Raw genomic sequence first — 60,948 nt, forward strand, 5'->3', positions numbered from 1 at the left:
ATTATTGAGCATTGATTACACTCGTTATGCCATTAACAGCCAATAGATAAATCGTTGCAAAATATCATCTTACCAGTAGGGAACTCCTCATACAAAAAGCTACCTTTCAAATTCATGAAAACAAAGTCAATTTCTTTGGTTATCTATCTCCTTTAATGTTGAACACAAAATGAGCACATATTGAGTTAACCGTCCAGTCTCCTTTCACTCGTAACTCAGTACTCGAAAAAATTGTCTGAAAAATTATTAAAAAAAAAGAGTTCGTTTATAGTAAGTATTAAGTAGGAGTTCCCATTAATTAAAAGTGATTGTTGATTCATTGCTTACCAGTCATTGATCATCCATTCATCAACAATTATTGAGCATTGATTACACTCGTTATGCCATTAACAGCCAATAGATAAGTCGTTGAAAAAAATAATCTTACCAGTAGGGAACTCCTCATACAAAAACCTACCTTTCAAATTCATGAAAACAAAGTCAATTCCTTTGGTTATCCATCTACTTTAATGTTGAACACAAAATGAGCACATATTGAATTAACCGTCCAGTCTCCTTTCACTCGTAACTCAGTACTCGAAAAAATTGTCTGAAAAATCATTAAGAAAAAGAGTTCGTTTATAGTAAGTATTAAGTAGGAGTTCCCATTAATTAAAAGTGATTGTTGTTTCATTGTTTACCAGTCATTGATCATCCATTCATCAACAATTATTGAGCATTGATTACACTCGTTATGCCATTAACAGCCAATAGATAAATCGTTGCAAAAAATCATCTTATCAGTAGGGAACTCCTCATACAAAAAGCTACCTTTCAAATTCATGAAAACAAAGTCAATTTCTTTGGTTATCTATCTACTTTAATGTTGAACACAAAATGAGCACATATTGAGTTAACCGTCCAGTCTCCTTTCACTCGTAACTCAGTACTCGAAAAAATTGTCTGAAAAATCATTAAGAAAAAGAGTTCGTTTATAGTAAGTATTAAGGAGTTTCCATTGATTAAAAGTGATTGTTGATTCATTGCTTACCAGTCATTGATCATCCATTCATCAACAATTATTGAGCATTGATTACACTCGTTATGCCATTAACAGCCAATAGATAAATCGTTGAAAAAAATCATCTTACCAGTAGGGAACTCCTCATACAAAAAGCTACCTTTCAAATTCATGAAAACAGTCAATTTCTTTGGTTATCGATCTACTTTAATGTTGAACACAAAATGAGCACATATTGAGTTAACCGTCCAGTCTCCTTTCACTCGTAACTCAGTACTCGAAAAAATTGTCTGAAAAATCATTAAGAAAAAAGAGTTCGTTTATAGTAAGTATTAAGGAGTTCCCATTTATTAGAAGTAAAAGTTCTTCAATGACAACACAAAGTCTTCTAAAAAGATCTCTGTTACAAAAACCTTAAAACACCTAAAAAATAATTCGTAAAAGTTTGCCTTGAGTTTCACACAACGCATTTCATCCATCAGCAAACATCATTCTCTCTTTGCAAAAATATTCTGACATTTTTTTCTGTCTTTTTATTTTTTCTCATTTTGTAAACGACTAGAATGTTTTAATGCAAATAGGTAAAAGAAATTTGAATCACGCGCGCAATAAAAAGTGTTTTAATGACTTTCATTCTGATTTCTCAAAATGTAAGTTTCTGATTGGTAGTTTTTAATTTGTTAAATGACGCGATTTATTGAATAAATAATGAAAACTCCCGGGGGACACTCGATTTCGAAACGACGGTATGTGCCGCGTATAATCTGCTTTACAAAATCGTACCCTTACAGTGCAGTTCAATATGGCTGAAAAGGTACCCTTTTAGTGCACAGATATCTGTAAAGCCCGAAGGGCTAGATTTGCGGCTTTTATCAAAAAGTGAAGCTCATCTTTGGAAGGATTTCCTACCAGAGTCACGTGACTAAAATATGCAATTTCACCGGTTTGAGAGATGTGAAATAGCGTTTGCCGCCTACGTTTTTTGATCTCGCGCTTCGAAAACAATTAAAATGCTAGATCCTATCCATCGGCACGAAATTTAAAAAGTCAAATTTTTGCTTCACTTTTTTTTTGCTGGAGAAAGCTTAAAGTTGCCTATCTAGCCCTTCGGGCTTAGATATCTGTGTTTCAGTGCATTTTCTCTTGACCCAACCCTCATAGTGCGCACTATATTTCTCTGCGTAAAAGAAGAAGCTTGGGAATTTTTCTGTTTCAAAGAAAAACTGAGAAAATTTTTCTTGCCAGCCGTAATTATGAGACAATAGAAATTTTCTGAAACAAACAAGAAGTAAAAACCTTTCTTTTTAACAATTATTTTGAATTTGTTTTAAAATTCGACCTTTGCAGTGCAATCTCACCCTTACAGTGCATTTTGGGATGCTAAAAAACCCCACCCTTAAGCGTGGCACATGACGTAGGTCAGATCATATGAGAGCCCCCCCCCCCGGGTGAAAACTAGTTGGACTTTGCGCTTATTCTTGTTTTTTTAATAAAGGTTTTGTTTTGTAGTGCTTTGCAAACTCATGAAAAGCCATCTCGAGAAACTGTCGAATCACTCTTTTTTTTACCATAAAAATCCCGCAATTTTGCCAACTAATGAAATTTCCATTTATTACAAAGCACAATTCAACGGTTCGAAAAAACTCTAACTCAATGGGAATTTACAATTAAGTTTAAACCCCAATGGGGTTATTTTGGGAGGAATCTTTAACCTTTTCAAGCAAAAAAATAGTAAAGCCTTAAGATTTGCACCACACATTTAGAATGGTGGATCGGATCTAGCCTTTTCTTCATACGGGTAACATATTTTTCAAAATCTGGCAATGGATTCTTTTTTTTCTTTATTGAAACAATTACACATGTACACTACGAACATATATTACAAAACACTACTTAAAACATTCGAAACATAAATATAGTCCTCCTCCCCCGCTAGGAACTAACGTTATATCGCCAGAGGTAAAAAGGTAAAAGAGCAAAAAGAATAAAAATGAATGAAAGGATCTTGGAGAAGGAAGCTACAATTGTTAGGTAAAAGCCTACAATAAAGCACCGCTAAACCTTCCAGTTTCGTTAAGAAATTCAACAACCGAACAAAGAACATATTTATTTAGGATTGAGGTAAAACTTTCCTCCTTATATAATAAAAGCCGATAAATTAGCTTTCGCTTCGATCAAAATGAAATTCTCGCTCAGTAATGGAATACTTTTTCGCTTAGATAAAAGTCAAATTTCTCGCTTAGATAAACTCACTTTTTTTCGCTTAGATAAACTGACTTTTTTTGCGCTTAGATATTCATTTTTTTCGCTTAGATAAAAGTCACTTTCTCGCTTTGATAAACTCATTTTTCCTGCAAACTCACGTCTATATTTGAAAGCCTTTCATTTATGGCAGTTTTTGTCGCCTTTTGACGGCACTTTGAGAAACTTTGAAGGACCCCCAACGGTGCAGGCGTTTACTCTCACATCTCCCTGACCAGTGGACACCGATTGGACCCCCTGGAACCCCGATCAGGACCCCAAGGGGCCGTCTGCGGTGGTACCTAAAGGAGATCCATTTTTTTCCAATTTTGACCAATTTTCAAGCCTTTCCGCCTGTCCAAGTCTTTCACAGGCTTTGGATAACTGATGGAGGGTGCTGGCTTTGAGGAAAAGCAAAGCAGAGGGTATCCGAAGTGGTCTGAAGGGCTGTGGTAGGCTGTGGGGGCTGTAGAGGCCTCAATCGGTCCCACCGGGGAACTTTGCCTGACTATTTAGTCAGTCTCACCGGAAACCTTTGTCTGACTGATTAGTCGGCTCTGAGAAAGGTATAAATAGCCAGAAAAAGCAATCCATGTATGCTCCACGTCCATACCAGGATGAAAGCACTTGTTCTCGTCAGATCACGGGAGTTATGCATAGTACTTGGATCGGGGACCGCCTGAGAACTCCCGGTGTCGTGGAGCGGAGGTGGAGGTTTTTCTTCTAGTGATGATAGTAATGCTATGCTATGTTTTTGGGTGGTGCTGCTTTACTTTTGCACCTTTAGCCAAGCCTCAAGAATTCTCTAAGGGGGCTTTATAGCTCATTAACAGGCTCTCACACCCCAGCGCTCGGCCAGCAGTTAGCCAAGTGGTCCAAAGTTCACGCACTGGGGATCGACCCTGATCGAATCCGATCCGGTTCAGGTCTACTTGGAAATTTTTGACCAGGTTTTGATATTTTATGTTCTTTTTGGTGTAGATTCCAAAAAAAGTGGTCCAAAGTCCTAAAAAGTTAACGGAAAGGCTGTAGAGGGGGAGTCAGAACTCGTACCAGACCAGCTCGGAGGCCCGGTATTACGGAAAGCAGTGAGACGTTTCTAAAACTCGTGAACCACTTGGTGGTGACGTACACCTTCAACCAAGTCCAAAATATACTCTGAGGGGTTCCTAATGAGCTTTGGGTCAAGTCAACCTAGCGAAGGAATGACACCCCTGAGAAATTTCGCAAGCGCAAGGCTTGAATTTGGCCCAGTAGTATAAGGCGTTGGGTTCACGCACTGGGGATCGTCAGTTCGAATCGGGTCAGGGTCACCTTTAAAATTTTTATCCAGATTTTGATACTTTATGTTTTTTGGGTGTAGATTCCGAAAACATAGGTCCAAAGTCCAGAAAAGTTGACGGAAGGGCGCTACGGGACCGTAAATGACCCTCTCCCCTAGCACCAGACTGGGTTGGTCTCACGGATTGAAACTTTCTGGAGATGTCAAGCATATCAAAGGGGGAAAGCATGCCAAATTTCATCACTCCACCGTCACCGGTCATCGGGCTACGGGCCGCGAAAGGTGCGCTGCAGGACCTTCCCGTGAGGACGATTGCCAAGCCGTACGGTGGTTTCAGCCTGTCAAACTCTCCGTGAGGCATTTCTACTGAATGGAAAACAAGCCTGCAAAATATCTAAGACGTACCACCAAAATTGAAGACACAACGCCCGATTAAATTTTGCCTTAAGTCGGTCTGGACTGGAATTAGAAGAATTATTATAGCGTAAGACCTTCCCGTAAGGACGATTGCCGGGCCACACGGCGTTCCCAGAGCTCAAATTCACCATAGTAAATCTCTACCGACCAGAGAACAAGCCTGCCAATGAAAAAATTTGTTAAAGCGAAAAAAATAGTGCGAAAATGTGAGTTTATTAAAGCGAAGATGTGAGTTTATTAAAACGATGAAATAGTCAGTTTATCTAAGCGAAAAAAAGTGAGTTTAACTGAGCGAAAAAATGAGTTTATCTATGCGAGAAAATGTGAATTCATCAAAGCGAAAAAAAGTGAGTTTATCAAAGCGAAAAAATGAGTATATCTAAGCGAAAAAATGTGATTCTATCAAAGCGAAAAAAAAGTTATTATCTAAGTAAGATCTAAGCGGAAAAAGTGAGTTTATCAAAGCGAAAAAAGTGAGTTTATCAAAGCGAGAAAATTGACCTTTATCTAAGCGAAAACTATTCGTTTTTCTAAGCGAAAAAGTATTCCATTACTGAGCGTAAATTTCATTTTGATCGAAGCGAAAGCTAATTTATTGAAAGCCAAGATGATATAGTTTTGCAACATAAGGCGTGTCATAATTTTAAGGCTTTCAAATATAGACGTGAGTTTGCAGGAAAATGAGTCTATCAAAGCGGGAAAGTTGACTTTTATCTAAGCAAAAAAAATGAGTTTATCTAAGCGAAAAGAATGAATTTATTTAAGCGAAAAAAATGATTTTATCTAAGCGAAAAAATGTGAATCTATCAAAGCGAAAAAAATTTGCCATTTAAGGGGGTAGTCATATGAGAAATTTAAAATGTCATTTTTTAAACTTTTTGTAATATCTTCTGAAGTAGTGAATATTCAGAAATTTAAAAATAAAGATTTTTCTCAATTTTTCTGCGATATATTGAACGTTTTAAAAATTTTTTCCTGTGGTTGATCTAAATGAAGTGATACATTACTTTTAATGTTGAAAATGGTTCCTAGGACCTTTTAGTATGAAATATATAGATAGATAGAAAAGGTACTGGAAAGACTAAAATAGTCAAGTCTTTTAAAAAAGATGGCCTTCCAACGTTCTCCGGGAATCTCCAAGAATTTTGCGTCAACTCCGCGTAAACATGGCTTTAAGTCAATAAAAGTGCATTTTCTCATCAAAAAGCCTATTACCAACAAAATATTTCATCCTTGTGTTCTCTAAAATCTGTTTATGTTATTTACAGGTGAATTTCAGTGTTAAACTCCGCAACTTCGGGTTGAACGTCAATCATGCATCATTTTACTCAATTTTCCACGATCGTCCTGGCACCATGATTCACACACTAGATTTCCACTGGATCTAAGACTCTGGATACATCATTGAATGTGTTTGATACGCCTTGCTTCAAACTTTATTCATAGTCTATAGTCCACCACTTTGAAAAGTCTTTTTGCGAAGCGAATTTATGAGCGAAGCAGTTTTGCTACATTGTATGCACTTTAACTTCTATCCCAAGCAAAAATTTGCTATTAAAATCACATCTTCAAACCGATGATTTTGTCAAAATGACCTTGAAGGGTTTTGCTTAAAACCATGAAGTTTTTCTCGGTTTGGTAGCTAAGACTGCGAAAAATGCCGTTTTAAAATGGTGTACCCTAGCAGTGGACAGCAAAAAAATTACCGGAAGCCAAAACACGGACTGACAATCTGAAGTTGATCAAATTGATGCGCGGGGCACGCATCTAAACAGTGGTTCTTCGGTTTTAAATGTTTATTTTGCTGTTAAATGAAAAAAAAAGTTTGAAAGGTGACAGAAAGAATATATTCATCTCCTTGACTTTTAAAAGTAATTATCAAATATCAAAAGATCAATAAATGAGAAGTTTTTGCAGGTCGCGCGGGCGGGAGGAGTGCTCTTTCAAATGAACTAAACTTACCTTGCAAAACCAAGTGGATATTCAACCACTTAGGCAAAAATGGGTGATGGGTATGTGCGGACGGTAAGGGTCGGACTTTTAGGAAATTTTTTGATTTCCAGAGAAAAAATTGCAATAAAGTCTCTCTAAGGATATGACTTTTTTCAAAAATCGAAAAAAATTTTTTTAGCAAAAATCAGTCTCTCTAAGCGTCGGTTTTCGGAGGTCCCGTCCGCACATACCCCTTCATTCGCCAACCCTAGTACCCCCCCCTCCCCCCTCCCCCCCCCCGGGATATTCAATGATAAAGAGGTACGGAGGTTTGAGGTAATCCAATTTGCCGAATTTGTCAATAAAACAAATCAAAATTGACCAAGAACCAACAACAAGCCATCTTTTCTTTGTTAATTTTTGCTTTTGTTTACTTTAAATGATTTCGACAGACGATTCGAATGTTCGAACGTTCGACGATTTTTAAGGCAACATATACATTAGAAGTAATAATGGGATAAACTTTCGCGAGGATTACATTCCGCGGATTTCGAGGATTTGAGTGTCATCCGCGAATATCCGCGAAATTGAGTCCCAATGGAAATTTGGAAGAGCCTCATCCGCGAAATATTTCTAAACAAAACTCAAACTATGTCAAATAATAATACTATTTGAATGGTTACTTGCATCAGAGAGGCGCAAATATTGTGTTTTTCAACAACCAACATGCATGATTTCGCAACCCTTATACAATACAATACGAACATTAGTTCGCAAAATAAAATTGTTGCTTTCACTCAAATTATAGGCTTCCAAAGCTTTCTCAGATGTGAGAAATGAAATGAAACATTCAATAATATCATAATTCAATCCAAAACAATATATAAGCTCAGTTTCCATATCAAAAACATTGCTGATTGCCTAAATCCTAAAATCCTAAATTCGACCATTTCCAGGTACCATTTATTGAACATTCTATAAAGCACTTTGAATTATTTTCAACCAAAAATAAAGGTGAGTAAAATTTTGTAAATACTAAAACGTGAAACGTCCGGGAAACGGGAGAAAACGACTCGGACCAATTTTTTCGGAATCTACACCAAAAAAAAACATAAAATACCAAAACCTAGATAAAGATTTTGACCCCACCCCGATTCCATCCCCGAATCCCTAGTGTGTAAGCCCAACGCGCACTGGCAAAATTTCTCAGGGGTGTCATGGTTTGTTAAGGCTAGATTGGCACACCGTACCCCTTAGAGTATTCTTTAGGATTGGCTAAGGGTGTACACCAACATTGACCATCAATCACCAAAGATCTTAGTGGTTCATGACCAAGAGAAATCTTTCACTGCCCTCCAAGACGCTGGGAGTTCCCAGGCGGTAGCGCCGTTTCAGCAAATTTTCAGGCCGACTTCTGACGAAGCTCTGGCAAAATTTCTTAGGGGTGTTTTTCCATATTTTTGCGCGAAGTTCCTTCCTCTTCGATGGTTTTCAGGGATTAACGGTTTCATTCATTTTCAAGTAAATTGTGCTACCCGTTTCTCTTCATTTCTCCCATCGTTTTTCTTTCTTCTGGGTCGTTTCTCTATGTTTCCCGATCGTTTCTTTGTGTCTCCTGATTATTTCCCTTCGTTTCCCGACCGTTTCCCTTTGTTTCCAGATCGATTCCCGGTCGTTTCCATCCGTTTATACTCGTTTCCCATTTTTTTCGGGATGTTTCACGTTTTAATAATTACGGTAAAATTTTGAAACTTCAGGGTCAATGAAGAAACCTCTCCTATATGGGCGTACAATTTTTTTATAACAATAACTATGTAAGATGATAAGGCTTCGAAGGCCAAAATTAAGAACAAGTTAAAAACATTGAAAGGCTTACTCACGTACTCTAAAACATTCACGTTCTAAGGAAATTGCAAAAACACAAACTCAAAAAATGGTGAAATAAAAACATTTTGAGAACTTTTACAACTTAAAAAGTTAAGAACAAACCAAGGGGGGCACTCATAAGGTCCGACCAACGGTATGTGCCGCAGGGTTTTTCTTCCAGTAATGCTTAAGAGTAGGTTTCTCGGGGCTCTCGAAATGCACTGTCAAGGTGTACTCTTGATAGAGTGCACTAATAGAGTGCGCTAGAAGAGTCAAAAACGGCTAAAAATGATCAAAAACTATTGCAAAAATTTCTAACTTCACAGTGTTGTAACTTTTTATCCAAGAAAGATACGAAAAAATTGAGCACGGATTTGAAATCAACAGGTTCATCTCTCATAAAAAGATTTATGATTAACTTTCTAACATAGCATGAATGAGTACTGAGAAAATGTCAAAGAACTAAAGTGTCCACATACCTTTGTGACAGACTTGCAAGAATGCTGAATTGCAAGTCCGGCGATAAATATCTTATTTATTTTTATAGTTTTGACTCACTCGTTTACTCATACCCATTTTGATTTGTTTTCGCATTGTGTCATCGTATGGTAAGGGTACCTTTCTACTGCTGCACTGCACTATAAGGATCCATTTTCGGGCGACAGATGCCGCATCGTTTAGAAATCGAGTGCCCGGGTCTTTAAACCATATTCTTGATAAAAATAAACAACCATCAATGTTTTATTTTTGGCAAAAGTATTTTTCACCTATATTGTCCGTCATCTTTTGTTTATTTCGTAACTTATCAAAGGTATATCTCGCTGTTTACCCTATTCGTAATAGGGGCGAAACTATTTCTATGTGATAATTCACAGGAGGAATGTGGAATAATAAAAACAAGAGCCGCAAAGATGCGGATAAATATTTCTTTTACAAATGTTAAAATAATAATGAATAGTACGAATAGTTTCCAAAGACGTTTCTCGAAGAAATGACGTCTTCCGCCTCGAAAAAAGAACATCCTACTGTTTTTACCGCCGGAGCTTGATTTAAAAAGAGACTCACGAAATCGACCAAAACCGAGCGTTAGACTTTATTGGAGAAGAAGAAGGAGAAGAAGAAAAATTACCGTTTTAACAAATATTTCCTATTAGATAGGAAATATTTAATAAATAACTAAATAAATAAGGCTTCTGTAATTATACAATAAAACAAATATAATAATAACAGGTGATACTTTTATGGACCTACCTGGTTATGCATTTAACACATATATATATAATTGATATCTATGTGAGCATGACCCGTTAAACAATAATTCAGAACACAAATAGTGATGATCTATTAAAATCACATTCGAGGGTTTATAGTTACACATCTTTGTGCAAAAAATCAACTAATGAGCCAATCTCGAGAAAAGTTGGTAACGAACGGACGGACGGACAAACGAACGGACAAAGGTTAATTTATAGGAACTCCACCGGGGTAGGTCCAAAAAACAAAGAATATTGTTTATCCAAAATATTTTACCTGGAAAATACGAATAATATACCTTTTATTAATTATTTCCCTTGGAAATTTTAAAAAATGTCTGCCTCATCCCCATCATTTTCCTTAAAAATATACACCCCTTCTTACAGACCCACTTGGAACCCTTCCCACTGGAAAATTGGCCAAAATATGCGTCCCACGTGAAAAAATCTGTTCCCATTGAAAATAATCAAATAAATCAATCCTCACTGCATAATTTTATGCTATTTCCCATTTCCCCACTGAATTTCTAAATTTAAAACAAAAGAATTCAAATCCCCAGCCATAAAAAGTATCGGAATATCAGTTCGTTATTTTTACCCCCAGTAGCTGAAAAATCCTACCGGGTCTGTGAGAAGGGGGTGCCAATATATAGAACATATCATAAACCCATAATTTTCCTTGGAAATACAAAGAATATATCTTGTACACTCCTATCATTTTCTTTGGAAAATATGAACCATATGTTGTATATAAAAAATCTTTCGCAATTATATTTGACTTTCAAAAGTTACAGACATTCTTGTTTCAACTGCCAAATATATCTGGATAGACTTTAGACTTAGTAGCTGCCAGTCTTGATTTTGGCCTTCGACGATTCAGTGAATATGTTGTAGGATCACCCATTCTTATTAAGGTGATCACAGATCATAAGCCCTTGGTACACATATTCAACGGTCGTCGAAATGGCTCAATCAGGATAAAACTAATGAAATTAAATCACCAAAACATTCCCTTCATAGTCGAATTCCAAAAAGTCTCATAAATCAAGTAAACTACATGACAGACACACTAGGAGCATCTCCAGTCTATCGATAAAACAAAGAAAAGAGTGCAATGAAATTAACAACTTACTCTATACGCTCCACACAACACAAATAATTGATCACATCACCCTAGCTAATATTGCAATACAAGACTACTCAAAGATACAACGCTACTCAAAGATTCAACAAAACAAAATTTGATTCTTCTGGAACTAACTATTGTTCTTGCAAACGTAGGGTTCATTTTTCGAACTTCAGCCGCGCAACCCGACGGTCAACAAAGGTTGCATTGTTCATTATTGTTCTGTGGTAAAAATTAAACATCAATTCGTTCACATTATTGTAATCACTTAGAACTTGGAAGTAATAAATGTAAATTCAAATCAATAAAATAAAATTTGTACAAAATCATAAAGTATCTCAAAGTCACAAATAATGCGTCTTGACAGCAGGAGAGACTACTTGTTTCAGGGGGGGTCAGGGTCCAGGATACCAACCCAGGGCCCAAAAACCTGACTTTTCGAGCTTTGAAAGTAGTTAGACACCACCACCCCCTAAATTGGTATCAATACCAACTTGAAAACCCCAATGTTCTAAAAAAGGGGGGACCCACCCCCTAAATTGCTATCAATACGAACTTGAAAATCCTGATTTTCTGAAAAAGGGGGGACCCACCCCCCTAAATTGGTATCGATACGAACTTGAAAATCCCGATTTTTCTGAAAAAGGGGACCCCCCCCCCCAAAAAAAAAAATAGCAATCAGTAAAAATGCTAGAAGTTATATGCATAGGACACTGCATACAAGGGACGCTAAACAAAATATGTGGATGTTTTTATTCAAAGAGCATTCCTCTTATCAATCACTTTTATTATGTACCACACTTTAGACTCCTGTAAATGAAAACAAGTTTTCTCATTCTAACACTACGTAAATTAAGTTTCTTGAACTAAATTGGCAAAATGTATCAAATTCATAAAACTAGTTGATAAACTGGACTAGATAAAAAACTCAGTAGATTTGTTGGATTGTAGGATTGGGATTCAAGGATTCGGATTCGGATTCAGGATTCGTAAAAAGCTTTGTAAAACCGGCGTTTTGGCATTTTTCAATTTTGCTGTACATTTTTTTACATTTTTTTGAATTCCTCTAAAGTAAAGGGTCCAGTGTTTATGGGTTGGACGTCACGTCACGTCTTTGCTTCGGCCTATCATCTTTGACCAGTAGCGGCCTGTCTTAATTTTCTTGGTGGTGCAAACTATGAAAAATTGGCGCCCCTGGTATTTTTGTCCTTATTTGCGCCCTATACCATTAAGTGAAACTACTGTAAGAGCAGAAACTGGTTGAAAGTAACGCCCGGAATCTCTGAGCTAACAAACTTTTATTTATCATTAAAGATCAATGGCTGAAAGAGGCCCCAAAAATTCGGAAGTTGGCAAGAATAAGGGTTCTTTGTAATTCTAGCGCGGCAGGCAAAAAAATTTTGTGTAAGAAAGGTCAAACAGCTTATAAGATATTCTTAAAAGGAGAAAGTTAGTCCACATAAGACCACAAAAACCACAGCGAGCAGTTTCGATGAATCTCTCATTTTGAAGGTGAGCATCCTCTTTAACTCCTGGTGCACCGCGATCTGTAGCTGCAAGTATGAAAAATCGGGGAAATTTCAACATATTTAGGCCTAAAAAATAACCTTTAGTCGTCAAAAGTCCACAAATATTTTATATAAAGTTGAAAATAACGTATAAAATCCACTAAAAGCATTTTTTCTCAAATAAATGTTTTAACCCTTCCGAACGAGAGCACTTTCGCTTTCTCAAGATCCCTCAATCCCCTAAAATCCCCTCTAAGATCCCGCAAATCGGAATCCTTATAATTCCTATTGTTTTGTAAATAAAGTTTTGACCTAAACAAGACATGCTAAATGTAAAGAGGATACAACAAAAATTCTTATCAGGCATTAAGATTTTTAGAGAAATGTCAAATATCTTGAATTTGTGAATCCGATACAGATCGCTGTGGTGGATACACAACAGTTCTCTTGCTTTGACTTTTCGCAATTAAATCTCGATAATAGTTTTGAAAAGATTCGTAAAATAAAACGAAGCGCCGCAGGCGAAAAAATTTACAAGGCGCTAAAAACGTGTCAAAGGGCGCAAAATCGCCCAACCAAACATGAAAAAAAATTTGGGCGCCCCCTTGAAAAGCTTTTTTGGTGCCCCTCTCAGGTCTTTGTGGGTGGTTCACTGCACACCCTGCACCCCCTGCCAGGCCGCCACTGTCTTTGACGTTGATCACTGGAGAAGCTTTTTTGCTAGTAACTTCACAGGAGGGCTTGCTTCTTCTATTTCTTGTACTTTATTCTTGACTACTTCGTTAAGAGTTTCGTTGTAAACATTATTCAAGTTTTCTCTAGCTTTGGTAAGTGATTTGAGTGTACTGAGTGTAGGACGGCAACGATGCTTTTTCGAGGTCGCTGTAAGAATTTCTCTTGCCTGAGTAATACGTCTGTTTTGGCAGTCGTTTGATTTTTTTAGATTTGTTCGGCAAAATTTCAACGGCTGCAGATTTATTGGCTTCAACAAGTCGATCATACTTGTTGGAGATAGAGATGTCTCCCTCTAGGTCAGTTAGCGCATTGAATTTATTCGAGACAGAGGGTGCTTTTTCACTGCGCTAGATAGATAAGTGGTTCTCATCAACGGTCCTTTTCATAAATTTCTAAGGGTTGTAAAAAATATACAATGAAGATTCGTGCTTAACATCAGATTTTGATCGCTTCATATCAGCATTCCAGATTTAACGTCGAAAATTGGTCATTAAACTTTTTGTTCTCCAAGAGAGGGGTAGACCCTCTCTTGGCTTAATGACCAATTAGGCGAAAAAGACAGCATAAATAAATTGGTTGCCATAAAAGTAGCAGAATGTTCAGTGGGATTCTTTTGTAAAAAATTGGTCATATGGGAAAAGTGTTTTCTTTCCCGATAGAGTTGAAGAGCAAACTTTCATATGTATTGATTTGATACAAAAGACGAGGAATCTTGTCACAGAAAATGTTCATTAAAAGGCTGTAATTTTAAATCCCTTGATATGCGAGTTGATGATTTTTAATAAAATTTTCTTCAAATTCAAAGGGTTGTAAACTGTTTTGGGAGTCAGTAATGCTTTCCTATCAATTTTCTTTGTTTCAGCTAATCGATTTTCGCCAGACAGTTTCAGTGAAAAACCACCCAGAGACAGTGTAACGATTTGCAAGTTGTCTGTCCCTAGAGAGAGCTTTCCAGTCAATTTTGGTCATAATATTTTCTTGAGGCCTTTTACTTTTTCTGTAGCTTATCATGCAGTAACATGATACAATCCTGTAATCAGAGTTGACGCTTTCAAGAGAATTGTAAGTACGGGAGTTTTTGGCAGAATTTAACCACTTCCGTTTGATTAAGATCTAGTCAAGTTGCGCTTTTTGGCCATTTGGTCTCTTGTGCGTCCAGAGTCTGTTTTTCTTGTGGCAGTAGGCAGTGTTAGTGGCAATGAGGTTATATTGTAGCATAAAGTCCTTCAGACATATGCTTTTTCTATTTGCTGCAGTGCATTAAAATCGCCTCCAAGTAGGAGAAAGTTGTGTGCGGGTATAGTATCGAGGATAGCAAATACTTCGTTGTAGAAAGATTTGATTTCGGGGTAGCTATTATGAGGGCTGTAGCAAGAGAGTATTGTTGTTTAGGGATTGCCATCCAATATTAATTCGATGACTCGCTGGTTGTGACCTTTGATGCTTGTGATTGACTTTACGGCTCTGGATGAGAGAAGGAAGCCAACACCGCCTGCAGCAGCGTTTACGTCGTTTTTCCATGCTGATGAGGTAAGTAGCGTGAAGCCGTTAATTTTCTTTTGAAGGAGGATTTCGCTGTGGACAATCCTATGTTCTGCATACAACGTCAATACCATGAATCTTCGCGTAATGAGCTAATTCTTGTTTCTTTAAAACCCCCAATAGGGTTTGGACATTTAGTGTACTAATTATAAACTTTAGTTTCTGCTGAATGAAGTTTTCTTTTTTTCCTTTGTTCTTATCAAGCTCGGGACGTCTTTTGGGATCTAGTCCTATGCCATCATCAACATTATTATCATGTAGAGACAAAGTGATCTGAGGAATAGTGTTGGCAGGGGTTTTAACCCTGGTGCGGTTTCGTTGTGAATTCATACTTGTCATTTGCTGTATACGATATTCCTAGGTCGCAACTCCTTCGATTCGTGGAGAAGATTGAAACTTGCCGGCAGATAATGCCAAACGCAGTGGAAACAATTACCAAATAGCCGCCAGATACTAGACAGACGCAGCAATGGATTGTTAATTTTTTCGAGTACTTTTCCTCTAGCCAGCTTATCTACAACAATTAACGAGTCCTGTCTTCCCGATTGACTGCATTTGTGGTTCGATGTCCGATGGTGGTACAATGGGTCAAGCCAGTCATGCAAGTGAAACAGTTGATTATTTATACAGGGCGCTCTAACACTTGCCTTGTCGTCAGAGCCCTCGATTTGCGTCATCCAGTGAACACCAACAAGGAGGGAGAGGGTTGACGTCTGAGTTGAGAGGCTTTTAGAGACGCCGGACCTCTATGTACTTTCGTACACGCCCATTCACTCAGGTTGATCACCCAAGTGGACTTCCTCGCAGACTCGTAAGAAGTCTTTTCAATTTTAAATCGAGGTTGGACCAATCATGGTTTGAGAACTGTAGACTTCAACACAAGCTTCAAAAAGGTGGAGTGGTAGTACAACCAGAGGACGCTAATTACAATATTTGAATCTTATCTCATGGAAGGTAATGTATGGAAAACAACAACGGGAGCAAAGCGAGCACGAAATCCTTCGACAATTTTCGCTCTTTTATGACTGAAAAACGGCCTCAGTACGCTATTGTTAGCCAAGTATGCCTTGTTTGGTCACACAATTTTTTTGAAAATCTTTGATTTTATTTAACACTGACCATTTGTTGGCAAAAATCTGGTAGGGTGAGCGACATACCTGCCGTACCCGGTGCGACATTCCAAGAGTTTCGCCCATAAAAAAATTGCTTGAAAACGCATCATGTGCATCATTATCTATAAGAATTATTTTTTAATTGTTCGATGATGCATGCATACAAGATGTTTTAGAACTACCTACTTTTGCAAATTATTGAAGGAGCAAAAATTCTCTAAGTCTCTAAGTTAACTCAGTATCATTTTGTGTATTGTATTGTAGTAACAATAGGAGTGACTACTCGGGTAACTTAATGCATGTCCCAAAATTGCATTAATTTTTCGCCCCCAGTTCCAGTTCATAAACCATAACAAATTGTATATTTTTGGGAGCGTAATTGGATGTAGAATATCGGATTCGGTGTTACTTAAACTCAATGGATTTATTTTGAGCGTTCCGCAAAATAGCTTTAGATAGATTGTTCCGCAATATATGTGTATTTTGAGCGTTCCGCAAAATAGTCGTCAGCGTTCCGCTGAATAGCCTCTTACACGTGTTACTTATTCGGCTGTCTGAATTCAGTCTTCACAAGTCGTTAGTTGGCCCCCCCTCCCGCCCAGAGTACACTTTCTTTTGCAATTGTAAATTTAACACGTATGAGTTTCTAATATGGGCCAAACATAGAGTTTAATTATTTGATTACGGATAACTTATGTCTAGGACGTAAATATTTATTATTAATTATTTGGTATTTTCACCTTGCTCGTGTAACTAGACGGCTGCTACTATTGAGAAAGATATATAAAGATATTGTGTTGAACGAAAAATAAATACATAAAGTTATTTTCGATTGAGTTTTCGAATTAACGAATTAGAAAATAAGTATGATTAGAGATATTTTAAGAAAACCTGCTTATGACGTCATAATTGGCTTATGACGTCATAATTGATGACGTCATAAATACAAAAAGTTGAATATCTCAAGAAATATAAATCAAAACTTTTTGAAATTTGGACCAGTGATAGAGCACATTAAGATGATTCAAAAAAAGTTTAAAGGATTTTCCAAAATTGATGACGTCAGCAAAAATTGCGGAAATTCGAATTTTTGCAATAAAGTGCTGACATCAGCTAATTTTCATTTTTTTAAATATTTCTCCTCCTCTTGATGAGTTTTATCATTGGTCCAAATTTAATAACGTTTTGAGCATTAGTTCTTGAGATATTTAACTTCTTTAAATTATGACGTCATGAATAATGGCGTCATAATTAGGTTTTCTTAAAAAACCTCTAATTATGCTGTGAAAAAAATCAATAATTAACACCAAATCCAACATTCTATATCCAAATACGCTTCCAAAAATGTATAATTTGTTATGGTTTAATGGCTGGAGTTGGGGGCGAAAACGAAAAGTAGATTTTGAATAATCTGGGACATGCATTAAGTTACCCGAGTACGGAGAGACGACCATTATTAAACGCTGACGTGACGGAGAAAATTTTCTCTAGACTTTTTTGTTTTGGCTAAGAACGCTTTCGTTGGATGCAGTATTTACACAAATTTATCACAAAAATTGTCATTAGAAATAAAAAAACCCAGCCGTGAAAAGGCTGCAAACTACGACTCGTGAGAAATACAAAGAATTTATTGATGTGCTGTTTTTGCCCCCGCAGGAGCACAGCGACGAGGAGGCACAAATAGCTTCATGCATAGATATTGGACTGGAATCTCGATTTTTTGATTTCCGGCCAATAAAGTGTTCCGAAAAAATATGGCGGTAAATTATACAGTGGTAAATGTTATACATATTTTCATATTACGTTATGTGTTTTTACCATTATTACGTTGATTTAGCATTGAAAAGCTGAAGCGAGTGTTATAAATGCAAATTATAGAAAAAGTATAGTAATTACACCATAACACGAATTATAATATTACTTGTACAAATCAAAACAAACAAATGGCAGACTGGTTATGATGATGAGCTGATTCATTGACTGGAAAACGTGCACCCGCCCATTTTTTGTGACCTTAGCTGCCTGACTATTAAAATTAGACCCCTGGCACTTGACATCATCATTTCTTTGACACCTTACAAAAAATGGAATAATAAAAATTGACGTCAGTTTCAAAATTTTTTTTTAACATATTATTATAATTTATTCTTTTATATATACTGTAGGATATACTGTTAAATTTCACAATGGTTTTGGAAAAATTTTAAAGATATTTGATGAAAACCACCTAACAAAATTCGTTATATCTTATATTCAATAAATTCAAATAGAACATAAATGTTCACAGTCGCTTGAACTTTTGGAGAGTGAAGGAAGGTTATCTTTGCTCCATGGAGTTCGACTGCCCCGGAGGCACAAGAGAACTGAACTCAAAAGAGCAAAGACCACCTTTCTTCTAACCCAAGTTGTTGTGACTGACAAAGGTTCATCTCGTTTTTCGGATAAAAGTTCACTGAGTCTTTTATAGAAGCACTTAGTCTCTCTTCCCATGCCGCCCATAGCGGTAAAAACAATAGGAGTGAATGAGCCGTGCTCAATTTGTAAAATTCTCGAATTGTATACGCGCTTCTTTTCTTTCTCGTTCGAGTCACATGCTTTGGAAATAGTGGAATTCGAGAACCGTTTGGCAATTGGGTTGAAAACCCTTACGTCAAAAAATGCCTTCTGTCCTGGAATCCAAAATCCCCTAGCAGCGATATCGAGACGAGCGTTGTCTTGAATGTTAGTTGACTTTAAGTCGAAACTCTCTCCTGACAAGGGGGTCAAAACTGGTTCAACCTTAACGTCTTTACAAACTTGTGCCAAGAGAGTTGCCGTCAAATAAAAATTGCAAGACGGCAAAAAGAAAAATTTCTAAAAAAGATTTATCGTACTTTGACCCACCTTCGAGAATAGACGCTCGAAGGATTTTTCTCGCTTTTTGTGTGAGAAAAGTATAGTATTAAATTTGTTTTATATATTAATTAATATATTGATTATATGATAATGAGCATTGAAGCACACGAGTGCTTCCAACATGGATTTGTTCTAGGCCGGACTTTAGGAGAAGGAGGCTTTGCAAAAGTAAAGGAGGCAAGCTATGCTAACTTCACGGATCCGAGTAGCCTATCTCTATCCCAACACGCGATTTTTTGATCACTCTGTTGGTCTATCACTTGTTACCACTTTCGCGTCTACGGTGGAGAACTTGACCGAATTTGTCGATGCCGTGTTTTTTTTATAAAATTCGACGTCACTAGCGACGAAAAAAGATGGCGGCCGAAAACATAAACAAAGAAGGGCGGGTGGGGGTGGAAAGGAAAAGAAAAATCTTTAATGTTGAGACTTATTGTAGAATTTTTTTGTACAAAATGTTACAAAAATTAAACACAACAAAAAATGTATTGAGTGTTGTTTATAAAATTTAACTGCCTAAAAAGTAAAAAGCAGATAAAGTAACAACCTAACAAAAGGAAAGAAAAGGTATCTTTTTTAAAGGTCTCCTATCTCGAGGATTATTAAATGTTAAAAACTATAAATAAAATAATCCAGCTGTAGACCATCAGCCACATTTCCTCATGATTTCCTCAAAATTATTTGGTGGACCTCTCGAATTCTGTTTCCCTGGTTATTACACCACCGCGTAACATATATTCTCTTTGTTAACATTTCTCATTATGAAATACACTACCATGCATTCTGAATAGAAATAGAAATGTCCACGATAGAAACGATCTAACAAGTGATTAAAAACAATGTTACTCAAATCTTTCGAAATGAAAAAATAGTGCTTTATTTTGGTAACAAAAACAAGGAGCCTACTAAGTATATGCTCCTGTACTTCCAAGTTTGTTCGAAGCGGGGATGATCCATGGAGCAATCTTTAACAAAAATCCAACCACTATCATTCCAGCATACAGATATGTTTGATTAATTTGTGTGTCTCACCACACCACTGTCCTTTCTTCGACTAATTCATAAAACCATTCGTCAATCTTTGCCCATTTTACCAAAATAAAGTCTTTATGTAACAAAAATAATCCAACATAAGCAGTGCTCCAGAGAAAGTTTCTTGTAGTCATCTTTCTGCGCTTTCCCTTTATAAATTCGTATCTAATAATTTCTGGATAATTCTAGACAACTAGTGACTAGCCATTCCAAAAACTTTTTGAAGAGTGACTCTTCAAAGTTCAAAGCACAAAATAAATAAAAACACAACATTCTGCAACATTTCGAACTCTCTTGGTACGTTTTAGTCAATGTTTCTAAAGTCACATATTTTCGAATATTTTCGTTCGAAATGTAGCAAAACATCAGTTTCTACTCTCCCCGCCTCTGTTTTTGAGCTTTGTTTACAAAAACACTCCTTCGCGGTGACAAATTTTATTGGTAGAGTTTTTGCTGCAGTCAAAAGCTACGGTCCTTGGCTTGAAGCCGAGGATTTTTATTCCCCCACGAATCTCTGGGGGAATAAATGTAAAAAGTTACAGACTGTCGTCTGGTACAGGCTATGATCCGAGTGACTCTTTCTCAAACAAGCTCCGCGCCCTAGGACACGGAAATAAGGTAAGAAAATTATTGTCGAATATGAAACGGGTCAAACTTTAAGTATATTATTTTCAAGACAAAAAAGTATAACAACAAAATAGTGTGTCAGACTAAATATTCAAGGAAATTCGCCACATATTTTTTTCATTAGCTATTTCAAAGAGAGAGACTTAATTTAAGATCCTAAATTAATTTCAAACATACTTTATTCCCGATAGAAAACTTTTAAAACACAAATTTTGCACTTTTCAGATTCCAATATTTCTAAGATCTCTAACTTTCCATTTTTACAGGTGGCAATCAAGATCATAAAGCCATCGAACTTTGACAAAGCATCGCTATTCGAAGAGTCTTTAAGACAAGAAATAAAAGTGATGCGAGCTTTTCAAGGACACCCTAACTTTGTAAGTATTGTATGGAATTTTCTTGGGAATTTTTACGGGAAAACTACTTAGGTTTTCAAGTACGTTTAATCGACAAAAGGTTAGCCAGCTGGACACTTATGTGAGTGTTATAGATGTCAGCTGACCATTTTGTGCGAAGTAGTAGCTTTGTGAGTTATGAGGTTACATATTGGGCAGTTTAATTCCTTTACTCACAAGGTAACATATTTTTTGCTTTGTTTTGTTTTCAGGTGCAACTGTTAAAGGTGTTCAGCGGTTGTCGCAACACAGCATATCTTGTGCTGGAATATTGCGATGGAGGAGACCTATCATCATTTGATGGTCACAATGAAAAGGACTCCAAAGCAATAATCCAAGCCTTGGTAGGAGCGATGAAAGTTGCCCACGACAAAGGTGTTGTTCACAGGTAAGATCTTTAGAGATCTTTCGACGGTTCCCCACCTAAATACATAATTCTAAGTATTCTAGTCCCCTACACTAAACAAATTGATAAGTAGACTGGCACGCCAGTCGGGCTGGAACGGTATCACGCGGGAAAAGTGAGCGTAGGAGTTAGGTAAGCGTAGGAAGAAATTTTGTCGGCGGCGAGGGCTGAAAGCCCGACTGGAGCGAAACCCCAGGAAGGAAAAAACGGCTAAGCTGAAGCCCCAATCTTACAACGCCAGATTTCGGCGTTGTAGAAATGAATGAACTTTGAGAAATTCGTGAAATGAGAAATGAAAACTTCCGTCAAAGTCGCAGATCGTGTTGTTTTGATTTTTGAGGAGGGAGTGATTGGAAAAAATAATGGCTGACTTCTAGTGGAAATTTTTATTTGAAAAGATTTTGTTTTGTTTCTTGTTTCTTATTTGATGAGTCTCTTCTTGTATATGTGGCTTTTCTTCATGGTTCTCTGCATGCAAAATTCTTTGGCTCATTTTTGGTTGTTTTTTGTTTTGATTTGAGAGGCAAGAGAAGATGGAAAATCTTGTAACATCAGTTTTTATCAAAACTTGTTGACTTGTTATCTTTTCCTATTCATAACTCATTCAATTTTAGGAATGGAGTATTCAGATTGCAAACACTATGGACTGTGAGTTTTTTTTTTCATTTCAGCTTTTTTTTTCCTAGGTTTGCAGGTGGTAATCAAAGGGATAACCCAGGTACAGTAGCTAACAATTATTTACTGACATTCAAACACATAAGATGTTTTAATTTTCCAGGACTCACAAGTCAAAGGTTCTTTATCAAAAATATATGGTTGTTGGACTTCCAGAGACTACCACACGACACTGACACTATGTCGTATGTATTGGAAGTGCTACAAACATTTGTGAATATCTACCTGGTTCTGGTTATCCCTTTGTTTTGAGTTTAATACGTACTGTATCTATCCCTATGATAAAATTACACAGTTTTGAGTAGAAATAAAGTTATGGTAAAGCGGCACTGACAGACTGACAAGTACCTACTATAACTTTAAACATTTACATTGCCAGATTAGTGTGGCAAGAAAACTCATTTTTTTCATTCAGCCATAAATCTTCAAGTGTGAAGTTAATTTTATAGTACACATACTTACAATTTACAGAAAAATTGGTGATAAGTATATGTCACATGTTCAACAACCCATTTTTTCCACAGCTGAACTTGTTCAACAAATTCTTGTCAAATTGAATGTCGAACAAGTGGGTTGTGGAACAAATGGGTGCCAAAATGATCGACAACCCAGTTGATTGACAATCCACTTGTTCGACAATCTATATAGTTGTTCAACAGACCAGTTGTTTGAGAGAAGAGTGTCGAACAAGTGGTCGTTGAAAAACCATGCAGTCGAGCAAATGGGTGTCGAACTAATAACTGTCAAACAACCGGTCTAACAAATGTACCGTCGGACAAGTATACTGTCAAACAAGTGGGATTTCCCCAAAATTATAATTGTACGTAGATGAAAATTTGTCAGAATTTATATTACGGTGAAAATTCAGAATTCTCAGTTTGACAACAAAAATTTCTCAAATAGGTAAGTTTAATTTAAATAATTATATTAAATTGTAAAATTAGTGTGGCAAGAAAACTCCCAAAAAAATTTAGCCATAAAGTGTAAGGTTAATTTTTCAGCATTTTTGGTGTGACAAGAAAATTCTTCAGCACATAGCCACAGTATATAGAAAAAGGTCAGAATTTACAATAATTCTCTTCTCATGACAAAAATACTGCATTTTTCTAAAATCATGAATTACATGTACCCAAAAACTCTTCTGTCACCATATAAACTCTGGATTTTCTATCAGAGCTATCTTATCACAGCACTAAATTCTGCAAATTTCAATTTTTCACAAATTAAATTTGTACATGACAGATGTTACACGTATAATTTTCCTGTGCTTGGCTGGTACGTTACATGCTGACAGTCAGGACAGGTTGTTTTTTGTAGCAGTGAGTCTGTTGAAGAGGGTCGGACTGTCAGACAGCAGCCTGAGAGTGATGAGAGGGATAATCTTTGGAGTTTCTTTAAACTAACCAGGAAACGCTGTTTATTCTCACGATAACCTAAAAATAGTTTTCAAACCGTACCAAAAAATTTTTGGTACCGTACGGCTTGAAAACCTGTGTTAGGTTATCGTGAGATATTAAAAGTGTCAGAATTATTGATTATTATGATATGTTATTATTCTTAAAATAGTGTCAAAATTTTTTCAAAAAGGTTATTTTGTTGGGTACTTTTGAGCAGAGTTCCTGCCTGGTTAGTGTTACTGTTGTATTCATAGAAAAGAGTGTTGGAGGGGTTCACTTAGCCACAATGAGACTAGAGTAATCAAGTTCCTTAACAAGTAGTCTGTAAGTACTAAAATAAAGAGCAAAAAGTATTTAGGTGGAACTAAATTAGACTGTTAGAAAAAATATTTCTTACCTTGAATGAAAGAGGCTAGCAAAAAGCCCCAAAAGCACGTAACATATACCACCAACCTGCATAAGGAAAACTGAATAATCCTTGTACACTTTTGATGATTGTAGAAAACTGAAGCTAAATTGCAAATACTTACCTTTTTAAGAATGTATGAATAACAAAAACAACTAAAGATGTAAAAGTTTCAAAACTTGAAAGGTGGCTCCTCCACCACCCAAAATTCAAAACAAAGTGGTCTGTCGGCTTTTCTCCCTCCAAAATTTAGGAAAGCACTCCTCCGTTCTCACACCTCCAAAATGAAGCCGTGGCAGAATGTTCTAGTCTGTATATCAGCAGCCTCTCACCAACTTTTGCTCGCTCTCCTACGCAGCTCCTATTCTAGCAAACGCCCGCCGCCTTTATGTTCCCGCCCTCTGACATAATTAATTTACAGACTAGTTTGCTAGTCTAATTGATAAGCGGCAATCCTTTCATTCTTGAAGTGTCAATCGAGATTGAAAATTGCTGCCGTGTGTGGAGAATTTTAGAAATTAAATTTTGCTTTGACTGATTTCCCTAAATTGTTATTCATATTGTTTATTTGTATATTTTTTAGAGATTAAAAACTCGAAAACATCTTGCTTGATGAAAGTGGAATAATCAAAATTTCTGGTAAGCTTTCCCAGCATTAAATTAGACCTTTTAAGACAACTCAGCACTGAAAGATGGTGTATATATTTATGTAGGAAACTCTGATAAGCGAAAAACTCCAAATTACGTTAGGCGTACTGTGTACTGTGATTTCAATAAGTTTAAGTTGGTGTTGTAAGAAATCCATACTTCATATACTGTATATCAATATTTTCTTTCCTTTTAGATTTCGGCATTTCAAGTTTCCCATCATCACGTGATCGCCTCTGTGAGACATTTTGTGGAACCATGTCTTATATGGCTCCAGAAGTGGTTAGCGGATACAACGGTACCTGTGATGCCCGATATGATGGTCGGAAAGCTGATATTTGGTCACTGTAAGCTATCTAATTTCAACATTTTAACCTTGCTTATCACAACCCAGAAGGGTTGTACTTAAATTGGCCTTCAGAGTTATTTTCAATAAATCGACAAATCGTTCTCTAATCGTAGCACTGACTACTACACTACTAAAGGCATCAATCAAATCACATTTGATTTTATTGCTTTTATTATTATATCTTCAATAATCCAAGAGAACTTAGATCACAGATCTGTAAAGCCCGAAGGGCTAGATAGGCAACTTTAAGCTTTCTCCAGAAAAAAAAAAATGGAGCAAAAATTTGGCTGTAATTTCAATTTTAATTTTTTCATTCTATTATCTAATTTGTACTGGAGCCTATCTAAGGGGATGATCAGACATCTTAATTAGGAACCAGAGATTGAGTCAATCTTAGCTACGAAGGGGACGGGTTAAGAACCTAGGGAGCAGAACCTAATCTTACCTACAGACAGTGATGTGAGACTATGCAGTTACTATTCAGATTATTTGACAATAACAGTGCCCTACAATGCTAACTATAAATATAAGAATACTAACAACCCTAAGTCCTGAGCTGGTCCGCCGCCGATCGCTGCCGATATAACACTAAAGTTCAGGAGGGCTAGACAGCAATTGTTAAGTTGCTGTCTAGTGGAGCGTGGAAGGCGCTATGGGACGTAAGGAGGCTGCTAGGTGGTTGCTATAAAGGTGCAGCCGAAGGATCTTTAGTAGAAAGTCATCTACTATTGTAATCTAAACAAAACAAGACGACTCAGAGTCGAAAATTTCGCACAGTGTTTGATTATTCATAGATGATATAATCATTTTAAACGACCGGGACTGGGGGAGTACTAGGGTTAGAGAATGTCAGGTCAGACCTGAGAAAAACTGGCTCTAACAGAGAATAAAGTTATCCTTACATAGACAAGTCGAAAAAGTGACTCTAAGAACAATTATTAAAAGAATTTCTAACCTTCTAGAGATCTTTTTTTGACTTTTCAAGTTTCGTACCTTAAATAATTCAGAGAGACTTGGGAAGGTCAAAAACCAAACCTCAACATCAGCACATACCTGGTACCTATTGATGTCTAAGTACTCCCTCCCCCTTTACCATTAAAAGAATGCAATAAATAGAACGAGGCTAGAGCTAGAGCTTTATTGCCACCTAAATGTGAACTGTCCCAGTGTGGCCAAGTTACATGAATACAGTCCACATCAGTTTTTACTGCCAATATATATGAAATTGTATATAGTTTGTATACGGTATATTGTATATAACCTGACCTGTGTTGACAAATAAATAAATATCAATCCGACAAAGATATATACAAACATTTACAAAAATACAAAAAGTTTACACCTTGTAAAGATAAATCGAATTTAAACCAAATTAAACGAAAACATATCAAAAAGCTCAAACTCTATATTCTGCTATTTTGGTCATGTTTGCTATTTTCAATATTTTAGCCCACAAGGCTGTACAGTAACTTTTTATCTTAGAGAGGTACGTGAAATTTGTGCAGAGATTTGAAATCCTCAATGTTGAAATGTACTATAGTTTCACATCATCACAAGCAAAAAGTAACAATCCTCACTTTACTCATCTTCTTTCCTTTTTCTTCATAGTTTCTCAATATTTCAAAAACTTTTAGTCATACTAGATTGTTCACCCTCGTTCACCTCTAATATATCTTTCCTGTATAACTTTCTACTTTAGCATAACTCGGTGCTGAGAATTTGTTTGAAAGGTAAAGAATCTACATACTTTTGGGACAACAGACACTATACAATATATGCTATCTCAATAAAACAAAATCAAACACAATCAACTGTGGCAGGCATTTAATTTTGATGATGCCTTGAAAAATAAATATATATAAAAGAGTTTGATTAGACCATGAGGGCTATTTTTGGCAAAATATTGCTATTAGAGAATTAGATAAGAAAAATAACTGTTTGAAAGCTTGAAAAAGCACAAATTTGGAAAATTACATGAAATATTCTAAATTTGGTGGAAATTATAGTGAAATTTGTAAACCAATTTTCTTTCTGCAAAAGTTTTTTTACCTTTAAAAGCTAAAACTTTGTTACTGCTGTTATTTGCATTGCATCCATGTCATTGAGACGCAGAGTTACACATTTTTGAGAATTTTTTGATTGACTTTACAAATACAATAGAAAATTGATTTCGAGCAGGTCGATCAAATTTGATAACAATCTTGTCATTGTTTCCCTCACTCACATTCATTTGGGTTGACCCGGGTGAAGGCTCATTCACTTTCCAAGTGAACCGTTGCCATCAGGAATCGAAACCTTTGAAGCCTGTGTAGTATTCAAGGTTAATGACCACTATTCCACGAAGCGCCCATCCAACATGCCAGACTCTCCCATTCGATACAATCGATATCCTTTTCCAATCGATTACTAATCGATAAATAATTGATGGATTGGATATTTATTGTTTTTGATAATCGATAGGCAATTATAATCAAGATTTAACGGGAAGCTTTTGATTGGCTATCAATTGATGGAATTTCCATCGATTTACTCTTAAGATGTTCGATATTGTTCACAATCAATCGACAGCCAATTGATGAAAAACCAATCTATTATCAGTTAGAATAGTCTCGATTACCTATCAATTCAATGATTATTGAAATCAAGCGGTATCCAATCAATCGGTTGGTTAGCGATTACTGTAACTTGGTCTAATGTGTCGACTCCCCTCCTCTAATTCCGACACCCTTTTTACCAGCTGAGATTTATAGAAAGATTGAAACTGTTTTTCTTTGCTTATATAGTGGTCAGAGAGGAATAACCCTTTTTCAATCAGTGATTCAAGCTTTCATATTATTCCTTTCTCTAAAGAAGGGTGTCAGAATTTAGACGAGGGATGTCGTTATTAGACCAACCCAACTACTTACGGTAGTCATCGATTGGAAATAGTTATCTAGAGTGGGAAAGTCTGGAAACTGACACATCTCACCTACCTACTGTGAAGTCGGGTAACTTGCATCAGTGGAGGGAAACTTGCATAGCCATCAATCAAATGACTGACCAATCAAATAGCAACAAAAATTCCAAAACAAATGAACTATGCAGCTCCGCACACAGCTCTACTGTATCATTTTTGTTTTGATTTAACTTTGTATTTTAATGACCAGACGGGTCATTCATTTGAGGGCTATGCATGTTTGCCTCCACTGATGCAAGGTAAATTAACCCGATCTCACGGTAGCTAAGCTAACAAAACAAAAGGTATATATAAAACTTTTATCACTTATACACATTGGCATCCCCTGCCATAAATTTTTCTGTGAAATACTTAGTAAATGATAATCTGTCTTACAACACAACTTAATCAAATATCAACAAATAACTCTACCTGTAAAAATGAAGATCATACCTGTCTGTTGTCTGTGTTGTTGTGTGTAGTGATTTTCAAGAACAGTTCTTTAATTGTAAGATTCATGTCACTTTATTGGTGCATTTACTAACTACACAAACATAAAATACTATGCTAAAAGAAAAATAATCCTCTTTAAGTACTCTAAAAACACTAAAAACATGACAAAAATACAAAAAAACAGAGCAAGTCTGACAGCATGCTGAAATCCGCCATTAAAAAAAAGCAATGTTTACGAATGCTTGGTCACGCCTACCAAACACTTGCAGACCGGAATCATTTAATTTTATCTTAGCGAGTGAGTCCATATTTCAGAATTTTCGAGAATGTTCTAGAAGTTTCAACTACTTTCGTTTTCTAATTTTTCTTCCGCACCGCCGCCGTCGCCACGAAAGCCTATCGTAATACTTTCGCTATGCGAAATTAATAATGAAATAACGACATACTATAATCATCTTTGTAGAATTCATCAATCTCTTGCGAGAAATGTTGCATCATGACCCGTCAAGAAGAGTTACCATCGACAGAATTATCAGCCATCCTTGGTTATCAGAGGATTTCGATAAAGAAGAGGTATCTTTACAGAACATTGACCAGATTAAAAACAAAGAAAACATTGAAGATATCAAAGTTCTTCTTGCCAAGCTGGACTTGGCCAATGAAAAAATCAAACTTTTGGAAGGAGAAAATCAGGATCTAAAAAAAATGTTTCCTTCTTGCTTGGATAAAAAACGGAAAATGGAAGTGATGTCAATCAAAAAGTCTGAAAAGAAAAAGAAGCCTGAGAAAAATGAAGATGTCATTGCTGCTTCCAACCCAGAATATCCGAATGGTCACCATTTTGAGCCTGAGGAGATGTGGGAGTACCCAAATGGTCACCACTTCCCCTCAGTGGAGCAATGGGAATGAATCAACCAAATAATTTATCAGTTTTTGTAAATAGTATATTCAAGATCAGTGTACTTCTTTTATCACTACCATTCAAAAATAAGAAACCTACAAAAACACTAATTAATTTGCACACACGCTTTTTATACTAACCATTCCAGCGTTGTCCGAGACGGTGGTTTTTTACCATGATAATTAAGCTCGCTTTGCTCGCTGCCACTTTTGAGAGCTACGTAAACGATTTAAATAATATTTTCTCGTAAGTTGAATCATGAATTTAATATAGAGAGTTAAAACATTTTCCTGTAAATTCCAAAGAAAATGGAATGGCCTTAAACAATTTGTTGCATTTTCCAAGAAAAATTAGATAAGAAATTCAACATAAAAATTAAACATATATAATACACCTAAAGCATGAAATGGGATTATTGTGAAAGCAGTGAGTTTTATTGGGGAAAATAATTGGGGCAATATTCTCTAAAATGATATTTTTAGGTTCTGTTGCAAAATTACATGATGGCCATGATGGTGATATTCTTAACATATTCTTATTCTTATTCTTATCATTTTTTTGGCCTATTTCATCATATAAAAAAGCGTTTTTAAAATCATATTTAAGGGCTCTGACCATAGTGAATTTTTCATAATTGCCGTGTTTAAAATGTGTTTTCTGACTGATGTAACCAACAAAACTATGGCATGTTATACATTTTCTGTTAGACAAACTATTCCTGAATCTGAAAATTCAAAAATTGCATTCAAAAAATTTGATGAAGAAGAAAATGAAGACTTTTGCGAGGAAGAGTATTTCAGCTTTGAAGAGCTTAGTTTCAGCGAAGATAAAACATTTTGAAAAAGTTTTCCCAGTAGTGTATCTTTTACCGAACAATTTTCATCAATTTTTCATCTGGATTTTGCTTAAAAAAAACAGTCATAACTTTTGACACATCTTTTTAGAAAAATTTTCCGCAAAATTTAAAATGGTTCAATTCTTTGCGGACGGTGTAAAGAAATTTTGAAACAAAAAAGTTAATTACCCATTAAAACTAAGCACTCTTTGTGAAAGAGGGTGATACAACATATTATTAACATCTTCTTAAAGTTCAGAACGTCATTTTTGCAATTAAATTTCTTAAATACTCTTAAGGGATTCGATTAAAAAGCAATTTATAGCTGCGTTTAGACCAACTGGCATTTGCAATTTGGGATTTGCTCATGAGGGATTCGATTTTAATAGCTTTTCCATTGTATTTTCTGTCATGGCATTTAAGGAATCGTCTTTTTAGAGTCATTATTGAAAAGGTGATTCCCTCAAGTTCAACTTTGACAAATCAAACAATGAAAAACATGGAATTTCTCAAAAACTGCAGTCATTAAGAATGAAACTTTTGGCCGTAGGGCTAGGCTATGGCAAATCTTGCAAATTTTACAATCTATAGAAAGAACTGAATAAAAAACGTCAAATACTTTAAAAAATCAAAAATGTCATTTTTTAATTTCGCATAGCGAAAGTATTACAATCGTCTTTCGCGGCGGCGGTGCGGAAAAAAAATTAGAAAACGAAAGTAGTTGAAACTTCTAGAACATTCTCGAAGATTCTATAATATGAACTCACTCGCTAAAATAAAATTTAATGATTCCACTCCGCAAGTGCTTAGGTAGGTGGAACCAAGCATTCGTAAACATTACTAGTTTTTTAAAATGGCGGATTCGATCATGCTGTTAGACTTGCTCTGGATTTTTGTGTTTTTATCATGTTTTTGATGTTCTTAGAGTACTTAAAGAGGTTTATATTTCTTTACAATAGCATAGTATTTTATGTTTGTGTAGTTAGTAATGCACCAATAAAGTGATAGGAATCTTACAATTAGAGTTGCTCTTGAACATCACTACACACAACAACAATACCAACAACACAGACAGGTATGATCTTCATTTTTACAAGTAGAATTATTTGTTGATATTTGTTAAGTTGTGTTGTAAGACAGATTATCATTTACTAAGTATTATCATTTACTAAGTATTTCACAGAGATTTATAGCAGGGGTGTCAATCTATAAGTGATAGAGTTACTTTCGCTAGCTAGAGTAGGCAGAGAAACACTGGATAGAAATCAGGTAAAATAGGAAGTAGAAATCGGGGAAATAAGAGACGATGCTCCTGAAGTATGAATCATTTGCCACCGATTGCTAAGCAGGCGTCAATTTTAGATTCCCACTCACAGCGGTTCATTGGAAGTGTAGGAAGTGTACGAGCCTTCAAAGGTCACCCAATGACTGGAGTGAATCAAATATCAAAAATCGTAAACTTTAAATTGATAATAATAGGGTATATACAATGGATTTGAGTTTTGATTGACCAGATATATAACTCAAAGACAAACTTTTTTATACAGTGCCCAGACTCCCACTCAAAACAATTGATTTATTTTCTATCGATGACACATCGATAACAAATCAATTGACTGGATATCGATAGGTTCTATCTAGTACCGTAAGTTGGTCTAATGTCGACATCCCTCTTCTAATTCCAACACCCTTCTTTAGAGATAGGAATAATAGGAAGGTTGGGATCACTTACCGTGAGATTGGGTAACTTGCATCAGTGGAGGCTAACATGCATAGCCCTCAAATGAAATATCTGACTGGTCATTAAAATAATAAGTTAATCAAAACAAAAATGGTATAGAGTAGAGCTGCGAGAGTTGTATTTTAATGACCAGCCAGGTCTTTCATTTGAGGGCTATGCATGTTAGCCTCCACTGATGCAAGTTACCCAATCTCACGGTATATAGACAAAAGATTTCTTCTCTGATTGCTAAGCAAAGAAAAATAGTTTCCATCAGCGATTCTGACCTTCCAATTATTCCTATCTTTAAAGAAGGATGTCGAAATTAGAAGGGGGATGTTGACATTAGTTGGTTGGAAAATTTTCTAGATTTCAATAAACGGGGGGGGGTCTAATTGCCGGGGGGTTGGAGATTGTACTTCTGAAACCCAAAAATAAGGTAAAAATAGGCTAAAATCAGGCTATTTAGAACAAAATAAGGGGCCTTCTCTTTGACAGCTGAAAATATTCTTAGAGATTAATAAACGGGGGGGTCCTAATAAGGTCCGGGGGGGTTGGAAAATTTTCGAAAAATTAACAAGCGGGGGGGGGCCGTTTATTTGGAACCTAAGAGTAACTCCACGTCTCAATGATATGGATTTAAGGCAAGTAACAGCAGTAACAAAGTAGCAGTAACATTTTTGCAGAAAAAAAATTGGCCTTAAAAATTTAAATTAATTAATTTAAAATATTCATGTAATTTTCCAAATTTGTGCTTTTCGAGCCTTGAAACAGTTATTTTTGATTTATCTACAAGGTGTAAACATTTTAATATTTTTGTAAATAGTCAAAGATATTGGTATTATATTGAAATGTATCTTGGCCACACTGGGACAGTTCACATTTGGGTGACAATATAGCTCTAGCCCCGTTCTATTTATTGCATTCTTTTAATGGTGAAGGTGTGGGGGTGTACTTGGGCATAAATATGTATATACCAGGTATATGCTGTGCTGATGCTAAGGTTCTGTTTTTAACCTTCCCAAGTCTCGGAATTATTTAAGGTACGAACTTGAAAAGTCAAAAAAATCTCTAGAATGTTAGAACATTTTTTGAAAATGTGCTCTAAGAGTCACTTTTTCGCCTTGTCTCTGTAAGGGTAACTTTATTCTCTGTTAGAGGTCCGATTGACATTCTTCAACCCTTTGTATTCCCCAGTTGTTTAAGGGCTCTGACCATATTCAGAAAATTGATTTTAGTATCTGAACATAAAAGTTATGTTTTAGATTCTTTAACACTTTTAACAAAGAATTGCCTTTATAAATTGCTTTTTAATCAAACCCTTTAAGAGTAATTGAGAACTTAATTGCAAAAATGACGTTATGAACTTTAAAAAGACGTTAATAATATGTTGCATCATCTTCTTTTATAAAAAGTGCTAAGTTTTAATGGGTAATTAACCTTTTTGTTTCGAACTTTTTTCAAACTTTCCGCAAAGAATTGAACTATTTTAAATTTTGCGGAAAATTTTTCTAAAAAGATGTGTCAAAAGTTATGGCTTTTTTTTAAGCAAAATCCAGATGAAAAATTGATGAAAAACCACTATTTTGAAGATTTCGAGACAAAGAAGCATTTACAAAAATTTTCCGCAAAAATTTTTATTGTTCGGTAAAAGATACACCATCTACTGCCAAAAAATTTTCAAAATGTTTTTTCTTCGCCTAAACTAAGCTCTTCAAAGTTGAAATACTCTTCCTCGCAAAAGTCTTCATTTTCTTCTTCATCAAATTTTTTCAATGCAATTTTTGAATTTTCAGATTCAGGAATAGTTTGTCTAACAGAAAATGTATAACATGCCATAATTTTGTTGGTTACATCAGTCAGAAAACACATTTTGAACACGGCGATTATGAAAAATTCACTATGGTCAGAGCCCTTAATATGATTATTTCATTTATGAATAATAGTAGAGGCCACTATGTCTTCCCGTGTGCAGCAGCTTGTTGATATTTTCAATTTTTGCCTGTCGAAGGTTGGAGCTTGGGAGTACGCCCAGCCAGCACATTATTACAGGCAAAATTTAAAAATATCAATTTTGGCTAATACACTTCTTAAATAGGATTTTCTGACTTTTTCGTAATAATATTTTATGTTCACCATAGGTATTCTTTTATAAACAAAGTAAAATTTTTGAATTTTGACAAATCTTTATTTTTCGATGACGTCATCGTTTCCTGACGTCATTTTGCCTTATTTCCTTAATATCTCATGATATATTCATTTTCAGATATAGGTTGTGATTTTTTTTCATCAGTTTTTCATGCTCTTTCGAATGGAACAAAAATGTTTTCAATTTTGACGACTTTTCACTTTGGTTGCCATAGTAACCAATGACGTCAGTTTCCATGGCAGCGGGTGCTCCCACCCGGCCCCACCTCTCAAATTTTGATCTTCTACATTTAAGGAACAGAAGCTTTTTCGCGACATAGTGGCCCGCACTATAATCAAATACTTTGCGAAATTTTCGACTCTGAGTCGTCTTGTTCTCTTTGTTTTGGTTCCTTTGTTTGATTTGAAATGCCAGAAAAGGGGATTCCTTTGCTCAAAATGGCATTTCAAATGCCAATGAAATGCCAACACGCTGGCATCATTGGCATTTGACAAACCGAACAATTGCGCGGAACAATAGAATTCAAAAGAATACTGCAAGCAATTACAAATGCCAGGCTGGTCTAAACGCAGCCTATAAAGGCAATTCTTAAAAGTATTAAGGAACCTAAAATATAACATTTATTTTCAAATACCAAAATCAATTTTTAGACTATGGTCAGAGAGGCCCCCAAGCGGTCTGCGTATGGCGTGATTGGGACTTTTTCTTGCGTGATGGCGTGATTAGAGATTCTTTTTGGCGTGATGGCGTGATCAAGATTTTGGCATGATGCGTGATAGGGCAAAAATTTGAGGCGTGATGTGTGATTTGGGCTATTTTTTGCTATTTTTTGCGTGATGACAAATTTTAGTGATTTTCGTGATTTTCGTGATGGGTGATGGAGAAAAGTTTTTTTGTGTGATGGCGTGATTAGGGGTGCTGCTGGGGGAGGGGCCTCGTCAGAGCCCTTAATAGGTTTACGAATAAATCCCAATAGTCGAACGAATATGCGTACCCACTTTAAAAGTCCTCTATTCCTTTGTTCAAGACAGGACTTGGGCTATGTTCATTTCCTTGGATTTTACTTGTTTTTTGGGCTTAGGGCTCCACCTTGGTGACTGACATTAGACCGTAAAATAAATTTCAATGCAAATGAAAATTGAGTCTTACATACAAGCATCGACTTGTCCCTTCGAGAGGGGTTGGTCTAAAAAGCAGGGTAGCCAATTTGGCTAGGCTGTGGGGTAGCCGTGTATTTCACAGACCAGAGTCAAAAAATGAAAACTTTCTAGATGATAATCCTCATTGGAGTCAGGGGGTAAAAACTTTCAAATATATACTTATTATTTATTGCCACGGAGGGCTTTTGCTGCTCTAAGAAGCGGAGTTGTTCGCCAGAAAAATCTTGTTGTTGTTTTTCCCAATCGAGAAAAAAAGGACGCAAAATATAGCGCACTTGTTGGAAGCTATATATTAAGCAGTTATTGGACAAAGTCGAATCCAATATGCAAAAATATTGGGCGTGCGAGAAAAGATATTGGACGAGGCTTCGCCGAGTCCAATATCTTTTCTCGTAGCCCAATATTTTTCATATTGGATGAGACTGCGTCCAAATAAATGGTTTATTATCCGTTCATCGCTAAAATACTTCTCGTTTTCAAGCATAATTCCAATTTATAAGACCGTAAATCTGGTTTCTTGGTAGCTTTTTATTCAAAAGTCTTATTTTTATTTTGTGACGTAACGTCAAAAAGAAAAAGAAGATGCTCAATTGTCATTGAACTCGTTGCGTGACGTCAATTTTTGAAATATGTAGCCTCCATGGAAGCTATATATTTGAAAATATTGGACAGCAAAGAAGCCAATCAAATGTCGCTATTTATGCGCGTCGGATAATAATCGAAAATACTGGACAGCAAAGAAACCAATCAAATGTCGCTATTTATGCGCGTCGGAGAATAATCTTAAATATTAAGCTTTCTAATATTTCTGAGGCTTCAGAAGAATCAAGTGATGGATTAGAACTAAAAGTCTTCGGCATTTTACAAGAAATTTTCAGATTAAAATGGAACAAATTATAACTGTCTCGACCTTAAAATTTCTCAAGGACTGCTTTTCCAGCTCATTCCCAGCTTTATTTTTCAACACAAATCTTGATTGACTGACCTAAAACATTGGCTTCACCCAGCACGCGAAAGTTTTAATTGGCTAGAGGAAAAAAGAAACTATTTTGCTCCGCGCGTTGATCGAAAAAGTAGTAACTATTAAAAGGTAAGCATCAATTAAAAGGTTTTCAAAACAAAACTTCCATGGGGGCTACATATTTAAAAAATTGACGTCACACAACGAGTTCAATGACAATTGAGCATCTTCTTTTTGACTTTACGTCACAAAATGAAAATAAGACTTTTGAATAAAAAACTGCCAATAAATCAGACTTACGAGCATATAAATTGAAATTATGTTTGAAAACGAGAAATATTTTAGCAATGAACGAATTATAAACCATTTATTCGAACGCAGTCTCATCCAATATGAAAAATATTGGATTCGACTCTGTCCAATAACTGCTTAATGAAGATAAAAAAATCCAGTTTACTACTATACCAACAATACTAAGTATATTGTTAATCAGAATTCTTCTTGCTTTAGCCATCTCTTGATGTTCAGAAATTTTCAAATGATAATTCTCGGCAAGTCTTCCCACCAATACGGTTTTTACTGACCCTGTATATCCCGTACTCCACCTATAGAAGACCGTGTAACTAATATTCTTCGGAAGGAGACATAGATCAGAAATCTTCACTGAACGTCAAAGATAAAAGATATGACCAGAATACTTATCCAGACACCACATTTTAGGTAGATTCGCTGGATTGTAGGATTGGGATTCAAGGATTCGGATTCGGATTCAGGATTCGTAAAAAGCTTTGTAAAAAAAATTAAAAAAGATATTGACTTCAAACTAAAAGATCTTGAAGGATTACATAACATAGAGCAGTTCTTGACAAAAATTGATATAAAAATGGGCGTGGCCTTGACGCTAATTAGGATTCAAAACACGAAAATTGCAAAGTTTGGCTAGTTCTCAGTTCCCTCGTTGAACTTGGATCAATTTTTAAACACCATGTCCGGTTATAAGGCCAGGTTAGAAATTGATCAAAACTCAACGAGAAGACTAAGAACTAGCCAAACTTTGCAATTTTCGTGTTTTGAGTCCTAAATAAGGGAATTTCCCTTATTAGCATCGAGGCCACGCCCTTTTCCTCAATAAATTCCCCTATTTAGGATTCAAAACACGAAAATTGCAAAGTTTGGCTAGTTTTCAGTCCCCTCGTTGAGTTTGGATCAATTTCTAAACACCTGGTCTTATGACTGGACATGTCAATGATTAATTGTGGACAAAATCTATTGATAAAATGGGTTGGAATTGAACAATGTATAGAAAAATAGAAAGGAAAAGACGCTTGTTTTTTTCATGTGTTTTTTTTGCAAGTTTAGTAATTCAATACTTGAATAGGTTTTTAATGAATCTCAATGAACCCAAGTGCTTCTCTGGGCAGCTAAATCGAATTAATTATTAATTATAATTAATTATTAATTATAGATACTTTTGTTTTTTTTAATTGCAAAATTGTTTTTAACACAGTGCGTGCTTCAGTTTTGTTTAAACTTGGTAGGTAGTCAGTGAATCCTACAGTAACTGAACGGCATTTCGATTCTTCCAGCTTCGCCAATATAGCAACTAAAACTGTTTGTAGGTCATCGAATTTACCTGCAATTTAAACCTAATTAGCATCGAGGCCACGCCCTTTTTGTCAATAAATTTTGTCCACGATTAATCATTGACATGTCCGGTTATAAGATCAGGTGTTTAGAAATTGATCAAAATTCAACGAGGGAACTGAGAACTAGCCAAACTTTGCAATTTTCGTGTTTTGAATCCTAAATAAGGGAATTTCCCTAATTAGCATCGAGGCCACGCCCTTTTTGTCAATAAATTTTGTCCACGATTAATCATTGACATGTCCGGTCATAAGATCAGGTGTTAGAAATTGATACAAATTAATTATAAATACTTTTGTTTTTTTAATTGCAAAATTGTTTTTAACACAGTGCGTGCTTCAGTTTTGTTTAAACTTGGCAGGTAGTCAGTGAATCCTACAGTAACTGAACAGCATTTCGATTCTTCCAGCTTCGCCAATATAGCAACTAAAACTGTTTGTAGGTCATCAAATTTACCTGCAATTTAAACCTAATTAGCATCGAGGCCACGCCCTTTTTATCAATAAATTTTGTCCACAGCTTACTTTTAAATAAATTCCAAGTTTCCCCTATTGGCATTTGATCTATGCCTTCAAGGAACTTTCTAGACCATACACTAGCTTCTTGTTTCATGGTGGCGTAGTCGCCCAGGTTATACGCATAACGTTTTGAGTTTGATTTGCGCTCAGTGTAGGCTGTGAAGTTGAAAGCTAGAACATTATGGTCGCTTCTTCCAAGCGGGCTTAGGTAATGTAGATCAGGAACTTGATTCTTTTCATCTGTAAAGATTAAATCGATGGTCGACGGATCATCAGATCCACGGCATCTTGTAGGCTCATCGACATGTTGGCGTAAGAAAAAATCGCGCAGCACATCCAGAAATTGTTCCTCTTACTCTCCTCGTTATGGGGTGTGGTCCAATTCTCCCAATTGATTGTCGGATAGTTAAAATCACCAATGAGGGTTTTATGAGAGTATTTCTTGTCCAGGGAGATGGACTTGACAAGAGAATTCAGCTTGGCATTGTTTTGGTCAGATGATCTGGTTTTTGTTGGGCTACGATAAAGACAAGCAAACACCAACAGATATTTATCTGCAAGACGAACTTTCGATAGTGTAAGCCTCTTTAAATTCAACTGTCGAAGACCTGACAATTAAATGCTTGATGGAGTTATGCGATAATATGATAATACCACGTCCCTTGTTAGTGTCAACATTCTTTTGATTAACGAGCGTGTACTCCCCAAATTCGTATTCGTGTAGATGTTTCAGCTGGCCACTTTCGTTTTCACTTCACATATTGCAATCAGATTAGATTTTTTTCTGTACATGGGCTTGTAATTCAATTCATTTTCCAGATGTCAATTGATCGGCGTTAGCATAGAGAATTAGAGAGTGTGATAAATTGCGTGGGTTGTGTGCCTTCGAGGGTCGGAAAAAAATTTGTGGGTCCACAACAAAAATCCGTGGGTCGCGTAAAAAAATTTGTGGGTCCAGAAAAAAATTCGTGAGTCCATAAAAAAAATTCGTGGGTCCATGAAAAAAATTCGTGGGTCCAGAAAAAAAATTCTTGGGTCCAGAAAAAAAATTCGTCGGTCCATGAAAAAAAATTCGTGGGTCCATGAAAAAAATTCGTGGGTTCAGAAAAAAATTCGTGGCGGGTTCAGAAAAAGATTCAACGAAATGAGAAACGCCGTAACAATGTGACATAATTTGTGGTTATAAATAAAGATACATAAAATCCAACGGGGTTATCCAAAACGGATTTTTTTCACCGGGGATACTGAATTCTATTGTTCTTTGTTCGAAATATTGGTGGGGTGAGACATTTAAGTCGATCAAAGTTTAGTGGGGATTTAAAGATTTTTTACGTTTTTCAATGGGGATGAGCCTTTTTTCAGTTGGGACAAGTTTCTATGCTTTTTTCCACCGGGGACAATTTTTTGGGCCTGAATTTCCAGTGGCTAGGGGGTCCCACCGGGTCTGTGAAACAGGGGTGTCATGATATTCACCAATCTGGAACAAAATGAGATCTCCGGTTAATTTTGTGACTTGTCACCAGACCTTTTCTGGCTACTTTTGATTTAAATAAAATTGTCTCAATTTGAAATATCTCACTTTTTATCAAGTCATGTAAATCAAAGTTGAAACGCTTTTAAAGTTGTCATGTGTGGAAAATGCGTTTCTGCTCATTTTGAATAGACCTTATTGGAGTTTTTGATTTTTCTAAAAAAACGATGCATTGTGGGATTGTTTCGAGTGTATTACAATAGAATTCCCTCGAGGAATTCCTAAGGGATTTCTATTGTAATACACTCGAAACAATCCCACAATGCATCGCTTTTTTAGAAAAATCAAAAACTCCGATAAGGTCTCCTTTTCAGCAAAAATCAGTCTCTCTAAGGGTTGGTTTTCGGAGGTCCCGTCCGCACATACCCCTCTTTCGCCAACCCTAGTACCCCCCCCCCGGGATGGTCGTTAACCAGTAATAAAACAAATTTGTTACTTTTTCTAAAGAACACGTCATCTCTATCTTTTTTCACTTTTCATCTTATATCATAATTACAAATGGATATGATGTTGGTAATTGGGCATATAAATTCTTTCTGGTGCTATAAAGGGCTTTTTGGAAAAAAAACAGGCAGGCAGGCTATTTTGGAATATTTTTGAGTCAAATTATTTCTACAGTAGGAGAGAACTTAAATCACTCTGATCAAGAAGTCAAGAACAAGTTTAATAGCAATATTTTTTGCAGGAACTAATTCTGCGGAAATAATTTTTGCGTTTTTGGGTGTCTACTCTTGTGTTTAATTGTAGGGGTGGGTGGAATAAGTAGGGGAGTGGTACTTTAGGAGAAAATCCATAAAATGCGGAAGGTCAATATTAAGATTGATTTTGGGGTGATTTTCCCAAAAACCCCTAGGAGAATGAAGGTTTTTGCTTTAGACTTTCTCAGGAAAATTTCATAAAATTTGGGGGTCATTATAAAATGATTTTTTGGGGGGGGGGATTTTTTCCGGAAAATTGCAAAGTGACCCCCTTTACAATTAAGCCCAAAAGAGTACTGCAAAAATTTGTTCCACGGAATGCAATCTTTGTACTAAAAATCCTGAAAAGTCTCTAAGAATATGAAAGAGTTTGAGCAAAAAGTGGGTGGCAACCTTGAAATCATTTTCTTAAAATGTACCAAGTATAACCTCAATTGTTGTGTTACAACTTTCAGAGATTGAGGTATCACAATTTGAAATTTTTTAAAATGGGCTATTACATGACAATAGAAGGATGCCACATGTTAAATTACAAACAATCTGATTATCCCTTTAGTAGTACACTTGTTATAAAAAAGACTCTTACCAAATAGGCTAGAACTTTGTCTGCAAAGTAGTTATTTTTGCTGATAAAGAGCTATTATTGCTGGTTTCAACTTTCTTGCAATGCAATAAAATAAGCTGAGTTAAAAAAATAATATTTGCAAGCAAATTTTTTCAAAATGCACACACTTGTTATGCTTTTATCAAAGAATATTGCAATACAGACTGTATCTTTATAAAGTTAATCATAAAGACTGGCGCGTCCAGCAAAACACAGATTCGATCTGTAGCTCTCACTGCACCATATTCAAATTATCCACACCACATCTTGTTAGCTTTTTGAATCATATAATATTAGTGAAACAGGGACTCGGTCAGAAGGCTGTTTATGCAAACATAGTTCACAGAGGGTACGGACCCCAGGTTTATTTCACCCCCTATATACCCATTCCCCTTTCTATGATCGAATTTTATCTCCCCGTCCCCTTTCTTACAGAACATCCGTTTTGAAGGAAAATTGCTCTATGCACCACCAAAATTATTTAAAGAGTACAAAGTATACAGTTAGATCGGGTAACTTGCATCAGTGGAGGCTAACATGCATAGCCCTCAAATGAATGACATGTCTGGTCATTAAAATACAACTACGCAGCTCCACTTGCAGCTCTAATCTATTATTTATGTTTTGATTTAACGATGTATTTTAATGACCAGTCATAAGTCTTTCATTTGAGGGCTATGGGTGTTAGCCTCAACTGATGAAAGTTACTTGATCTCACGGTATGCAGCCATTACAATGAAACTTTGCTAGTTTTATCAACTACCCTTTTGCCATCAATCACTATTTATTCTTTACAGACTGACCATATTTGTATATATCAGATTGGCCAAAATTTTTAAGCCCCCTTTATTTCCCTATATTCCCACCCCACCCCAGTTTTTTTGCCAAATCCTGGTGGTACTGTGCCCCATAGAGAGACCCTAGAAAAGTCGGCATCCTCTTATAATGTAAAAGGGGGTGCAAACTACGAGAAAATTTGAAAATGCAAAGCCCAAAGATATGTTCAATTGAGATATATTTTCATCTCACCCCCCCCCCCCCATCAACCTTTTTCTTGCTTTCCAAACATGTTGGATTATGTCCTTACAAAAGTACGGTCCCACACTAACACAACAACCAAAAATTCAGTTGCAATTTTAATGAAAATGCTCGGCAGGGGATACACAATAAAATTGTATAGTGGTAGTGGTAAGCTAGTCCGGGGGGGGGGGGTACTAGGGCAAGATGGGCAAGATGGGTTACGGGGATGCTCCACTGGTCAGGGTACCTTTTTTAAACTCCACGAGTCCATAAACTGAAATATCTCCCAAAAAGGGGAATTTCCCATAGTCACGTGACAACTAAGCTCATATTCTGAATAATTATTTTTGGAACTTGTTCCTTAGCATGTGAACTTGCATCCGTTTATTATTTGAAGTCAATCAAATCATTTTTAAGAAAGGTCCCTAAAATAATTGAACTCTTGAAAAGGAGAATTTCCCATAGTCACGTGACAACTAAGCTCATATTCTGAATAATTTTTTTTGGAATATTTTTCCAGATATGTGAACTTGCATCCGTTTGTTATTTGAAGTCGATATCTTTCTTCCTTGAGTTTTTATGAGCTTTTCAAAAAAGGTCCCAACTGAAATAACTCCCAAAAAGGGGAATTTCCCATAGTCACGTGACAACTAAGCTCATATTCTGAATTTTCTTTTTCGGAATGTTTTTCTTGACATGTGAACTTGCATCCGTTTGTTATTTGAAGTCAATCCAACCATTTCCTTATGACTGGTAAGCTTTTTAAAAATGGTCTCTAAATTGAAATAACTCCCAAATAGGGGAATTTCCCATAGTCACGTGACAACTAAGCTCATACTCTGAATTTTTTTGTTTGGAATATTTTTCTTGACATGTGAACTTGCATCCGTTTTTTATTTGAAGTCAATCCAACTATTCCCTGATGACTGGTAAGCTTTTGAAAAAGGTCCCTGAAATAATTTGAATCCCGAATAGGGGAATTTCCCGTAGTCACGTGACAATTAAGCTCATATTCTGAATTTTTATTTTTGGAATAACTTCCCTGACATGTGAACTTGCATCCGTTTTTTATTTGAAGTCAATCCAACTATTCCTTGATGACTGGCGAGCTTTTGAATAAAGGTCCCTGACATGATTTGAATCCCGAATAGGGAAATTTCCCATATTCACGTGACAACTGAGCTCATATTCTGAATTTTTTTCATTGGGATTTATTCCTTAGTATGTGTGCTTGCATCTGTTTATTATTTGAAGTCAATCAAATCATTTTTAAGAAAGGTCTCTAAAATAATTGAACTCTTGAAAAGGGGAATTTCCCATAGTCACGTGACAACTAAGCTCATATTCTGAATAATTTTTTCTGGAATATTTTCCCAGATATGCGTGAACTTGTTTTTATTGAGCTTTTTCGAATCCCAAATGCAAATCCCGAATCCCGAATACCGAATACCTAACTCCAGCGAATGTACCCTCATTTTATGACTTTTGTCCAAAAGTGTCAAAAACCTTCATTTTCCTAGGGAAAATCACTAAAATCACACATTAATTTATATATCCATTAATTTAGATAATCATGACCCCCATACAACTAAGCACAAGAGAGTACTATGGTGGCCGAGCGTTGTAAAAGTGAAAAGTGAAATTTTTGAAAAAAAACTTAAAAGAAAAGAAAATAAAAAAATTTTTTGAAAAAAAAAATAAAAAATTTTTTGAAAAAAAAAATTAAAAATTTTTTGAAAAAAAAAATTAAAAATTTTTTGAAAAAAAAAATAAAAAATTTTTTGAAAAAAAAAATAAAAAAAATTTTGAAACACAAATATGTTCATAGTTTTTCCCCCTATTACCACTGGGCTTAATAATTTGAATTTAACTACACCTCCGTTTTGGGGGCCCCAAACCTGTATTTTAACAACCAGGGGTATACTATGAAAATTTTATCAAACTAATTGTCCAAAACCCTCTAAATCACATTTCCAAACTATGGTCCAAATTGTGTATTCATATCTTAAAGATATCTCGAGAAATCGCTAAAATTGCAAACCTCCGTTTTTGGGGAAAAAAGCTACCTATCTTTAAGCGATTGAAAAATATTGTTAAAATTGAAAATTTTGAAAAAGAACTTCTGGGTTTTTCATGCAGCAAAAATTTTTGTAAAATGTCTTTTCCTCTAGATTTGAGAGAAATTTTAAATTTGATCGACGTTTTGCGGGCCACATACTGTAGTAAGTGAAACAAACACTAAAATTTAGAAAAATTCAAAAACATTTTTTTGAGCGTGACTGCCTGAAGTTCAACCATCCACACGTGTAGTGGAAAGTTTAAAAAGTAAACCTTTTCTATCATGTCATGAGAACAGGTAATTTCATGGGCAATTAACTGGACCTGGAGGTCGGATCGGACCGATTGAGGCCTCCGCAGCTCTCCACAGCCCCCCATAGGCTTTCAGACCCCTTCGGATACCCTCTGCCTTGCTCTCACTCAAAGCAAGCACTCTCCATCAGTCATCCGAAGCCTTCAAAAGGATTGGAAAAGCTTGGAAAGGCTTGAAAATTTGCGAAAATTCGTCAAAATTGGATAAAAACGGTACCGCCGCGGACGGTCTCTGGGGGTCCCGGCTGGGTGTCCAGGGAGTCCGACCAGTGCCCACCGGTTGGGGGGATGTGAGGGTACACCCTTGCATCATTGGAGGTCCTTCAAACTTCCTCAAAGTATCGTCAAAAGCCGGCAAAAATCGTTCTAAGTCACTCCGTGGACCGATTTCGGAACCTCCCGGACACCGAACGGGGGTCCCCGAACGGTCCCCGGACCTGGGCTGAATAGGGTGGCACACATGCTTTGCATATCGACCGGTTTGGATGTCTGGGGGTCCTGGGGGTCTCGCTATAAAGGGATTTCCGCATGCCCAAAAATCGCCACCCAGGACATTTTTATTTCAACCTCATAACCCGTTTATTACGCTTTAAGATTTTTTTCCAACACCCCTCATTTATTCCAACCCCCCGTCTATTGGGCACCGGAGAGCATTCTCAATTTGTGTTTTTAACCCTACCTAGAACTCAATGAGATATGAAGAAAGAGTACCAGCAAAACATGCCATTTTTTGAAAATTAAACTGACTGTGATAATAATCTTTCTTTCTAGGTGAAAACTCAGCGTCAATGGAAAATCAAAGCTACCCAAAATATTCAAAAATCAAACTCGATTTAGAGGACCTGGTAAAGATGTATTGGGGAGGAGGTCGATCAATAGTTTGTATGCGAGAGAGTTCCCCGTGACATCTTCTATGATGCAACCTTCGTCATAGACTCGACAAAGGTAAATATCAAAGACATCACAACAGATGGTCACATGTATGGTCCATGCTCCTCAACAAAAAGAAATGTTAAGGTCACTTTTGATTATAAAGAAAAGATCAAATCATGCGATTACGTCGGCACAATTGAAAAAGAAACTACCCATATCTATCTACTACCGCCAATACAGCAGTTGTTCGGCAAAGTTGTTGGCAGGCGCACGACTCCACAAGAAAATTTTTTGCTTCAAAGAAGTTGGGGGAAGAGTATCGAAGTATGCTGTCATAAGGTATGACTGTGAAATACCAAAAGGGTTACCTGATCCAACTTTCAATGTCTTTGAGCGATGTCGTGCATGGCAATCGAAAAAGAAGGAAAGAAGAAGGCTACATGTGAGAACCCTTCCTAGTGTAATGGACGAGATAAAAAGGAAGGTCAAGTTCATCTCGCCTAAGAATACAATTCAAGAAGTTAGGGATGAGAATGGCGGTGTTATGAACTTTACGAACCCAGCGAAGCTGCCCAGAAACAGAACACAAGCTTATAACGCATCAAGAGACTTGGAAAAGCCGAAGCATCGCAACACTGGAGTAGTTAAAAATACAGATTTCTCAAAGCTTTTAACGATGCTGTCAAGTGGTAGATTTGTGAAAAATGTGACCTATTCCAAAAAAGACCAATCCACAGAAAATGTAACGCCTCGAATTTTTGTAGCCACAGACTCGACACAGAAATATATCTGAAGGTTCTGCAGAGCATCACATCCAAAAAGTTAACTGGGTGTAGACATGACCTATAAATGTGGGCCTTTTTACGTCACGCCTTGCACTATGAAGCATCCAGCAGTAGTTTTTGAAACCGACCCCACCAGACATCCAACTGTTCTTACAGCGATTTCTATAACGTATAAGAAGGAGACAGATGACTACAACTTTTTAGCACGAAACATCAAGGATACGACACCTAATAAATTGATATACGGAACTGATGGGGAAGTTGCTCTTGAAACTGCATTTGAAGATGTCTTTCCCATCCACGACAAGGTGAATTCATCGATTCACTTGCGCTATTTCAACCACATCGATACCGATATCAAATCTTTCCTGAAATCAAAAATGCCGAAAGATGATATCAGGACCATTGCCAGTGACAATGGTTACGAATATGCCCACGGTACAAGGTATGATACTTATAATTTTAAAATATGCTTGATGGTGCTTTTGAAATTATAAACGCAGGGCATAAGTTTCTGCAACATGAAAGCATTTTCAGATTAAAGAGGTTTAAGATTCAATTCCAGTTCCCTCTGGGCTTTAAAATTCCAAGGAATCCCCTACAATGTGTCAAAAAGTAATAACTGGCTTACTTTGTATCAAAGCCTGTCTGAAAGAAAGGGATGTTTACAGGCTTTGTTTTTGAATTCTTGCTACGTGTTTTTTATGAGTATATAAAAATCCAAAAACAGGCTCATAGATGCTTAGGTCGAGAGCCTGGCAAGCCTGAATAAAGGCTTAAAGGAAGCTTAAATCCAAAAATCCAAAATTAGTAATTTTTGGAGGATGATAACTATACCAGGCTCAGCAAACGAAACTAGGGGGGAAAGTGCACAGAAAAAAACAAATTATCTCAAAGGCTCGAGATAATGCTCAGCATATGGCTAAATTATTCCCATATCTGAGCCTAGATATGCTTATAAGTGCAATGCTTGTGAAGAAAATGTACATCTCGACGAGAGTATTTTTTAAAAAATGTATGAAAATTGTCCTTCCCAGAATAGCATTGGGCTCTTCCAGAAAAAGTCCGTTCATGGGAGGATGAACTGTCCAGGGGTATTGAAAAAATGCCAAAAAATTGTCGAGGGGTAATTTTTTGTGTCCACGGGGTTGATTTGATGTTTGTCCAGGGGTATAACCCGTGTCCATGGGGTCAAAAATCAAAATGTTCAGGGGTAATTCATGAAAAAAATAATATATCCTCCAACCCCCCCCCCCCCCCCCCCCCCCCCCCCCCCCCCCCCCCCCGTTAACGGATTTTTTACACCAGAGAAATGTTAAATCTTACATAGCTAGATTCCAAATAATATAAGGAGCATAGCAGTAAAATATCACGTGTGAAGCTTTACTATTTGAGCATTCCATACATCGCTAGGTGAAAATTGTTTTGAAAGAAAATTAGATTTTTATAATGAAACGGCCAGCTTGCTTCCCATAAAGATAACACCCCTGTCTCAGTGACCCCGGTGCAGTTTTAAAATCCCCCGGGCTGTCTCTGAAGAAATTGAAATTACCGGGCCCAATTGTAAAATTCAAATAAATCACCAGGGTGGAAAATTTTACCTCAATTTTCATCGGGGTAAAGAGGCCTTTTAAAAGGTCACATAAAATGTAGAAAACTTCAATTTTTATCTTAAAGAAAGTTTTTAAGGTATACGCCACTGAGCCAGAAAACTTTATAGCGACCAAACCATTTTTCGTCGATTTTTTCCCGAACTGGTCAATAGAAAGAAGAGAAGTCAAATATATATTGGTAAGGAGACACAACCATAGTTTGCGTCGACGAAGAAAATTTTTGCATTTTTACCCCTCGTTTGGCTATATTTAGTGGTTACTCAAAGTAAAGGGCCTAACTCATCTGACATTAAATTTTTGGATTAAATCTGATAGAAAAGCCATGATAGAAATTGAAGTGAAACTAAATGAAACCACCGCAGGCAAAACTTTTTGCGACTTAGGGCGACCTAAATAGTGCGAGATTTGACTGGGGTTAGATCATAATATACTAAATTGTGACAGGGTTTGGAAATTTCAATTAATTTTGACCGCGGTCACTCCTTTTTATAACCAGGACTTGAAATTAGGCCATTTTTGGCAATTTTTCCCACCGGGTTTCCCAACGGGGTGGATCCGACCGGGTCACTGATGTGATTCATCCTTGATGATGATAGTATAGTAGTACCCCACAAATTAATAGAAAAACACACAAAACTTAATGTAAATTTTTCCAGAAAATATTTTTGTGTTCCGACCGATAATCTTGCTGTTCCAGAAATTTCCAGACTTAAAACTTTTGTGTTCACATTAGGTTTGGTGTGTGTTTCTATTAATTTGTGGGATACTGCTATATAGTATCATCATCAAACCTAAGGAGATAGGAAAAAATAACTATCTAACGGTGTGATTGACATTTAGAAAGGAAAATTGAATAATCGATCCCTATAAAGCTTTACCAAAAAAAATATTTTGTGAAATTAAATATTTTTTCATTTTTTAAATTTGCGAAAGTAAATGTCATAAATTTCACAAATTTTCAGAGTTTTTTTCAAAATTTTCTTTCTTCGCCGAAACTAAGCTCTTTAAAGTTGAAATACTTTTCATCACAAAAGTCTTCATTTTTTCCTTTGTCAAATTTTTTCATTGCAATTCTTTAATTTTCAGACTCACGAATAATTGGCCTCTAACAGAATATGTATAACATGCCACAGTTTTGTGGGCTACATCAAGAAGAACTTTATATTTTGTAAGTGGCAAATATTAAAAATTCACTATGGTCAGGGCCCTTAATACCCTGTTAACCCTATTCGGCCTAGGGGGGGGGGCTCTTTCTGTTCGGAGGTCAAACTATTGGTAATAGCTCCTGAAATAATAGAGCTTTTGCCGTGAAATTTTCTGTAAATTCCTAACTTTTATTTAGCTTCAAAATAAAAAAAAATTTGACACCTAGATATTTTCACCTATTGATCATGATGACATTTCTGACGGTAAGGTGTCACAAAAATTGACACTTTTCCAATACAAATTTATTTTCAATGTCAAATATATCGTTTAAACCGTAATTTATTGAATATTTAGGATAAAATAAGCATTTTAAACTCAGGCAACTTTTTTCTAAAGCCTTTGTTAGAATACAATAGCTATTTGTAAAAACAGAGGAAATTTTTGGTTTTTGCTCACTTTGGGCATGAGTGACGTCATCAAAAAATTTTTTTGTCAAAAGTTACCTTACGTCACAAGGATCTTGCGTGCCAAATTTCATCCGAAAAGACCAACTAGATCAAAAGTTAAGGGGTGGTACAGGAAAAGCCCCTCCCCCTAGTTCTGAACCGCCCCTAAAAGCCTAGGTTGAATAGGGTTAAAGCTATAAAATCACAGTTAAGACGTGAAATTCGCTTGAACTTTTACAAAATTTCAGATCAAACTCAAAAATTAACTGGGATGCTTCAGCAAATTTCAGCTCCTCAGCAATAAAAACCGTGAAAGAAATAAGCTAGGAAAAGTGAATTCAGTATCGTTTTTTAATAAACTCGACAGAGAAGCTGTACGTAGCCTCATAGCTATTACCCTGATTTTTTCAGAAATTTTGCTATGGCTGAAATGCCATTTCTAGCTATGTCTCTCGGCTTCATATTATCTCTAAATAAAAGGCGGCCAGAAATATAAGCAGTCATTGAAGGTCATTACACGTGAATTTTTAGAGAAGTTGAGCTCGGTAATAATATGATTCCGATTTGCTAGGGCGGAATAGGTCAAAAAGGGTGTTTCTAAGTCATTCAGGCGGGGCGATATGGGTCGGATGGCATTAGATAGGTTTTCGGACTATAAAAATAAAAGCATCTAAAAAGCGAAAGGTTCACTCGCAAAAAATTAGAGAGGTAAAACTGCGGAGATAAATGTTAGTCTAAGTTTTAACTGCCGCACGCATAAGATTGATAAAGTTGATACGCAAGACATGGCATCCGAAGGAGACTATTTATCACTAAAAGGAATAAGAAAGCCTGTTTCACAATTTTTCATATTTTTCAATTCCTCGGAACTATGTCACTTATCCTACTTGACCTACACTAAATACGCCTCTGTTAACTAATATCAAAATAAACCCCATGAAAACATAGATCATTTCTGAAAATTAGGTCAGATATTCCCTGAACAAACTAATTATTATATATTCTCAAAAACACCGACATATTAATTAATTAATTTCTTTCAACAAACGAAAATGTCATGTGATCGAATTTAAAAACAGAATGGAATTGTTCAAATATTCACTTTAATCAATGAGTGAGTAAGTGGCAATTAAACCTTATTATGGAAAGCCCTTTGTTTATTTTTCTACGGAGGGAAGCCCTTGAATCCCCCTCGTTGAATTCAGCAATGAAACAACACACCTTTAAACCTTTAGCAGCGCGGTCAGCTTTTGAGAAGACTGGTTATGAAAATATAATGAAAATTGTTCTCGATGACGGTATCTAAAACACAAGTGTAGAGAAAAAGTTTTGGGTAAAAGGTTTTGGCGTTAAATGGTTTGATTTGGATGTAGCCTAAAAATAAGGTGAGCCGAGAAGGAATCTCTCTGTAAACTCATTACCAGCCCCTTAAAAGTTTACCATGCCACTAAGGGTTGATATATGGGTTTATATTTAAGCATCTTTATGAACTAGTTGTGAAACAATGTTTTGCGTTTGCAATGCCACTGCGCGTTGCGGTTCGTACCAAGACAAGTCTTGAAAACTAGCGTAACAGAAATCACATTTAATGCTCTTGCTCATGCCCTTAAAATTAATCAAACCTATTCAAAAGGTTCTACATACTTAAAAGAGGAAAACCCAATTGAAAAGGTGGAACACCCGCTGAAAAGAGGACCACCCGCTGAAAAGGGACAAACCTTCTGAAAAGAGACAAACCTGCTCAAAAGGGAAACACCCAGCAGATGTGGATTGAAAAAACAAAAGCAAGTGTTCAAACAGAATCATCTATATTTGGGACTACTTGTCTTGATTGCGGGCAGTAATCGAATTAAACGATTTTAAAGCGATGAGTTTTAATAAAAAACATCGTTTGTTCAACTTGAAATTTGGAAGTAAATTATCGACAACAACTTGTATTCGATAATAAACCTTTTCTCCCAAATTTAAAGAGAATCTTTAACTTTTGTAAATCAACCAATCTTAAGTCAATCAATAGCTTTTGCTTGGGTCGTTTTTAAACGTTTGCGAACAAATCTTCTTTAAATTTTTAAGGTGGTAGTCTACCGCCAGATTTCAAAAGTCAAAAAATCACATTTTTTGCAATAACTCAAGAACTTCTTTACATTTCGTAATGAAATTTTCAGGAAATGTATATCAACTATCAACATTTCTAAAAATAAAAAAAAATTCTAAAAATAACCAAAGACGGGGGTAAAATCAGCCAGGGGGTAAAATACTTTATTTTGCTTGTGTCAGGTTTTCTGAATAGTCGGCTTGACCTATTTTTTTCCAGGGGGTAAGAAACTGAAAAAAACGCTTTTTTGAGATTAAAAATCAGGAAACCAATTTTAAAACTTTTTAATCCATTCATTCAATGCACAATCATGTAAGGAAACTTCCCTGAAAATTTCAAGTCTGTAGCTACTCTCAATTTTAAGATATTTCTGACAAGGTGTTTGCGAACCCCCGGAAACGCGTTTTTGAGAAAATCAAAGAAAAAGACAAAAATGGGTATCATTTTAAGCTGGAAAGCTCTTTTCAAAAAATTTCTTCACTGAATACTCATCAAACCAGTCAGGTTTCATAAGTTAAAGTAAAACATTTCACAAAAATTGATAAATTATTCAAAAATCAACAAAAACATGTTGCGCTAAAGTTGCGTCAATATAGCAAACTTTGCGGTAATCTTGCGATAACATCAAATTTGGGTGAAAACAGCCACATAAGTGTGACAAAATGTTCATTGAAATTCCAGCATGACTCTCTGTAGACATGGAAACTTTTCTAGTGCACATTTTTATTCACATAGACTTGAATTGACAATGAGCTGGCTTGATCGAAGGCGGCGCCTTCGCTTCGGTCGGTTACCGCCTAGGCGGTTATGAATGGCTGGTGTCAGATGAGAATGTGTGTCTCCAGAAGTTAGGTCCAGTTCATTATAATGCACATTTCTATCTCTGTTACATCATGTTGTGCTTGGAAATATCTCAGTTACATTTAAATCCACTACAAAACATTATGTGAGCCACCAAAAGCACACTGTCTATTATTAGGGTGGACAGGCCAAAATTTTCCCCTCAATTTTTAGAAACCAAACTAATTTTATTTGAAAGTCCTTACCTTTGTGAGAAAAATGAGGGGTCATTTATTAGAATTGGTTAAGTATTCCCAAAGTTATTCCATTTTCAAAACACAAAAAAATCACCTTTTCAAAGAATCGCCTCCTTACACCACGCCAGCAAGAAATAATTTTCGGAAGCACCAAAATCGCGCCAAAAATGGCGGATGAAATCTAGTCTTCCGTGTGGCGGGGTGTGGGGAGTTTTGCTGGTGCGGTCTGAAAATCGGCCCGATGACTGTTAAACTTTAGCTTATCGCTAATGAGCTGGAAATGATAGCTAAAAACAAATTTCACCACTAGAAAGCTGAAATCCTCAGCTTTCAGATGGTGTATGGTGCTTAAATGAAAAAATCCGCAATCTTGTTAAAAAATCACAATTTCTTCTTTTTTTTTAAATTCCAGACGGCCTGTAGATTTTCAAATAAAGCACTTTGTGATAGATTGTAGCCTAATCTTACCTTTGGTTTACTAAAAAAACCGCGATTGAAAAGATGAACCAGCTCAATAGCGACAGCCATTTGTTTCAATGTGGGTCGAGAATTTTCCGGTGCCGTGGTCAGCGCTAAATCGCGTTTTCACCTTGACGTCAAAAAACATGAATATCTTTGGAAAGAAAATAGATACCTGGATACAGTTTTTTTTACTTGTTTCCCTGATAATTCCTGATTGATTTAAAAAAAGAATGAATAGATTTGGATGATTTAAAGGTTAGTACTAATGCATTGAAGTTCATTTTTGTAAATTCTCCCTCATTCCGTGCAAAAAATCCCGACGAGTGCGCACCCTACTATTATGCTCAAAACAAAATGCCGACAACTTAAATGTTTTTCGCAGAAATCCAGCAACACAACCAATGTAGAGCAACTTTATAGATTCTGTAGAGTCCACTCTTCATTTAAATAAATCATTTCAATCAAAGAGATTAAGTTTTGATCTAAAACTTGCCAAGAAATCTGCAGAATCATGCTTACAGCTTGCTTTTCAGCTGGTTTTGATGTGTTACACTACTGCAGCTACCATCTTTAATTTTAAGGATTACGTAATGTCACGGAAAATAATATTTTGACGCCCGAAAAGGGCGTAAAAAGAGCTTTCTTTTGGCGTATCACATTGCTATGTTTCGGCCGAGATTGAAGAAATAAGTCCTTAGCAACGGGATTTTTTCTGTTGCTAGGGCGATTTTTCAAGCACCCAACAGGATAAAAATGCTCACTGCGGCCTGAATGATAAAGATATAGCTCTGAAATTTTCAGGAGATGTTCAGAAAAACCTAAGGATCTCAAAACACCCAAAAACCAGAATTCGACAATTTTTTCGATGATTTTTTATTTTTGGGTAGACTACCACCTTAATGTAAATAATGAAAATATTTAAAGTTTATTAATTTTATCCATCAAGAAAAGGGTTATAGATTGATTTCAATCTATTGATTTACAAAATATTCGATTACAGCATACCTATACAGATTTCAAATTTTCAAGAATTTGAGAATCTGGTCGCGCCAAAACTTACCCAAAACCTAGAACAACTTTGTTCATCCAGCCACCCGAGGAAAACCCTAAAACCCAAAACCTTAGAACAAATTTGTTCGTCCTCCCAACCGGTGACAACCCAAAGTTCAATTGATTCAAACACTTTAAAATTCCCAAACAAGAATCTAAATTCAAACAAAACACACTGGCGAGGAAATAGATTCATCTCTGCACTTAAGGGCTCTGACCGTAGTCAGAAAATTGATTTTAGTATCTGAAACATAAAAGTTATGTTTTAGATTCTTTAACACTTTTAACAAGGAATTGCCTTTATAAATTGCTTTTTAATCAAATCCCTTAAGAGTAATTAAGAACTTGATTGCAAAAATGACGTTATGAACTTTAAAAAGACGTTAATAATATGTTGCATCACCTTCTTTTATAAAAAGTGCTAAGTTTTAATGGGTAATTAACCTTTTTGTTTCGAACTTTTTTCAAACTGTCCGCAAAGAATTGAACTATTTTAAATTTTGCGGAAAATTTTTCTAAAAAGATGTGTCAAAAGTTATGACTGTTTTTTTAAACAAAATCCAGATGAAAAATTGATGAAAAACCACTATTTTGAAGATTTAGACAAAGAAGCATTTACAAAAATTTTCCGCAAAAATTTTTATTGTTCGGTAAAAGATACACCATTTACTGCGAAAAATTTTTCAAAATGTTTTTTCTTCGCCGAAACTAAGCTCTTCAAAGTTGAAATACTCTTCCTCGCAAAAGTCTTAATTTTCTTCTTCATCAAACTTTTTCAATGCAATTTTTGAATTTTCAGATTCAGGAATAGTTTGTCTAATAGAAAATGTATAACATGCCATAGTTTTGTTGGTTACATCAGTCAGAAAACACATTTTAAACACGGAAATACCGTGAAATAGCATCCATTGAAATTAGTTTAATCGCTATCTCTATGGTATTTCTCGTCTTACTGGATGCATTCCCGACCAATCAGAATCAAGAGTGACTCTCTGTAGACATGGAAACTTTTCTAGTGCACATTTTTATTCACATAGACTTGAATTGACAATGAGCTGGCTTGATCGAAGGCGGCGCCTTCGCTTCGGTCGGTTACCGCCTAGGCGGTTATGAATGGCTGGTGTCAGATGAGAATGTGTGTCTCCAGAAGTTAGGTCCAGTTCATTATAATGCACATTTCTATCTCTGTTACATCATGTTGTGCTTGGAAATATCTCAGTTACATTTAAATCCACTACAAAACATTATGTGAGCCACCAAAAGCACACTGTCTATTATGCTCAAAACAAAATGCCGACAACTTAAATGTTTTTCGCAGAAATCCAGCAACACAACCAATGTAGAGCAACTTTATAGATTCTGTAGAGTCCACTCTTCATTTAAATAAATCATTTCAATCAAAGAGATTAAGTTTTGATCTAAAACTTGCCAAGAAATCTGCAGAATCATGCTTACAGCTTGCTTTTCAGCTGGTTTTGATGTGTTACACTACTGCAGCTACCATCTTTAATTTTAAGGATTACGTAATGTCACGGAAAATAATATTTTGACGCCCGAAAAGGGCGTAAAAAGAGCTTTCTTTTGGCGTATCACATTGCTATGTTTCGGCCGAGATTGAAGAAATAAGTCCTTAGCAACGGGATTTTTTCTGTTGCTAGGGCGATTTTTCAAGCACCCAACAGGATAAAAATGCTCACTGCGGCCTGAATGATAAAGATATAGCTCTGAAATTTTCAGGAGATGTTCAGAAAAACCTAAGGATCTCAAAACACCCAAAAACCAGAATTCGACAATTTTTTCGATGATTTTTTATTTTTGGGTAGACTACCACCTTAATGTAAATAATGAAAAATATTTAAAGTTTATTAATTTTATCCATCAAGAAAAGGGTTATAGATTGATTTCAATCTATTGATTTACAAAATATTCGATTACAGCATACCTATACAGATTTCAAATTTTCAAGAATTTGGAGAATCTGGTCGCGCCAAAACTTACCCAAAACCTAGAACAACTTTGTTCATCCAGCCCCGAGGGGAAAACCCCTAAAACCCAAAACCTTAGAACAAAATTTGTTCGTCCTCCCAACCGGTGACAACCCAAAGTTCAATTGATTCAAACACTTTAAAATTCCCAAACAAGAATCTAAATTCAAACAAAACACACTGGCGAGGAAATAGATTTCATCTCTGCACTTAAGGGCTCTGACCGTAGTCAGAAAATTGATTTTAGTATCTGAAACATAAAAAGTTTATGTTTTAGATTCTTTAACACTTTTAACAAAGAATTGCCTTTATAAATTGCTTTTTAATCAAATCCCTTAAGAGTAATTAAGAACTTGATTGCAAAAATGACGTTATGAACTTTAAAAAGACGTTAATAATATGTTGCATCACCTTCTTTATAAAAAGTGCTAAGTTTTAATGGGTAATTAACCTTTTTGTTTCGAACTTTTTTCAAACTGTCGCGCAAAGAATTGAACTATTTTAAATTTTGCGGAAAATTTTTCTAAAAAAAGATGTGTCAAAAGTTATGACTGTTTTTTTAAACAAAATCCAGATGAAAAATTGATGAAAAACCACTATTTTGAAGATTTAGACAAAGAAGCATTTACAAAAATTTTCCGCAAAAATTTTTATTGTTCGGTAAAAGATACACCATTTACTGCGAAAAATTTTTCAAAATGTTTTTTCTTCGCCGAAACTAAGCTCTTCAAAGTTGAAATACTCTTCCTCGCAAAAGTCTTAATTTTCTTCTTCATCAAACTTTTTCAATGCAATTTTTGAATTTTCAGATTCAGGAATAGTTTGTCTAATAGAAAATGTATAACATGCCATAGTTTTGTTGGTTACATCAGTCAGAAAACACATTTTAAACACGGAAATTATGAAAAATTCACTATGGTCAGAGCCCTTAAAATGTAGTATTTGAGAAGTTCGTAACAAAATCTATAAAAATCTGAAGACTTAATGTCTCTGAAATGCTCCTTTACCTGAAGGAGCGTTTGTTATTATGAAGTTTGAAGGAGGTTTAATTTTGAAATCGAAAATGCACCAAGCGAGAACCTTCGATTATAGAAGATCGTTTTAGCGGTGTTATCTAATAAAACAAAGACTTGCTTTTTTTTTCATTTTGATCAATTGTTCGCTGTCACAAATAGTTATCATCGTTTTAACTTTCTCTTGCCAAAGTTCCAGCATGAAAAAATATTATAGTATTTCAACTCCACCTACCTGTCTTCTTCAGTCCTGTCTTTCCGTTCTTTGTTGCCGGCTGTCTAGCTATATGTCTCTGAAAAACATTAGATTACTGAACGCAAAAGCTTTTAAATCACTGGCGAGAGAGTTAATACGTTATCAAGGGATTCTGACGTTTCAATCAACTTAAACGGGTGCTGCCGCGTCAATATCAAACCGTCATTATCTCAAGGTAAAATATCAACTCTCCCTGAGAACGTTCAGTAAGAGGGAGGGCCCGAGACAAGTATTGCCACCGTACGCCGTTAGCTTTGCTAGTATGTTTCCTCGACTGAAGTGACAAGAGGCTGATCTCAGCTGGGTAATTCTAAGGTTAAACCCACAGTCTAATACTGCTTTCAACCAAAGAATGCCTTAATGCGCAAAGTGCGATGCCATTAAGGTGCTAGACGGGAAGGAAATGTTTAGGCGAGTCTTGGTGACTTGAAATCATATCCGAAATAAGATAAACACTGCAAAAACTATAAAACTTGGGGGATAGACAGCTAGACAGCATGATATTTCGTCGGTAGAATGGTCCTGGTACCTGAAGAAAGAAGAAGAAATATTCAAATTAGTAAGTGTGTTAACATATAACAAAAATTTATAGAAATAATTCATTGTTACCACAATTTCGAGTACAAAATTGGTTTAGCACCGTCTAGACTAAGGTTTGAACAATTATATAAAAATGGACTCTGCTAGGGGGATAAAACTAAATTCAACTTAAGATGTGCCAAAACTTCAAGAAGACACCTCTATATCATATTTTAAAAGAGTGTTAATGGACAAAACAGAGAAGTGACCTTACAAATCAAATTCTTTAAAATACAAAAAAATGACCACTCACTTTTTAAAGTGACCAGTTAAATGTGTATTCAGCGTCTTCTTCTTCTTTTGAAGTCTTTCTTTGCACTCTGAGAAATAAACAAATTCTCATAAAATTTCTGTACATTTTGTAAAATTCAAGTTCAATTTGACTTCCATGACAAGTTTCTGTCGAACCATACTCCACCGTGACCATCTGAAAGTGTGATTTCGTCGCGCTGCTGCTTATAAGTGAGCTCACGCCCTATGTCTCTGAAATGCATCTAGTGTAACGAGAAAAACCATAGAAACGGGCTTCGTACCGTGAAATAGCATCCATTGAAATTAGTTTAATCGCTATCTCTATGGTATTTCTCGTCTTACTGGATGCATTCCCGACCAATCAGAATCAAGAGTGCGAGGTCCCCTTAAAAGCAACGCAGTGGCATTCATTATGGCTATTTGATTCTCGTCGTGGTGAAGGACGGTGGTTTGGGAGACTCTTGTCTCGAAAATTTAACTTTAAAACTGAATTTTTTAAATTCATTATACAAGATTTTAACATGACAAAACGGAGGAAAGGAAAGACAGATGGTAGAGGACCTTGTGCTGCCTAGGTGTTATTGTATGGAATTTTTGTTTCTATCTAGTGGTTCTGCAGTTTTGACAAGGTTAAAAGGCAATGGTAGTGTTTTTAAACTTTAGATTTTCCCTTATTTTCCCCTATTTTCCCTTATTTAAGGCAATCTTCGACTTTAATCTCAATGTTTTGATTTGCGCTCTTGAATCGTGTTGTTTACTTGAAAAATCGTGTCTTTCTCATACATTCTTTAGAAAATCTAAATTGCTTTGTTTGCGGCAGGTTTGGAAACTGTATTCAACTTTTCAAGCGAAAATGGTGCGAAGTGACATGTTAGTTTCAGAATTTCGCTTTATGATGTACACTTTAAGGATGATACGTTTCTGTGAGTTTTGAAGTTTATATATTTTCTTGTCATGATTGACATATCACACGAATGAAACCGATTATTGGGATTAAAGTAATCAACGATGAAAATTGTTTTATCACTTATAAAACGATCATCATCTTTTGTTATAAACTCTTATTGCGACACTCTTTGAAAGAAATTGTTATATTGCTGAGCATTGACCTCGAGTGAACATTCTATTGCATTTCTGTTTACATTTACGATTGATTGCACATTTTCAGGTTTGTACCAAATTAAGCAAAGAGTTAACTGAAAAGATAGTATGTTGGAAATAGGTCTGGACGGGTTTTGGTATCTCTATTTTTGGTTGTGATTTTTTCATGAATTTTTGTTTAGGTTTTCTTGAAATGCCAATTTAAGGCTTGTGGATATGTTGTAAACAACCTATCATCATCTGTCAATTTTTAAGTATTATTGTGCGTTTCACTTGTTGCATTGACGTTTTATGTGTGTAATGAATGTTTTTTATAAGAATACCTAAAGTTTTTAAGGCCTTCAGATGTTCTTAATTTTTAGATTTTCAACCCTGAAAATGTTCTCATCTCAACATGTTCTTATTTTCACCATCGTGGGAATACTTTTGTACATGTTCCCAAGATATATTTCGGATTCCGCAAGGCCTTAAAATGTTCTTACTGCTCTGCATCATTCTTGAAATTTGAAAACTTTTTCGAAATGGGGGTGCTTACACAATTCTTTATTTAATTTTATACCTTTTCTTATAGATCTTTAATCTTATTTTTTAGTTTCATTCATCCGTGATGAGCGAATCAAACTTATTGGTTGCGGACTTCACAGATTTATACCATTCTATCTGATCACGTCTAGCCAGAGATAGCTATTAACATCGTCGAAATCACCACCAGCATACAGAATCGAGCCTTAAAATTTTGGTAGTGACTGCACGACCCTTGCCTTGCCACGGTATACGCTATAGAGAAAATGTCATATAGAGCTTTGAAGATCGATGCTTCAAAAACAGATTACGATATGATGTAAGTTTGTATACCCCTGGATTTATCTGTTTTTTGGGACCCAATAATATTCTGATGGACGTTTGGTTAATTCACTGCCAAAATAGTGTGCTTTTACTAAGTTAATGTATAGATATTTCTAGTGTCAATTGGGACGGCAGTTCTTCCTGTTCAATGTTTTTTACGTAGATGATTGTAGATTTTGTTGTTAGGTTGTTCTTGTGAACTTCGTCAATTATTTCATTGTTTTAAATTTTAAAGATTGTTCGCAGCTTGATCGTCTATGATAATTATTTTAAAAACAGATTTGTTCTCTCACTTTTTCAGGAAATCTGTTTAAACGACGGCGACATTTAAAGATCCTGCAAGAACTTTATTCGTTTTTCTTTGGACTTCGAAGCAAAACGTATGGTACAGCCTGTGGGATCTCTTTTGTCGTCTTTAGGAAAACATGGCATGGATTAGCTCTGTACAGCAAAGAGAATGTAGAGCTCAGTTAACCATGGTTGAAGCATTGAAGTTGATACAGATGTTCGTCACGGAAGGTTGACACGGCAATTTGTGCATATTTTATATTTTTTATAAGAAAATAAATCAACTCTTCGTCATAGATTTTCAATCCCCCTCTGATCCACCCCTGATGGCCTGATGGCACTTATTTTCTAAGCTTTTTGAGATTATTTCAAAGAATATTACATTTGAAAACCTCTTTATAGAAAGTGCACGTTCAAGACAAGTTTCTTCCCAATAAAAGTGCAAAACTCAAAGCTTCTTGGTTCAAATACTTATTCGATTTACCAGTTGAATTTTACTTGGTAGTAACACTGAATCTTGTGTAATTATTACAAAGCACAGCTACATACGTTTCGGTGACAATTTAAATTTTTGCCGTGTAAAGTGGATTTCATTCTTTTTAAGGGAACCGAAAGAAACCTTTCCGTCTCAAATTTAACACAAAGAATTCATTGCAATCTAAAGAATTCTTCCTAATTTGTTGTGTCTGAGATAATTACTATTTGTACTGCACTTGTCTTAAAGCCCCATTCACTTTTTAATTTGAATAACTTTATAGACTAATTTCTCAAAGGGGTT

The 60,948-nt window shown here is 35.9% G+C and overlaps 1 long non-coding RNA gene across 1 annotated transcript; it reads left to right on the forward strand.

Annotated features, from left to right (window-relative positions):
- Positions 1 to 24,428: 24,428 nt before the first annotated feature.
- LOC136815467 (uncharacterized) lies at positions 24,429 to 60,587 on the forward strand. Its single transcript, XR_010847721.1, has 5 exons — positions 24,429 to 24,486; positions 24,692 to 24,842; positions 45,115 to 46,446; positions 59,629 to 59,877; positions 60,184 to 60,587. It is a non-coding gene; the product is annotated as an uncharacterized lncRNA (long non-coding RNA).
- The last annotated feature ends 361 nt before the right edge of the window (positions 60,588 to 60,948 follow it).

The sequence above is a fragment of the Clytia hemisphaerica genome, unplaced genomic scaffold (assembly GCF_902728285.1).
Source record: "Clytia hemisphaerica strain Z4C2 unplaced genomic scaffold, Clytia hemisphaerica genome assembly, whole genome shotgun sequence".
Classification (NCBI taxonomy): Eukaryota; Metazoa; Cnidaria; class Hydrozoa; order Leptothecata; family Clytiidae; genus Clytia; species Clytia hemisphaerica.